At 43.4% G+C, this 71,413-nt stretch overlaps 4 protein-coding genes across 5 annotated transcripts; 2 read left to right on the top strand and 2 right to left on the bottom strand.

Moving 5' to 3' along the window:
• Positions 1–264: 264 nt before the first annotated feature.
• On the bottom strand, positions 265–3,809 carry LOC106574035 (uncharacterized). Its single transcript, XM_082956726.1, has 5 exons — positions 3,507–3,809; positions 1,609–1,708; positions 1,372–1,508; positions 891–1,166; positions 265–792 (listed from the first exon to the last, which is right to left on the bottom strand). The coding sequence occupies exons 2-5, from the start codon at positions 1,704–1,706 to the stop codon at positions 713–715; spliced, it is 591 nt and encodes a 196-aa protein (XP_082812852.1). The 5' UTR covers positions 1,707–1,708; positions 3,507–3,809; the 3' UTR covers positions 265–712.
• A 13,921-nt stretch (positions 3,810–17,730) lies between these two features.
• On the top strand, positions 17,731–19,635 carry LOC106613551 (cytochrome b-c1 complex subunit 6, mitochondrial). 2 transcript variants are annotated; one of them, XM_014215925.3, is made up of 4 exons: positions 17,731–18,029; positions 18,344–18,391; positions 18,647–18,808; positions 19,454–19,635. In XM_014215925.3, the coding sequence occupies exons 1-4, from the start codon at positions 17,985–17,987 to the stop codon at positions 19,484–19,486; spliced, it is 288 nt and encodes a 95-aa protein (XP_014071400.1). In that variant the 5' UTR covers positions 17,731–17,984; the 3' UTR covers positions 19,487–19,635. The 2 variants fall into 2 exon arrangements, with proteins under 2 accessions (XP_014071400.1, XP_014071402.1); XM_014215927.3 differs by having other exon boundaries at positions 17,733–18,029; positions 18,344–18,376.
• Positions 19,636–20,326: 691 nt separating this feature from the next.
• Positions 20,327–44,236, top strand: LOC100286622 (vitamin D3 hydroxylase-associated protein). Its single transcript, XM_045687354.2, has 15 exons — positions 20,327–20,765; positions 21,082–21,195; positions 26,228–26,368; positions 26,733–26,866; positions 27,220–27,426; positions 27,736–27,776; positions 28,050–28,174; positions 28,965–29,090; positions 32,049–32,146; positions 32,415–32,514; positions 32,654–32,697; positions 42,330–42,369; positions 42,674–42,782; positions 43,009–43,154; positions 43,580–44,236. The coding sequence occupies exons 1-15, from the start codon at positions 20,559–20,561 to the stop codon at positions 43,700–43,702; spliced, it is 1,755 nt and encodes a 584-aa protein (XP_045543310.1). The 5' UTR covers positions 20,327–20,558; the 3' UTR covers positions 43,703–44,236.
• An 11,175-nt stretch (positions 44,237–55,411) lies between these two features.
• On the bottom strand, positions 55,412–65,121 carry LOC106613550 (diencephalon/mesencephalon homeobox protein 1-A). The gene is made up of 5 exons (XM_014215922.3): positions 64,842–65,121; positions 61,882–62,047; positions 61,463–61,641; positions 57,547–57,979; positions 55,412–56,882 (listed from the first exon to the last, which is right to left on the bottom strand). The coding sequence occupies exons 2-5, from the start codon at positions 62,033–62,035 to the stop codon at positions 56,458–56,460; spliced, it is 1,191 nt and encodes a 396-aa protein (XP_014071397.3). The 5' UTR covers positions 62,036–62,047; positions 64,842–65,121; the 3' UTR covers positions 55,412–56,457.
• Positions 65,122–71,413: the final 6,292 nt, after the last annotated feature.

Raw genomic sequence — 71,413 nt, 5'->3', positions numbered from 1 at the left:
CTGTCTGCGGGAGAACACGAAGCACAAGTCAGTTCAGCCAAAATTAATACACCCAAATGAACTATAGTTTGTGCATTCTCTCTCTGTCCCTCTTACCAGGATGGTGTTCATCTTGGCTTCCAGAGCAGAATGAAATACCGATGCTCCATCCTGCAGAAGGAGTTGCAACAAACAAGCTTTTATCTGTACAATCCAGGAGTAGGTTACACATGCAGAGCGTCAATGCAGCATCCTTCCAAATCAAGAGAAAGATGATAGATGATTGGCGGGTATGTGGTCCTATCAGATCCTACCATAGCCTTGACAGGCGGAGTGAAGACAGGTGGCGTAGTGAAGTCAGGTGGCGGAGTCGGGGTGATGACTGGTCGGTGCAGGGTCATAGTGATAGCATTCAGGGCTGAAGTCAGGGTGGCCCATACCAAGGGGGCAAGGTGCCAGCAGCCTAGCAGAGAGGGGTAGAATAGACTTGAATACACTAAGGAGCACATTATCATACAGGACAGGCTACACAGAAAACATTTAGAACATTTTTGCTCGTCAACAATGGGTGTGTGTGTGTTGTACTTCTGTTATTTAAATTGTCAGTAAGTACTATGGTTAGGCATGTCATCTGTGGACAATGTACTGCTGGCACCAATAAAGTAACAGTGCTGTTGGTTCTTTTCATGGAAGTTCTATAGAACTATAGACTGTCTGATTCTGTGGCGTGATGTCACTCACCGAAGGTCAAGAGTATGAGGAGGATGGCAATTAGAATGGCCTTCCCCACATTGGCCGGGATAAACGGAGGGGCTACAGGAGGAGACAGAGATAAAGCTAATGCTAACAAACAAGCTACAAGCATAGAGACCAGCTAATGCTACGCTAGCACACACACACACAGTACTCACTCCAGCTGGCACTAGCACTTGTCCTGTTAGTGCCAGATCTCTGGCTGGCGCTAACCCTTTGTTCGCCTAAGGAGGAGTCTCCAGAGTATCCTCTGTAACGTCTTGCCTCTGAAGAGGAGTAACCAGAGCTGTCTATGGCGCTGCTATGGCTCTGGGCCTGGTTCAGTCCGGTCTGGCAGGACGAGAAGCCCCTGGGGCTGGGAGCCAGGTTCAGGCTGGGAGCTGGGGCCGGAGGTTCCTGGAAGGTCTTCCTCCTCTGAACCAAGCTTGAGACCCCTGAAGGACAGGGGGTGCGGGGACAAAGAGAGAGAGTCAGACGGTTAGTTTTGAATAGCCATAATAGCTAACTATAACCATAGACAAAGAGGCAGCTGCAATACAAAGCTATACTGTACAGAGTATACAGTATAGGCCTAGACAATGAAAGTAACTGAGTGAGTGTCAATAGGACTGCGGATGCAGGAAGTGGTGTGAACCGTACCAATGTAGTCCTCAGCATTGATGGGTGGCTCCACTGTACTACCCTTGCTGCTAGCGGTGCTAGCCACGCTGTTGGCCCGGCTGGAGGTACGAGAGGCCGCCACTTTACGACCACCTGTCTTCCTCTTAGTAAAAACCCTGAGAGAGAAAGAGAAAGCGAGAGAAAGGGCTTTGTTAAAGCAACTTTGTCAGGCCTACTGTATTAGGCTATACGGTAAAACATGAAACACAAACACACCTCACGGGGCTCTCCCTGTAGGAAACTGAGGACTCATCATCGTCTGATGACTGGTGGTAGTATCCCCCTAAAACCAGCCTCATACTGCGCCGCGACATGTCTGACAGAGAGAGAAACAGAGAAGTGCCAATGCCACATATAGGCTACTGTGTGACAAGCCGATTTAATTGGAGGAATCACTCACACACATTTCAATAATAGCACACTTTGTAACATTCACTTGGTTTATAGGTCTTCTCACTAGGACTTTATTTACAGTAACGGTCAAATAAAAGTTGTTAACACAGAGTTTAAAAAAAAAATTGCTCTCTGGCAGATGCTCTCCTGTATAATCTCTAATCCAGTTACTCCCTAGCACCTCACACTGCTGGTACAACGGGTGGGAGTGTGTGTTACAGTGTGGTACAGTGTGCAATAAAAAGGTTTCTCGGTAGATCTTGTGTAGGACGGAATACAACACAGGTAACATTGGTATAGTCACATGAAAAGGCTAGAGCTACCAAATCCATTTTACTCAGACAGCATACAAAGCCAGGCTGTGTGGGAATGAACTTCAACTTCCAAACAGGGCTAACACTGATTAGAATTAGCAGACAAGTACTGCGGAGAAGGTCAAATACAGGGAAAGGCACGTGCGGAGTGAGATGACGTGTGTTTGTATGTTCACAGAGACAGGAAGCCAGAGCGTGTATCTGTGTGAGTGATATGCACATTCAGAGGACAGAGTTGACAGCGAAAAGGAAGCTGACTCACACTATTCACCAGGTTTAACAACTACAGTAACAAGTTTAGGTTGCTTAGGTCGCTAGTAGGCCGGACAGTGTGTGTTAATTTCCATGGTTACTGACAGACCAAGTGGGATAGAGCCAGGGTGTGCATTCAGTTCATTAAAGTTCAAAACGTTTTACTAGCCTACATTGTGTGACAGTTTGTACTGAAGGACATGTTTCCCCAAAACAGTGTGCACCCTGTTCTTCAACAATCCTTGTGGTAGCCAGGTATGGCGTGATCAATATGGGTGACCATTTGAAATAGCAAAAAAAAACGTATTGTGAGGTCCCTTTGTAATTCCCAGCCCTATTACCTTCCTCTGGGTATGCAATAACCTTTATCTTCACTGAGAGTGGAACATATTGTACTGTAATGCTCTCAAATCTCCTCTATTCCACTGAAAAGGACACTGATACTAAAGACACGAACAAACACGTGAATGTGTTGCCATAACTTGAAGCTGATCCTAATAAGTACATTGAATGATGTTCCTCCTAGGTGACCTACAGCGGAGAGAGTGAGGGTTTGAAAGTGAGGGGCTCTGTGTTCAGGGTGGGGTAGAACGGGGAAGCCATTGATGGCATAGATAGGATGACTACTGGCATAAAGCCGGGTAAAAGAGACCACCACACGCATACAGACATATAACGACACGCATACTGAGAAACAACATCCATGAATGCATCGCTTGTACATATTTTGGCAAAGTTTTTAAATATTTGGTTCTGTGTACAAAATCTAATAAGATTTCATGGCTCAGTTTACAAAACAATGCTTATATCGGCTATAGCAGCTTGCGAGATGGTTATTACCGTCACAAGTCCTCTTGACAAGTGGAAATATTTAGTCTTTCCTAGCTTCGTTCCAACCAGCAACATAGCTAGCTAGATAACCAGCTACATTTTATCGACTAACTACTGCTGGACCTTATCAGACGCTGTCTATCCGGACATAAACAAACGCATCATCAACAAAAGAGGGGGGGGGGGGGGGGGGAGTCCTTAATCTGCTTGCTAACTAGTAAGCTTACAGCACATCATGAGTTCACAGCATAGCTAGTGTAGTACAAATTAAAAGTGCATAAACAAAGTTGGTGTAAACAAACGGAGATATTTGTCCTGACTTACCACGTTGTTGGGGCGCCTTCGTGGGCAAGGCATAGGCAGCGAGCTGTCAAACCACTTCCAATTTGAAAGATAACTTGGCCAGTTGCAACCGTGCAGCCCAATACATTTCCAACCACTAACCTATCGGCAGAACGGGGGGTAATAATGAGCCAACCACTTTGTTTTTTTCTCTTCGTAACACTTTTACAAACAAATACAATCCGATGCGGTATTTACTAGTACAAAGCAAACGGATCGTGACACATCAACAGTTACTACATGGACAGCTACATGAAGGTTGCTGTACTGACAGCTTGGAAGAGGAGGAGTCGGCGGGTCAGAAGTGGCAAAACACGCTTGCCTGTTGGCTTCTCACCGTTCCAACAGAAAACAGAACAATGTGCGCCACCCTGTGGTAATATCGTGTCAGCTACAGTTTTCCCGAATTTCTCTTGATCGATTAATCATCGTGGCAATTTTCCCATTGAATCTTGCAAGTTAAAATGAATTGATCAAAAGTGTGAGACATGCCCATGTAAAATCAGGGACATCACATTTAGAAAATATTACCGTAATCTTGTACAATCTCCTCAGTCAAGTAGATACCTGGCTTGGGTTGTTGCACCAACAATATCTATACTTCACTTGATATTGTGTTATGTTACATGTATGTTATGTTGTGTTTTTAATTTTATTCACGCAATTCAGTGTGACGCTTGAAGTCATAATCAGTTGATTATGACGTCAGGCGTTTGTCCACAGGTCTAGGCAGAAATACACACAATGAAGAGTTTGTGAATTTATTTCAAAATTATAATACCGTATACCACAAACTAGCAGCAGTGTCTGTGTATTAACATATTTAAGAGTTCAGTAGGCCTACCCTTTAGGAAAAACGAATACTTTTTGGGGGGGGAATAGGCCTTTTGGAGAAAATGAAAAACATGAGAGGACAGTCCTTTCTCCAAATGTGATTGTCAGACATAGCCTTGACTAGCTCATTTTCAAAATACCCAGTATTCCTACAGTATACCTATTGAGGATGTAACATGTGGAAGGGACTAGGCTACTTCGTTAGGATGTATGCAGTGTTCATGTGCTAGTCGGAACTACTCTGAAATGTAAACTCTGCTGTATGTGTGGGGCCGGATTAATGCAGGGGCTTACAGGGACTTAGGCAGCAAAACAAATATATGAAAATAAGATGTTATGTTAAAAATATACACACACATACATTATATATGCAGCATATATATATATATATATATATATATAATATATATATATATAAAAAATTGGAAAAAATTGAAGGGGTCTGAATACATTCCGAATGCACTGTGTGTGTATATACAGTATGTATATATATATATGTATATATATATTATTTTAAAATTGATCAAATTGTTTTTTTCCCCCCTCATCAATCTACACACAATACTCCATAATGACAAAGCAAATGTATTAAAAATAAACAACTGAAATATCACATTTACATAAGTATTCAGACCCTTTATTATACAAAGTATTCAGGCTACTTTGTTGAAGCACATTTGGCAGAGATTACAGCCTCGAGTCTTCTTGGACATGACGCTACAAGCTTGGCAAACCTGTATTTGGGGTGTTTCCCCCATTATTCCCTGCTGATCCTCTCAAGCTCTGTCATGTTGGATGGGGAGCGTCTCTGCAAAGCTATTTCCTGGTCCCTCCAGAGATGTTCAAGTCCGGGCTCTGGCTGGGCCACTCAAGGACATTCAGAGACTTGTTCCCGAAGCCACTCACGTCTTGTCTTGGCTGTGGGCTTAGGTTCATTGTCCTGTTGGAATGGGAACCTTGGCCCAAGTCTTGGAGCTGGTTTTCGTCAAGGACCTCTCCTACTTTGCTCCGGTCATCTTTCCCTCGATCCTGACTATTCACCCAGTCCCTGCAACTGAAAACATCCCCACAGCATGATGCTGCCACCACCATGCTTCACCGTAGGGATGGTGCCAGGTTTCCTCCAGAAGTGATGTTTGGCATTCAGGCCAATGAGTTCCATCTCCACAGAGGAACTCTAGAGCTCTGTCAGAGTGACCATCAGGTTCTTGGTCACCTCCCTGACCAAGGCCCTTCTCCCCCGATTGCTCAGCTTGGCTGTACGGCCAGCTCTAGAAAGAGTCTTGGTGGTTCCAAACTTCTTCCATTTAAGAATGATGGAGGCCATTGTGTTCTTCAATGGTACACACATTTTTTGGTACCCTTCCCCAGATCTGTGCGTCGATACAATCCTGTCTCGGAGCTCTACGGACAATTCCTTCGACCTCATGGCTTGGTTTTTGCTCTGACATGCACTGTCAACTGTGGGACCTTATATAGACAGGTGTGTGCCTTTCCAAATCATGTCCAATCAATTGAATTTACCACAGGTGGACTCCAATCAAGTAGAAACATCTCAAGGATGATCCATGGAAACAGGATGCACCTGAGCAAAATTTTGAGTCTCATAGCAAAGGGTCTGAATACTTATCTAAATAAGGTATTTCTGTTTTATTTTTTATATATTTTCCTTCTCACAGTTTTCACTTTGTCATTATAGGGTATTGTGTGTAGTTTGATGAGGATTTTATTTGTATTTTGTTTTACATTTAATCCATTTTCGAATATGCTGAAAAGTAACAAAATGTGGATAAAGGGAAGGGGTCTGAATACTTTCCGAAATGCACTGTGTGTATATATATATTTCTGCAACCGCCAACCACAGGAGGATTCAGGAGCCCGCTCTCAATGATTGTAGACAGCCTGCTGCCGCTCTGCTAATCGTCAGATGGGGAGGAGAGGAGGTAGGGGGCTCATATGGGTAACTGGGGGGCCCTTCCTTGATTGGGTAACTGATTAATATATATATATATATATATATATATATAAACTGCTCAAAAAAATAAAGGGAACACTTAAACAACACATCCTAGATCTGAATGAAAGAAATAATCTTCTTAAATACTATTTTCTTTACTTAGTTGAATGTGCTGACAACAAAATCACACAAAAATAATCAATGGAAATCCAATTTATCAACCCATGGAGGTCTGGATTTGGAGTCACACTCAAAATTAAAGTGGAAAACCACACTACAGGCTGATCCAACTATGATGTAATGTCCTTAAAACAAGTCAAAATGAGGCTCAGTAGTGTGTGTGGCCTCCACGTGCCTGTATGACCTCCCTACAACGCCTGGGCATGCTCCTGATGAGGTGGCGGATGGTCTCCTGAGGGATCTCCTCCCAGACCTGGACTAAAGCATTCGCCAACTCCTGAACAGTCTGTGGTGCAACGTGGCGTTGGTGGATGGAGCGAGACATGATGTCCCAGATGTGCTCAATTGGATTCAGGTCTGGGGAACGGGCGGGCCAGTCCATAGCATCAATGCCTTCCTCTTGCAGGAACTGCTGACACACTCCAGCCACATGAGGTCTAGCATTGTCTTGCATTAGGAGGAACCCAGGGCCAACCGCACCAGCATATGGTCTCACAAGGGGTCTGAGGATCTCATCTCGGTACCTAATGGCAGTCAGGCTACATCTGGCGAGCACATGGAGGGCTGTGCGGCCCCCCAAAGAAATGCCACCCCACACCATGACTGACCCACCGCCAAACCGGTCATGCGGGAGGATGTTGCAGGCAGCAGAACGTTCTCCACGGCGTCTCCAGACTCTGTCACGTCTGTCACGTGCTCAGTGTGAACCTGCTTTCATCTGTGAAGAGCACAGGGCGCCAGTGGCGAATTTGCCAATCTTGGTGTTCTCTGGCAAATGCCAAACGTCCTGCACGGTGTTGGGCTGTAACCACAACCCCCACCTGTGGACGTTGGGCCCTCATACCACCCTCATGGAGTCTGTTTCTGACCGTTTGAGCAGACACATGCACATTTGTGGCCTGCTGGAGGTCATTTTGCAGGGCTCTGGCAGTGCTCCTCCTGCTCCTCCTTGCACAAAGGCGGAGGTAGCGGTCCTGATGCTGGGTTGTTGCCCTCCTACGGCCTCCTCCACGTCTCCTGATGTACTGGCCTGTCTCCTGGTAGCGCCTCCATGCTCTGGACACTACGCTGACAGACACAGCAAACCTTCTTGCCACAGCTCGCATTGATGTGCCATCCTGGATGAGCTGCACTACCTGAGCCACGTGTGTGGGTTGTAGACTCCGTCTCATGCTACCACCAGAGTGAAAGCACCGCCAGCATTCAAAAGTGACCAAAACATCAGCCAGGAAGCATAGGAACTGAGAAGTGGTCTGTGGTCCCCACCTGCAGAACCACTCCTTTATTGGGGGTGTCTTGCTAATTGCCTATAATTTCCACCTGTTGTCTCTTCCATTTGCACAACAGCATGTGAAATTTATTGTCAATCAGTGTTGCTTCCTAAGTGGACAGTTTGATTTCTGTAACGATTGTCGTCGGGTGATGAGGAAGCGGACCAAAACGCAGCTGGGAGCGAACACATGTTTATTCTTTACACTGAAATAAACACGTACACAAAACCAAGAAAATGCCGATACGTTAACTGCTCAAAATCAAAGAGACAACACCCCACAAACAGCGTGGGGGAAAGAGGAACTTAAATGTGATCCCAATCAGAGACAACTAGCGACAGCTGTCTCTGATTGGGAATCGACAGAACCCAACATAGAAATAAACCCCATAGAGCTAACACAAGGCTATAACGCAAACCTAGAAAACAAACCCAGGAGAAATACCCAACATGACACACCCTGACCCAAAATACCCGAGTTCACCTGGTCAGGGCGTGACAGTACCCCCCCCCCCAACGGTGCGTACTCCCGGCGCACCAAACTTAAGTCTATTAGGGGGGGGGACCCGGGTGGGCGCCTCACCCTCGGTGGAGGCTCTGGCCCCGGGCGTGTTCTTTCCCCCGCCTCCACCTTAGCCCTACCCCTCTGGCCCGGACTGGACCACTGTGGAGCGGCATGCTCAGGCTCTGGAGCGGAGCCGTCGACCGGAACAGGATTAGGCACCGGTGGACCGGACACAAGCCGTGCCGGACTGGGAACACGCACCACTGGCTTGGTGCGGGCAGCAGGAACGGGCCGGGCCGGACTGGGAACACGCACCACTGGCTTGGTGCGGGGAGCAGGAACGGGCCGGGCCGGACTGGGGACACGCACCACTGGCTTGGTGCGGGGAGCAGGAACGGGCCGGGCCGGACTGGGGACACGCACCACTGACTTGGTGCGGGGAGCAGGAACGGGCCGGGCCGGACTGTGGACACGCACCGTGGGCTTGGTGCGGGGAACAGGAACGGGCCGGACAGGACTGTGGACACGCACCACTGACCTGGTGCGGGGAGCAGGGACGGGCCGGGCTGGGAACACGCACCACTGGCTTGGTGCGGGGAGCAAGAACGGGCCGGGCCGGACTGGGGACACGCACCACTGGCTTGGTGCGGGGAGCAGGAACGGGCCGGGCCGGACTGGGGACACGCACCACTGACTTGGTGCGGGGAGCAGGGACGGGCCGAGCCGGACGGGCCGGACAGGACTGTGGACACGCACCGTGGGCTTGGTGCGAGGAACAGGAACGGGCCAGACAGGACTGTGAACACGCACTGGTGAACTGAAGCGTGGAGCCGGTTTAGCCACTCGTCCTGGCTGGATGCCCATTATAGCACGGCATGTGCTGGGCATGTCCACCGGACGCACCGGGCTGTGCGGGCGCACTGGCGACACATCGCGCAACTCCGCATCCCATGGCTCCTCCTCCAGATCTTCCCTCAGCAGGTCCTCAATCAACCGCCTCATCTCCGTCTCCTCCTCCACCGTCATCCCCCACGAGAGCAGTGGTCTGGGCTCTTCCTCTGCCCTTCCGGACCACCCCATTAGCCCCCCCCAAAAAAAATTATTGGGGGTGTCTTCCGGGCCTCCTCGACCGCCGCCTGCGACTCCGTCCACCGGCTGGCATTACCTCCTCGACCTGGGAATCCTTTCGCCAGGGTCCTTTCCCCGACATGATCTCCTCCCAGGTCCAGAACTCCTTCCCCTCGCGAGCCCATCTCTCGCGCTCCTTTTCCTCCCGCTGCTTGGTCCTGGTTTGGTGGGGTGTTCTGTAACGATCGTCGTCGGGTGATGAGGAAGCGGACCAAAACGCAGCTGGGAGCGAACACATGTTTATTCTTTACACTGAAATAAACACGTACACAAAACCAAGAAAATGCCGATACGTTAACTGCTCAAAATCAAAGAGACAACACCCCACAAACAGCGTGGGGGAAAGAGGAACTTAAATGTGATCCCAATCAGAGACAACTAGCGACAGCTGTCTCTGATTGGGAATCGACAGAACCCAACATAGAAATAAACCCCATAGAGCTAACACAAGGCTATAACGCAAACCTAGAAAACAAACCCAGGAAAAATACCCAACATGACACACCCTGACCCAAAATACCCGAGTTCACCTGGTCAGGGCGTGACAGTACCCCCCCCCCCAACGGTGCGTACTCCCGGCGCACCAAACTTAAGTCTATTAGGGGGGGGGACCCGGGTGGGCGCCTCACCCTCGGTGGAGGCTCTGGCCCCGGGCGTGTTCTTTCCCCCGCCTCCACCTTAGCCCTACCCCTCTGGCCCGGACTGGACCACTGTGGAGCGGCATGCTCAGGCTCTGGAGCGGAGCCGTCGACCGGAACAGGATTAGGCACCGGTGGACCGGACACAAGCCGTGCCGGACTGGGGACACGCACCACTGGCTTGGTGCGGGGAGCAGGAACGGGCCGGGCCGGACTGGGGACACGCACCACTGACTTGGTGCGGGGAGCAGGAACGGGCCGGGCCGGACTGTGGACACGCACCGTGGGCTTGGTGCGGGGAACAGGAACGGGCCGGACAGGACTGTGGACACGCACCACTGACCTGGTGCGGGGAGCAGGGACGGGCCGGGCTGGGAACACGCACCACTGGCTTGGTGCGGGGAGCAAGAACGGGCCGGGCCGGACTGGGGACACGCACCACTGGCTTGGTGCAGGGAGCAGGAACGGGCCGGGCCGGACTGGGGACACGCACCACTGACTTGGTGCGGGGAGCAGGGACGGGCCGAGCCGGACGGGCCGGACAGGACTGTGGACACGCACCGTGGGCTTGGTGCGAGGAACAGGAACGGGCCAGACAGGACTGTGAACACGCACTGGTGAACTGAAGCGTGGAGCCGGTTTAGCCACTCGTCCTGGCTGGATGCCCATTATAGCACGGCATGTGCTGGGCATGTCCACCGGACGCACCGGGCTGTGCGGGCGCACTGGCGACACATCGCGCAACTCCGCATCCCATGGCTCCTCCTCCAGATCTTCCCTCAGCAGGTCCTCAATCAACCGCCTCATCTCCGTCTCCTCCTCCACCGTCATCCCCCACGAGAGCAGTGGTCTGGGCTCTTCCTCTGCCCTTCCGGACCACCCCATTAGCCCCCCCCCAAAAAAAATTATTGGGGGTGTCTTCCGGGCCTCCTCGACCGCCGCCTGCGACTCCGTCCACCGGCTGGCATTACCTCCTCGACCTGGGAATCCTTTCGCCAGGGTCCTTTCCCCGACATGATCTCCTCCCAGGTCCAGAACTCCTTCCCCTCGCGAGCCCATCTCTCGCGCTCCTTTTCCTCCCGCTGCTTGGTCCTGGTTTGGTGGGGTGTTCTGTAACGATCGTCGTCGGGTGATGAGGAAGCGGACCAAAACGCAGCTGGGAGCGAACACATGTTTATTCTTTACACTGAAATAAACACGTACACAAAACCAAGAAAATGCCGATACGTTAACTGCTCAAAATCAAAGAGACAACACCCCACAAACAGCGTGGGGGAAAGAGGAACTTAAATATGATCCCAATCAGAGACAACTAGCGACAGCTGTCTCTGATTGGGAATCGACAGGACCCAACATAGCTCTATGGGGTTTATTTCTAACACAAGGCTATAACGCAAACCTAGAAAACAAACCCAGGAAAAATACCCAACATGACACACCCTGACCCAAAATACCCGAGTTCACCTGGTCAGGGCGTGACAATTTCACAGAAGTGTGATTGACTTTGAGTTACATTGTGTTGTTTAAGTGTTCCCTTTATTTTTTTGAGCAGTATATATATATATATATATATTATATATATATATATATATATATATATATATATATATATATATACTACTGTTCAAAAGTTTGGGGTCACTTAGAACTTTCCTTGTTTTTGAAAGAAAAGCTATTTTTTTGTCCATTAAAATAACATCAAATTGATCAGAAATACTGTGTAGACGTTGTTAATGTTGTAAATGACTATTGTAGCTGGAAATGGCAGATTTTTTATGGAATATCTACATAGGCGTACAGAGGCCCATTATCAGCAACCATCACCAAGAAACGTCTTCTCACTGTCAACTGCGTTTATTTTCAGCAAACTTAACACGTTTTAATATTTCTATGAACTTAACAAGATTCAACAACTGAGACATAAACTGAACAAGTTCCACAGACGTGACTAACAGCAATGGAATAATGTGTCCCTGAACAAAGGAGAGGGGGGAGGGGGAGGGGGGGGGGGGTCAAAATACTCTTCCGTCTTTGACTCCCATGTCAGCACCCTGAAACAGACACCTCTCTCATCCTCTCACTGTCACTGGCTGAGCTGTCCAAACAACTGAAGGGCGGAACACTAACTCCAGAAGCTGTGTTCCACTCATACATGGAAAAGGTAATGCACAATTCAATCAACATCCCCAGCAATCACATATACTGTAGGTTACTCCAGCTTTTTGTAATGTGCATGTTGTGGAATTTTGTGCACTGCATTATTTCTATAGGTGGTGTGTTTTGTTTCCACTGCAAGCATTGGTGACATATTGTACTCCTGCAATGTTTTCTGCTAACCATTAACCACCTTTAACCTGTTTACGTATTTCAATCATAAGTCACAGCTAGGGTTGCAAAGGGTCTGAAACTTTCCGGTAAATTTCAGGAATTTTTCCGGAAATGTTCCACGGGAAGTTAAGCCCTGGAATTTGGGGATTTTGGCTTAAATTCATAAAAAAAGTTAGCTTATAACAGTGAACCTTTTTTGTGGGATACACATAAGGCAATTCTAGGACTTGTGGCATATTTTGGTTAAACTATCTATACTTCAATGGAATTGCAACCCTCTGCAGTGCATTCATCCATCACATGTGCAGTGCATTCATCCATCACATGTACAGCTGATTTTCAAGATCTTGCACACTAATGAGATGCTATTGAGCCCACACTACTACACTGTCTGAGCCAAGGACTACATGCTTTCTGGTAAGTTTTGATTACAATACTGGCTGGGGTGAATATATTTTATATGACATACATGATGTTTTTGTTAACTTGTAAATAGTAGCCTACAGCAAAGTGTGTTTTAAATCATTTATAACTTCTGCTAGTTAGTTTTTGCTACCATGTGGGGTTTTAGCTTGCTTGACCCTGTGAACATAGGAGTGTTAATTCAGATGTTTTCATACATGTTTCATTGTAAAACATTTATCTTACAAAGGAGTTGTTTAATCTAACTGCTTAACTAAACTCAGCAAAAAAAGAAACATCTTCTCACTGTCAACTGCATTTATTTTCAGCAAACTTAACATGTACTCAATGGGATTGAGATCCGGGCTCTTCGCTGGCCATGGCACTAACACTGACATTCCTGTCTTGCAGGAAATCACACACAGAATGAGCAGTATGGCCGGCGGCATTGTCATGCTGGAGGGTCATGTCAGGATGAGCCTGCAGGAAGGGTACCACATGAGGGAGGAGTATGTCTTCCCTGTAACGCACAGCGTTGAGATTGCCTGCAATGACAACAAGCTCAGTCCGATGATGCTTTGACACACCGCCCGAGACCATGACGGACCCTCCACCTCGATCCAGAGTACAGGCCTCAGTGTAACACTCATTCCTTCGACGATAAACGCAAATCCGACCATCACCCCTGGTGAGAGAAAACCGCGACTCGTCAGTGAAGAGCACTTTTTGCCAGTCCTGTCTGGTCCAACGACAGTGGGTTTGTGCCCATAGGCAATGTTGTTGCAGGTGATGTCTGGTGAGGACCTGCCTTACAACAGGCCTACAAATCCTCAGTCCAGCCTCTCTCAGCCTATTGTGGACAGTCTGAGCACTGATGGAGGGATTGTGTGTTCCTGGTGTAACTCGGGCAGTTGTTGTTGCCATCCTGTACCTGTCCCGCAGGTGTGATGTTCAGATGTACCGATCCTGTGCAGGTGTTGTTACATATGGTCTGCCACTGCGAGGATGAACAGCTGTCCGTCCTGTCTCCCTGAAGCGCTGTCTTAGGCGTCTCACAGTAAGGACATTTCAATTTATTGCCCTGGCCACATCTGCAGTCCTCATGCCTCCTTGCAGCATGCATAGCAGGCACATTCACGCATATGATCAGGGACCCTGGGCATCTTACTTTTGGTGTCGGTAGAAAGACCTCTTTAGTGTCCTAAGTTTTCATAACTGTGACCTTAATTGCCTACCGTCTGTAAGCTGTTTGTCTTAACGACCGTTCCACAGGTGCATGTTCATTAATTGTTTATGGTTCATTGAACAAGCATGGGAAACAGTGTTAAAACCCTTTTCAATGAAGATCTATGAAGTTATTTGGATTTTTACAAATTATATATGAAAGACAGGGTTCTGAAAAAGGGATGTTTCTTTTTTGTTGAGTATATATATATATATATATATATATATATATATATATATATATATATATATATATATATATATATATATATATATATATATATATATATATTATATCTATCTATCTACACACATATATATATACTTCCGACTTCAACTACACTGCTCCAAAAAATAAAGGGAACACTTAAACAACACAATGTAACTCCAAGTCAATCACACTTCTGTGAAATCAAACTGTCCACTTAGGAAGCAACACTGATTAACAATACATTTCACATGCTGTTGTGCAAATGGAATAGACAACAGGTGGAAATTATAGGCAATTAGCAAGACACCCCCAATAAAGGAGTGGTTCTGCAGGTGGGGACCACAGACCACTTCTCTGTTCCTATGCTTCCTGGCTGATGTTTTGGTCACTTTTGTATGCTGGCGGTGCTTTCACTCTAGTGGTAGCATGAGACGGAGTCTACAACCCACACAAGTGGCTCAGGTAGTGCAGCTCATCCAGGATGGCACATCAATGCGAGCTGTGGCAAGAAGGTTTGCTGTGTCTGTCAGCGTAGTGTCCAGAGCATGGAGGCGCTACCAGGAGACAGGCCAGTACATCAGGAGACGTGGAGGAGGCCGTAGGAGGGCAACAACCCAGCAGCAGGACCGTTACCTCTGCCTTTGTGCAAGCAGGAGCAGGGGAAGCACTGCCAGAGCCCTGCAAAATGACCTCCAGCAGGCCACAAATGTGCATGTGTCTGCTCAAACGGTCAGAAACAGACTCCATGAGGGTGGTATGAGGGCCCGACGTCCATAGGTGGGGGTTGTGCTTACAGCCCAACACCGTGCAGGACGTTTGGCATTTGCCAGAGAACACCAAGATGGGCAAATTCGCCACTGGCGCCCTGTGCTCTTCACAGATGAAAGCAGGTTCACACTGAGCACGTGACAGACGTGACAGAGTCTGGAGACGCTGTGGAGAACGTTCTGCTGCCTGCAACATCCTCCAGTATGACCGGTTTGGCGGTGGGTCAGTCATGGTGTGGGGTGGCATTTCTTTGGGGGGCCGCACAGCCCTCCATGTGCTCGCCAGATGTAGCCTGACTGCCATTAGGTACCGAGATGAGATCCTCAGACCCCTTGTGAGACCATATGCTGGTGCGGTTGGCCCTGGGTTCCTCCTAATGCAAGACAATGCTAGACCTCATGTGGCTGGAGTGTGTCAGCAGTTCCTGCAAGAGGAAGGCATTGATGCTATGGACTGGCCCGCCCGTTCCCCAGACCTGAATCCAATTGAGCACATCTGGGACATCATGTCTCGCTCCATCCACCAACGCCACGTTGCACCACAGACTGTCCAGGAGTTGGCGGATGCTTTAGTCCAGGTCTGGGAGGAGATCCCTCAGGAGACCATCTGCCACCTCATCAGGAGCATGCCCAGGCGTTGTAGGGAGGTCATACAGGCACGTGGAGGCCACACACACACTACTGAGCCTCATTTTGACTTGTTTTAAGGACATTACATCAATGTTGGATCAGCCTGTAGTGTGGTTTTCCACTTTAATTTTGAGTGTGACTCCAAATCCAGACCTCCATGGGTTGATAAATTGGATTTCCATTGATTATTTTTGTGTGATTTTGTTGTCAGCACATTCAACTATGTAAAGAAAAAAGTATTTAATAAGATTATTTCTTTCATTCAAATCTAGGATGTGTTGTTTAGGTGTTCCCTTTATTTTTTTGAGCAGTATATATATATATATATATATACACACTGTATATATATAGTTGAAGTCGGAAGTTTACATAAACCTTAGCCAAATACATTTAAACTCAGTTTTTCACAATTCCTGACATTTAATCCTAGTAAAAATTCCCTGTCTTAGGTCAGGTAGGATCACGCGTCTCCTTCCTGAGCGGTATGATGGCTGCGTGGTCCCATGGTGGTTATACTAGCATACTATTGTTTGTACAGATGAACGTAGTACCTTCAGGCGTTTGGAAATTGCTCCCAAGGATGAACCAGACTTGTGGACGTCTACAATTTTTTTCTGAGGTCTTGGCTGATTTCTTTTGATTTCCCCATGATGTCAAGCAAAGAAGCACTGAGTTTGAAGGTAGGCCTTGAAATACATCCACAGGTACACCTGCCATTGACTCAAATTATCACAATTACCATATCAGAAGCTTCTAAAGCCATGACATAATTTTCTGGAATTTTCCAAGCTGGTTAAATGCACAGTCAATTTAGTGTATGTAAACGTCTGACCCACTGGAATTGTTATACAGTGAATTATAAGTGAAATAATCTGTCTGTAAACAATTGTTGGAAAAATGACTTGTGTCATGCACAAAGTAGATGTCCTAACCAACTTGCCAAAACTATAGTTTGTTAACAAGAAATTTGTGGAGTGGTTGAAAAATGAGTTGTAATGACTCCAACCTAAGTGTATGTAAACTTCCGACTTCAACTGTATATATATATAGTATGTATATGTGTATAAATTAAACTGTATAATAAATAAATGTGACTGGTCAATATTTTGGATGAAATCAAATCAAATTGTATTTGTCACATGCTCCGAATACAACAGGTGCAGACCTGATCAACTCTATGCGAAGGAGATGTGTCACACTGCATTTGGCAAATAAATGGTGGTCACAACAGATACTGCCTGGTTTTCTGATCCACGCGCCTACCTTTTTTTTAAAGGTTTCTGTGACCAACAGATGCATATCTGTATTCCCAGTCATGTGAAATCCATAGATTAGGGACTAATGAATATATTTCAATTGACTGATTTCCTTATATGAACTGTAACTATAACATTTTGAAATTGTTGCATGATGCATTCATATTTTTGTTCAGTGTAAGTTTTTATTTTACCGTTATTTTACCGTTATTTTACCAGGTAAGTTGACCGAGAACACATTCTCATTTACAGCAATGACCTGGGGAATAGTTACAGGGGAGAGGAGGGGGGTGAATGAGCCAATTGTAAGCTGATGCCTATATGTGTAGCCTATATCACCCCCAGCCTGTGTGTGGGTGTAATGTTGTTGCTCTGATCCTACCTCATTTGAATATGGGCACTTGAAGGGCCAATCAAATTATGCCTTTTTCCTGGACTTTGATCTTTCAGTCAAACAATAAGTGCTTACTTTGGTAGATATGGGTATGATAAAAATGAATAGGTTTATGGTGACAGTGACACAGCAGATATTATAGACTGACATTGTAGACGCTACAAGCAACACTATATAAAATGTTTTTTAAACCCTAACACAATGTAGAGGATAACCTTTATCAGTGACTGGATAGTCTGTCCTCTCCGACCTAATTGTGTGTGTGTGTGTGTGTGTTTGTGTTTGTGTTGTGGTTGACAGAGCAGTGAATTAACAATTAGAGGCTGTGTGGCAATGATCAATGATGGCAGTGCTCAGCTCACCAGTTAATTTACAGGGCAAACATATATAACTGGAATAAATTATACAATCGTACTTTGGACCATTTGCTGGGTGTTGCATTTAGAAATGCTCTGGATTGGGTTTGGAATTTAGGAAATAGATAAGTCTACATGTGAATTGACAGTCTTGTGTGACTGAATCCCTTTTTTGACAGCGTGTAACTTCTCCGGTGCACACGGTGGCAGTAGCTTTGGTAGCGTACAGGGATTCAATTGGGTGCCATTTCCTTAACGTAGAATAAGTAACGTATCGACCCGATTACATCTGGTGAGTGACCTGGTCCGTCCTCCAACATAAAATCAAAGAAACTCTGTGATCTGACAGCGAGTCATATCAGGACAAGAGCAGTAACATCATGGTTTTCGAGGAGAAAATGATCCTGAACGGGGAACCCGAAGATGTAAGACATTAATGAACAATTTTCCATTCAATATGTGGTTAAATAATGAACGGAACCGTGGGTTTAAGGCCTAGGTTTGCTACTATAGCTAACAGGAGAGACACCGTGTCTAGCCAGCCGGTACGTCAGCTAGCTAGTCAGCTAACGTTAGCTAGCATAGTTAGCCAATAATCTGCTAGGTTTTCGAGCAACCAGTGGCAATAAATAGCATGCAAGTTAGCTAACTAGCATGGCTAACAACAGCCGTGGCAAGTAGTCCAGTGTGTTATATCGGTGTCATGTTTCGAGTGCTTTAAAATGTATTTTTCTTTCAGGAGGAGGAGGAAGAAGAGGAGGAAGATATGGTGGTATGTATTGATTTGGTATGCTGCAACGTAATCTGCCCACCTTGCATTGGTTCTAAAACTTAAAGAATATTTTGTCAACTAGCCAACTAGTTAGTTGTCATGCAACTGGGGTGAATAAATAGCCAGCCTCATATCGGTTTGTGCTATAGCCAAGTCCGATGTATGGTGGTTTATTATGCCAGACATGTTGGTTATAGCACAAACAGATCTGGGACCAGGTTAGGGAATAGATGACTTGTGTTCTCAGTAGCCCTGGTCCTTCTGTTCCAGGACCCCCTTGACACAGTGCGGGACAAGTGTGCACAGGCAGAGCACTGCATCCACACCCGGGCAAAACTGGAGGACTGCGAATCCAGGGTGGGCTCCAAGTCCGAGACCGCGGAGGACTGCACCGAAGAGCTTTTCGACTTTCTCCATGCCCGGGACCACTGTGTACGTGAGATCTACCCAGACACTGTCACCAGCCGTTAACCATGGGGTGCAAGGGAAAACATACAACCAGGCATGAGTGGATGTTAAAGCAACCAGCTGATAAAGCTAGCAGTTCTTGATAGAATGTTACAGCAGGTTGGATTTCGCTTAGTCTGCCAAGAAATAACCTGAGTCTGGTTGTCAGACTGCCAAGAGAGATGTCATTGGGTCCAACTCCTTGTCTCAGTCATCTGTGCAGTTCTCCCCCCACCGCTACGTACCACAACCGATACACAAATACATTTGTGTGACTCAACATTTAAACTTCGACAGCCAGATGATACCAATTTTCAGGAGTCTGTGATTTGTATGTACTCTATTGCATGCTTCTCCATTGTTAAGTTCTTCATAATTGGAGCGCTTAGAATTTCAGTACAACAGTTGGATGATGGCGCAGGACAGAAGGATGTGGAGAAATGGGTAGAGAAAAGCAGACCGACCCTCATATGGTTATACGGTTGTATGCGTTCAGTCACCAGACGAGGAATGAAGAGAAAATAATTTTGATGGTATAACTAGCTACTTTAGGAGACAAGTGTCACTCACTTTGCATCCATTTGTACTAGACAGTTTGCAATAACTTTACCTTTCATTTCTGTCCCCCAGGTGGCACACAAAGTCTTCCATTCTGTCAAATAAAGTCCATCCAGCTCCCTGCACTACTGGCAGAAATTCCCTGTCAGATACAGAAACAAGTACCTGGTTTTAAAGGAAACCTCTATGGATCTATGTTGTAACCTCAAATACACACTCTGTTCATGTGAATAAATTGTAAATTAAGTGTTGAATCAGTGTTTATTTTATTTTTTGTAACTGGTTGGATTAAGAAGTTATATACTTTTGTTAGTTGACATGCATCTAATCTCGTCTACCAGCTGGCGGTAGCTATTGAGACTGGGAACGAGGTGATGCTGTATCAATGTGGCAAGTGCAGCATAAATTAACTTGGTCATTGGTCTCACAACAACTGGACAATTGCAAAGAATTACAATTGCTTTATGTTCCGCTTAAATGCAATTTCACAATGGAAACCTTGTATAGCATGCCTCCATGCAATCAACAACCTCTGGTACGATCTTTTTGTAGTGTGCACTAAAAGCTGTCACGAGATCCCCACGAGGCAAATTGGAGCCTCACCTACTTGCTATTGTTTGGAAAAGATTATCTAGACTTTGCCTCTTCTTCCTCTGCTATTGTATAGCCTCCAACCCATCCCTGTGTTGTGATGAGATGACAGAATAATGCAGTTTCCCCACATATACAGCAGTATCATGTGTTTGGAATGTGCGTTGTCCTAGCCCGGATAGCTGTCGATTTGCAGTGGTCATAAACTACAGCGCAAGCGGAGAAGAGGTCTGAGAAAATTGTCATTGTGAATGCAGCTGAACGTTTGTTTGTGATTCCGAGGCCTTGCAAGAAATCCTGTTGGCGAATGTTCTGACCTCACAGGTCCCTTAGCCCGTGTAGGGATGTATTTTGGAATATACTGTGATTACAGCTAAACTGGTGGCTGTAATGCACTGTTAACTTTGGATGCCAACCACCCTTAAAACCCCGACGAATAAGGAGTAGGGAGAAGCCCCTGACTGCAGTTCGGGGCCGGCCTCACTCTGGGCGGAGTCAAACGCATTTAAGACGAACCCTTCGAGAAGTGCCTGACTGCATCAGGTGTACTTGGAAGTAGAAGGTGGAAGATAGCTGTCAGAGCGTTATGGACAACTTTAAACGAGTCATTTTTGGGGCAGAGCCGAATTGGACAGCGATTCTGACAGCCACCGCATGCGGTACAGGTGCCTTGATGCTTTTCCTGAGTTGGTTCGGACACAAACAGTCGTGGAAGAAAATTCAGAGGGCGAAAGCCGGAAGAGAAACGTCACTGCAACGAGCAGCGCTTGCTGTCCTTCAGTTCAACGAATCTGTAAGTTTGACTTTAGTTTAGCAAACGCTAGATAACAACCTCAACGAATGAACATTCAACCCTGCTGATAAGTCAGTCAGACACAGCTGTGACTCTAGCTTGCAGATAGTACTGGGGTGACTATCACATCTTCATGTTCAAACCAGTTGGCACTTAGTCATGCATGCATGTATTGAAAGGAGGAGAAAGTGTGTTCAGAGGACCCTACCTTACTGACTGATAGAGCATGACATTTGATTTTCAGAGAGGGTACCTAGATGGATATCTGGTGGTGTACCTAATGTTCATTCTCTTCCCTCTTTGACTCCCATGTCAGCACCCTGAAACAGACACCTCTCTCATCCTCTCACTGTCACTGGCTGAGCTGTCCAAACAACTGAAGGGCGGAACACTAACTCCAGAAGCTGTCTTCCACTCATACATGGAAAAGGTAATGCACAATTCAATCAACATCCCCAGCAATCACATATACTGTAGGTTACTCCAGCTTTTTGTAATGTGCATGTTGTGGAATTTTGTGCACTGCATTATTTCTATAGGTGGTGTGTTTTGTTTTCACTGCAAGCATTGGTGACATATTGTACTCCTGCAATGTTTTCTGCTAACCATTAACCACCTTTAACCTGTTTACGTATTTCAATCAGAAGTCACAGTTAGGGTTGCAAAGGGTCTGAAACTTTCCGGTAAATTTCAGGAATTTTTCCGGAAATGTTCCACGGGAAGTTAAGCCCTGGAATTTGGGGATTTTGGCTTAAATTCATAAAAAAAGTTAGCTTATAACAGTGAACCTTTTTTGTGCGATACACATAAGGCAATTCTAGGACTTGTGGCATATTTTGGTTAAACTATCCCCAATTCAATGGAATTGCAACCCTCTGCACTGCATTCATCCATCACATGTGCAGTGCATTCATCCATCACATGTGCAGTGCACTCTTCCATCACATGTACAGCTGATTTTTAAGATCTGGCACACTAATGAGATGCTATAGAGCCCACACTACTACACTGTCTGAGCCAAGGACTACATGCTTTCTGGTACGTTTTGATTACAATACTGGGTGGGGTGAATATATTTTATGATGTATGATTTTTTTTTTGTTAACTAGTAAATAGTAGCCTATAGAAAAGTGTGTTTAAATCATTCCTAACTTGTTAACAATTTCTGCTAGTTAGTTTCTGTTACCATGTGGGGTTTAGCTTGCGTGACCCTGCTAACATATGAGTGTTAATTTACCTGTTTCCTTACATGTTTCATTTTAAACCGTGTATCTTACAAAGGAGTTGTTTAATCTAACTGCTTAACTAAACTCAGCAAAAATAAACGTCCTCTCACTGTATTTTCAGCAAACTTAACATTTGTAAATATTTGTATGAACATAACAAGATTCAACAACTGAGACATAAACTGATCAAGTTTGTTGGTTCCTTTTTTCTGGGCTCCGTTATTTACTTAACAAATAAAGAACACTCACAATGTGTACTTACAGACTTAAGTTTTGTTTTGACTCAATGGAGGGACATAGTCAGAAAAATGCTGATGAATGTCTTGCTTAAGCTGTGTATGCAACTGGTTCACCTCTGATGCTCACAGGCAATGTGTATTGGAAGAGATTTCTGAATGTTCTTTGCCCAGTATGCACCCCTCCAACCAGACATGCTTTATCTACTCATTTGCTGGATACAGAGTTCAATTTTTTTTTTTAACCTTTTATTTAACTAGGCAACTCAGTTAAGAACAAATTCTTATTTTCAATGATGGCCTAGGAACAGTGTGTTAACTGCCTTGTTCAGGGGCAGAACGACAGAACGTCATGCAAATCATAGACTGCAATCATCTCTGAATGGTAGTTGAATGTTTGTGGGAAAGGAATAATTAACTACATCTCCACCCCTCAACCAGTATTCTACAAGAGCACAGACACAAAGGACAACAGACACACCGGTCTCTACATTGCAGATGAGCTGAAGGCAGTTATCAATGACCTTGGACCACAGAAGGTATTTGCACTGGTGACAGACAATGATGCGAACATGAAGGCTGCTTGGTCTAAAGTGGAGAAGTCCTGCCCTCACATCACACCCATTGGCGGTGCTGCTCATGCATTGAATCTGCTCCTCAAGGACATCATGGCACTGAAAACAATGGATACACTCTACAAGACAGCCAAGGAAATTGTAGGTATGTGAAGGGTCATCAAGTTATAGCAGCAATCTACCTCACCAAGCAAAGTGAGAAGAATAAGAGCACCACATTGAAGCTGCCCAGCAACACCCGTTGGGGTGGTGTTGTCATGTTTGACAGTCTCCTGGAGGGGAAGGAGTCTCCAAGAAATGACCATATCACAGTCTGCTGATATGGACAGCCACATCAAGAGGATCCTCCTGAATGATGTATTTTGGGAGAGAGTGGTAAGCAGCCTGAAACTCCTGAAACCTATAGCAGTAGCCATTGCACGGATTGAGGGAAACAATGCCATCCTGTCTGATGTTAAGACTGTCTGATGTGCCATCCTATCTGATGTAAGAGAATAAATCTATACTGCCCTGCCCACTTCACTGTTTCTCCAAGCAGAGGAAACTGCAGTTCTGAAATGCATCAAAAAGCGTGAAGACTTCTGCCTGAAGCCCATCCACGCCACAGCGTACATATTGGAGCCCAAATATGCTGGCAAGAGCATCCTGTCTGGTGCAGAGATCAACAAGGCCTATGGTGTCATCACTACCGTGTCTCACCACCTTGGCCTGGATGAGGGCAAGGTTCTTGGCAGTCTGGCGAAGTACACTTCCTAGCAAGTGGTTTGGGATGGAGACGCAATATGGCAGTCGTGTCAACATACAGTTGAAGTCAGAAGTTTACATAAACCTCAGCCAAATGCATTTAAACTCCGTTTTTCACAATTCCTGACATTTAAGCCTTGTAAAAATTCCATGTTTTAGGTCAGGTAGGAATCACCACTTTATTTTAAGAATGTGAAATGTCAGAATAATAGTAGAGAATTATTTATTTCAGCTTTTATTTCTTTAATCACATTCCCAGTGGGTCAGAAGTTTACATACACTCAATTAGTATTTGGTAGCATTGCCTTTTAAATTGTTTAACTTCAGTAAAATGTTTTGTGTAGCCTTCCACAAGCTTCCCACAATAAGTTGGGTGAATATTGGCCCATTCCTCCTGACAAAGCTGGTGTAACTGAGTCAGGTTTGTAGGCCTCCTTGCTCGCACACACTTTTTCAGTTCTGCCACCAAATTTTCTTTAGGATTGAGGTCAGGGCTTTGTGATGGCCACTCCAATGCCTTGACTTTGTTCTCCTTAAGCCATTTTGCCACAACTTTGGAAGTATGCTTGGGGTCATTGTCTATTTGGAAAACCCATTTGCAACCAAGCTTTAACTTCCTGACTGATGTCTTGAGATGTTGCTTCAATATATCCACATCATTTTCCTCCCTCATGATGCCATCTATTTTGTGAAGTGCACCAGCCCCTCCTGCAGCAAAGCACCCCCACAACATGATGCTGCCACCCCCGTGCTTCACGGTTGGGATGGTGTTCTTCGGCTTGCAAGCGTTCCCCTTTTCCTTCAAACATAACAATGGTCATTATGGCCAAACGGTTCTATTTTTCTTTCATCAGACCCGAGGACATTTCTCCAAAAAGTACGCTATTTGTTCCCATGTGCATTTGAAAACCGTAGTCTGGCTTTTTTATGGCGGTTTTGGAGCCGTGGCTTCTTCCTTGCTGAGCGGCCTTTCAGGTTATGTCGATTATAGGACTCGTTTTACTGTGGATATAGATACTTTTGTACCTGTTTCCTCCAGCATAAGGTCCTTTGCTGTTGTTCTGGGATTGATTTGCACTTTTTGCACAAAAGTACGTTCATCTCTAGGAGACCGACTGCGTCTCCTTCCTGAGCGGTATGATCGCTGCGTGGTCCCATGGTGTTTATACTTACGTACTATTGTTTGTACAGATGAACGTGGTACCTTCAGGCGTTTGGAAATTGCTCTCAAGGATGAACTTGTGGAGGTCTGCAATTTTTTTCTGAGGTCTTGGCTAATTTCTTTGGATTTTCCCATGATGTCAAGCAGAGGCACTGAGTTTGAAGGTAGGCCTTGAAATACATCCACAGGTACACCTCCAATTGACTCAAATGATGTCAATTAGCCTATCAGAAGCTTCTAAAGCCGTTACATAATTTTCTGGAATTTTCCAAGCTGTTTAAAGGCACAGTCAATTTAGTGTGTAAACTTCTGACCCACTGGAATTGTGATACAGTGAGTTATAAGTGAAATAATCTGTCTGTAAACAATTGTTGGAAAAATTACTTGTCATGCACAAAGTAGATGTCCTAACCGACTTGCCAAAACTATAGTTTGTTAACAAGAATTTTGTGGAGTGGTTGCAAAACGTGTTTTAATGACTCCAACCTAAGTCTGTGAACTTCCGACTTCAACTGTGTCTCATCAGCCACCCGGTGAAAGGGACTTCGTGGATCTGAGGCTCTTTCCCCCATCATCCTCCAAATCCCACCAACATCAGCCGCCTCAGAGTGCAACTGGTCCTAGTTTGGGAGCACACACACCAAAGCACACAACAGGCTGACCGATACAAGTGTTGAAAAATTTGTGGCCATCTGGGCATATTTGAGGCTTTTTGAGTCTGACAACGATCCATCCTCAACAAGGTTGGAAAGTGACAGTGAAGATGAGGCCTCAGTCTGATGTTCAAGAGGTGGACATTGAGGAGGTCCAGGGAGAAGACATGGAAGCCTGAGAGGAAGACAACCAAAGCTTTAGTTTCTAGACTATAATTTTACAGATGTATGTTGAAAACCTTTTTGGGAGATGCGATGGATCATTCAATATTTCCTTTCTTTTGTTTAGTGAAATCATCCCATGTGAAGAGTCAGTTTAACTCAGTTAAAGTTCAATTCGTAACTAAATAGTTTTTTTTATTTCTATTGGAATGATTTAATCATTTGCAATTGTCTAATTATGAGGTTTATGTTTCTGTCTCCATATGATATGATAAATATATCCAATGCAAAAAACATCTACATTTAAATGGTATTAATATTAATTTCTGTTAATTCCCCTATATTCCCACAAATAGTCCACCTCTGAATATTCCCCAAAATGTGCAACCCTAGTCACAGCCAACACAGCCCTGAAAAGGCCTATGCATTTATGATGACATGCCTGGATTATATTTGCACTGTTTACAAAACAATGCAGCATGATCAGTCATTGAATGGCTATCACATAATAGGCATCATGTATTTTGGGGCATGGTGATCAATCTGTCCTGGTCTCAGAACTATTTGGGATCTGTTTTGTGCTCTTGTTGTAGCAACGACCATAGGAGTTGGCAAGACAACACAAACTGATCTGGGACCAGGCTACTAGACCTTTCAATCTACAAGCGCTACCATTGATTTGTTCCCATGTTGTGTTCCCACAGACATTGGAGGTGAATAGGAGACTGAACTGTTGCACTGAGATCCTGCTGGAGAGTTGGGATCAGCTGGAGGATATTGGCTCTCACAAGGATGGTCTCCTTTATGGGGTCCCTGTCAGCATCAAGGAAAATATAGGATACAAGGTGTTGATTAGGTGTCACTTCAGTGTCTTTCATTAATAATTTCCCCCCCTGTAAAATATAGCAGGGGTTTCCCAGTCAAATTAAACATAGGCCTAGTCCTGGACCAAAGCACTTTCAATAGAGATTCTCCATTGAGCATGCTTGTTAGCCCAGGACATTGGCTTAATCTGTGTCCAGAAAACCACCCCATAGTAGGCCTGTGTCTTTGTCTGTGAACTTCAAGTTGAGTGTCTCGTGACACCGGCCCTACCAGTAACATGGTTCTGGGTTCAGAGATGTGCATGTCTACTGAAATAGTATTTTTTTTTTTTTTTACATGAATGATTTAAGAAAAAAAAGTGAATCTTCCTGTTTTTGTATTTAGGGTCATGACTCTACGTGTGGCGTGATCTGTAAGTTGGACCTTCCTGCTACAGGGGACAGTGTGCTGGTTGAAGTGCTGAAGAGACAAGGTGCCATTCCCTTTGTCAAGACCAACGTGCCCCAAAGCCTGCTAAGGTGAATAGTTGTTTTAGACTTGTGAATGCAACAAATGAGATTCAGAATATAATTTGTCTACCATATACAATGTCAACTGATGAATAAACATAATACACTAGCAATACATTGACATAGATGGGGTAACAATGGCTTTAATGTGCCACACGCCACATTAGGTGATGTAATTTAGTGCAAGAGCTATGACTTGAGCAATGTGATTGTCTTCACAAACTCCTCAGTCATCAAAGTCCAATGACCAGAGTAGTCTGCACCCAGAGTAAAGCTGATTGGTTCCCCCCCCCCCGCATGACTCATGTTGTTCTTAGCAATCAGTGTTTTCACCCACATCTCTGTCTTGTCCCCATGTCCAGCTACGACTGCAGCAATCCCATCTACGGTCTGACTCTGAATCCCCATAACCCACAAAAGACGCCCGGTGGTTCATCGGGCGGGGAGGGAGCGCTGATCGGAGGAGGGGGCTCGGTCCTGGGCATGGGCTCCGACATTGGGGGCAGCATACGCATCCCTTCATCCTTCTGTGGGATCTGTGGCTTTAAACCCACGGCCAACAGGCTGAGGTGGGTGGATGAGGTGGGGGGGTGCATGTGTGTGTACGTTAGTGGGTCTGTCAGTGTGTCTTGTTACTCTTAGGATTTGTCAGTGAATATGCGCGTCTCAAGGTGACAACCTGTGAGGCCTTGAGTAATCTTTTACCATGTTCCTAACCCTGAGCATAGTTCAAGAACAAGTGCATCACAAGACGTTTATTTCCCCCCTAAAAGCATAATTGTGTGTTTGAGTGAGTTATTGCGATAGTGAGTTATTGACCTGATTGGCTTGGTTTAGATATTGACTGACTATCTTTTTCTTTTTTCTTTTTTTTTCAGTTCGCGAGGTGCTTCCTCTTGTAGCCGGGGCCAAAAGTCAGGTAAGGCTCAAACGTTCAACTTTCCACCCTGCACATGTATAGCTAAATAAATTGATGAACGTTTTCTTGACCCCTCCGTCATAACGCCTACATACATAGAGAAAATAGGGAGCGGAGCTCTTCTGTGAAAAAAAAAATGTAGAAATGGTATCAAAACGATGCTCGTTGCGTTACATACAGTAAGTTTGGGATAGTAACAGATGTTATTGTTAACTTTTAACTGACTCTCCACTGTCAGGATGACACCAATTGTTTGTGTTGTTCTTGTTCCAGTGCTGTCGTCCTTTGGGCCCATGGCAAGGGACGTGGATAGCCTGGCTCTCTGTATGCAAGCTCTGCTTTGTGACCACATGTTCAGACTGGACCCTACTGTTCCCCCAATCCCATTTAACCAACAGGTGGGATCTCTCTCTGTCATAGGGAGTAGGGTGATGTTGCCCCTAGATGCTGATCTTGAGTCTTTATTTATTTATTTTTTAATTTTTTTTGGGGGGGGGGGGGGTTTGTGAAGCTGATCCTAGATCTGTACATAAAGGGCACTTCATCCTGGAGCCTTTCGTAGGATACATATCATTGTTCAATGTATATCCCTGAAGAAAACAAATGAAATCCTTAAATACATTCTTATTATTTAGTGATGGGCACCCTTTTGTAAAATCTATGTTATCAGTTGCAATTGTTTTATTATAACATATTGATTTTACACAAAACATTGCAAATGTCTGAATGTTCACTTTTGTTTACTTCCACGGATCTGTGAAGTGGAGACGGCTGCTTGTTGATATTCTGGCAATGTTCTGGTCTGAATGTTCTAAGGAGCTTAACCTACTCAACCAGTTTGAATACATTGAGAAGCCTGTGAACTGTTGATGGATCATCAGCAGGCAATTTAAGTATGTTTATGATAAGATGACAGCCTGTGAGGTCTGTTGAGAGGGTTTTGTGCATGCAGGAACAGTCTCGTATGCTTTTTACATAATAGTGTAGGTTTACAAGAATAAACCGATATTACAATATGCCTTGCTCTTATCGATATCAAACAATAGTGTCCATATCAAATTATCGATATTGGATGCCAATATCCATTATTGTAAGGTACATTATGCAGAAAGGACCTATACACATTCAAACCGCCAGCAATCTACATTCTCTTATGAATCAATACTGTGTTCTTCCTCTGTTCTCCAGGTATACCAGCGTTCCAAGCCCCTGAGGATCGGGTACTATGAGAATGACGGCTATGCCATGCCCTCTCCAAGCATGGGCCGAGCCCTGAGGGAGACCAAAGCGTTGTTGGAGAGAGCAGGGCACACGGTGAGTAACCCCCAGCTCCAGACTGATCTACTTTGCCTTCAAAAAGTTTTCACACCCCTTGACTTTTTCCACATTTTGTGATAGACTGAATTAAAAATGGATTAAAATAAGATTTTGTGTCACTGGCCTACACACAATACCCTATAATGTCAAAGTGGAATTAATGTTTTCAGAAATGTTAACAAATTGTATTCAAAATGAAAAGCTGAAATGTCTTGAGTCAGTAAGTATTCAACAACCCCTTTGTTATGGAAAGCCTAAGATTCAGGAGTAAAAATGTGCTTAACAAGTCACATAAGTTATCGACTCACTCGGTGTGCACTAAGTGTTTAACATTATTTTTTAATGTCATCTCTGTACCCCACATATACAATTATCCGTAAGGTCCCTCAATCAAGCAGTGAATTTCAAACAAAGATTCTATGGGATTATAATGACAGTTTGGAGTTTTAATTATTGTGGTCGCACATTGAGATTCGCCGTTGCAAGTACGATTTGCAAATGTGTAATTTATTTTGCATGTTTGTATAATGATGTGTGAAAGATTTAACAATGGTCGATAACTTATAACTTGACATTTGAACACATTCAATAAGATTTGCAAGCATAATTTATTTTCAGAATTATTACAAGTCCATTTCCAACTATGAATATACTGCTGTGAATCAAAAATACTCTTGCAGACGAGGAGAGGGCCTAGAACCGAGCCCTGGGGGGACACCAGTAGTGAGAGTATGTGGTGCAGACACAGATCCTCTCTACATCATCTGCTAGGAGTGGCCTGCCAGGTGGGATGCAATCCAAGAGTGTGCAGATCCTGAGACGCCCAGCCCTGAGAGGGTGGAGAGGAGGATCTTCTGGTTCACTGTGTTGAAGGCAGCGGATAGATCTAGAAGGATGAGAATAGAGGAGAGCGAGTCAGCTTTGGCAGTGCGGAGAGCCTCTGTGTCACAAAGAAGAGCAATTTCATTTGAGTAACCTGTCTTGAAGCTTGAGTGGTTAGGGTCAAGAAGATTGCTCTGAGGGAGATGAGAATGTTGATCAGAGACAGCACGCTCAAGTGTTTTGGAAAGAAAAGAAAGAAGGGATACAGGTCTATAGTTTTGGACGTCAGATGAGTCAAGTGTTGGTTTCTAAAGGAGGAGAGCAACTCAGGACATTTTGAAATCAGAGGGAATGTGATGACTTGATGAGGGAAGTGAGGAATGGGAGAAGGTCTCCAGAGATGGTCTGGAAGAGGGGATGGGGTCGAGCGGGCAGGTTTTCGGGCAGCCAGACCTCACTAGTCACAGAATTTAATCTGGGAAGAAAGAGGTCAAGGTGTCTGGTAGTTCTGTGTGAGTGAGACCAGTGGACTCAATAGGCTGAGTGAATGAGTAGCGGATGTTGTCAACCTTTTTTTCAAAGTGGTTGACAAAGTCGTCCGCAGAGAGGGAGGGGTGGAGAATTAAGGTGGGAGAAGGTAGAAAATAGTTTAAAGGATAGGGTTAGAGACAGAAGCTTGAAATTTAGTGGTAGAAAGTGGCTTTGGCAGCGGATACAGAGGAAGAGAAGGTAGAGAGGAGGGAGTGAAAGGATGATTGGTCCTCCGGAAGTTTAGTTTTCCTTTCCATTTTCTTTCAGCTGCCCACAGCCCTGTTCTGTAAGCTCGCAATGATTCACTCCGCCACGGAGCAGGAGAGGAGGGCAGGGCAGAGCCTGCTGGGAGGAAAGAGGACAGTGCTAGTCATAGGATGCGGAAAGGGAAAAGAGTGGTCGAAGAGGCAGAATCAGGAGGGAGAAGGATTTAGCAGAAGGGAGAGAGTGAGTGAAAATTGCGATGGCACATGACCATCTGGGTAGGGGCCTAGTGGTTAGGGTTGGAGGAAAGGGAGACATAAAAGGAAACAAATTAGTGATCAGATCTGTAATAATTCTTAACTGAAATGATGCTTGCAAGTCTTATTGAATGTATTCAAAATTAAAGATGCAACAAATCTTTCACTCATCGTGATAAGTTTGCGAAATTAAAATACATATTTGGGAATCCTACGTGCAACCACTAATCTCAATGTGCGACCACGAAACTCAAAATACAAACTCGTGTAGTTCTGTCATCTTTATAATCCCATAAAATTCAAAGACCAGGAAGCTTTTCCAATGCCTCACAAAGAAGGGCACCTATTGGTTAAAAAAAGCAGACATTGAATATCCCTTTTGAGCATGGTGAAGTTATTAATTACACTTTGGATGGTGTATCAATACACCCAGTCACTACAAAGGTACAGACTACCTTCCTAGCTCAGTTGCAGGAGAGTAAGGGAACCGCTCAGGGAGTTCACCATGAGGCCAATGGTGACTTTAAAACAGTTACGGAGTTTAATGGCTGTGATAGGAGAAAACTGAGGATCGATCAACAACATTGTAGTTACTCCACAATACATGTACTAACCTAAATGACAGAGTGAAAAGGAAGTCTGTACAGAATAAAAAATATTCCAAAACATGTATCCTGTTTGCAATAAGGCACTAAAGTAAAACTGCCCCCAAAAAATGTGGCAAAGAAATGAACTTTATGACCTGAATATAAGGCATTATGTTTGGGGGAAAATCTGACACATGATTCTGACATGTATTGACTCAGTGGCGTGAATACTTATGTACATTTGCCAACATTTCTAAGAACATGTTTTCACTTTGTCATTATGAGGCATTGTCTAGATGGGTGAGTTCAATACATTTTGAATTCAGGCTGTAACACAACATAATGTGGAATAAGTCAAGGGGTATAAATACTTTCTGAAGGCACTATATGACCAGAGCTTGGTTGAACACTTTTTTTATTTATCAGAGACAGATTTACTTGGACTGCCGAATAAAAGAAACAAAATAATGGGGATGTTAATTCCTTTACAGGTCGGTCCATGACTGTATTGATATTAAGTTGTATTTCTCTCTCTCTCATTTCACTCTCTGTAGTTGGTTCCCTTCAGTCTCCCCAGGCTGAGCTATGCCATACATGAGCTGGTTATCAGGGGAATCGCAGGCGATGGATGCGCTACCCTGCTCAGCAACCTGTGAGTCAGTCAAATCACCCTGGATTGTGTTCAGTTGGACACACCATAGAAAAACATTTTGAAATGCGAAGCGAAAATTAGTATTTCTTATTGGAGTCAATGTAGTCCCTCCCTGTTTCAGTCTGTTTTCATCCATTTAGTTCCTAATGAACACAACCCTGGTAATCCCATTGAGTTAAACCAGAACATCCCTGGGAGAGAAATGAACTATCCAGTATTCACACTAAAATTATTAAAAAAGTAACTTTGTTGTTTGGTGTTATTATAGGAAAGGAGGGCCTGTCGACCCGTCTCTGCGGGTTCAAATTATTCCGTACGGTCTACCTTACACTGTGAAGAAAATTCTCTCCATTCTGATCAAGCCCATAGTGAGTGCTCTCCAAGTCCGCAGCATACAGAGAGGGAGGTTCAAACTGTATCTGGGGAGCTTTGTGATGTATATCAGACTGCTAATGTTATATTTGGCTGATACTTCTGTTTGTCAATGGTCTTATTTTTTCCCTTCAGTTTCCTCGGTTTGGTGCCTCTATGGAAAGCCTGTGTGGAGCTAGGTGAGAAGAACCTATGTCTATTCTTCCTATTGGATTCATATAATCATCAATAATTATAATACCTAACATCTGATTTGGACCATAATTCTTAATAACAGCGAGTAAGACTTGACAAATCCCCCAAAATTGTCAAAAGCCACCCAGAGACCCCCCACACCCAATGCCAATCACACCCCAGGGAAACATTTACATAGGATGAAGACGCAATAGTCCAAGCCGCAGCTCCATACTACTTGTCAAACATAGATAACTGATTCTGTATATTGGTTGTTGGGGTGGTAGGCGTGAGGTTTGGGGGGCTTCCGTGGGTGGCTTTTGATCATTTGTGTCTCCTTTCAGGAAACTAGGCGTATGTCAAAGGTCACTACTTCACAGGAGTGGCATTTGAACGTAAACATTTTTTTTAATCAAAATTAGTTTTTGGGAGAAATGTCTTCTGGAACATGTGAACTTTCATGTGCCTTAATAACAAACGTGTATTCCATCTGTAAATATGAATAAAATTGTTAAATTACGAGCCTAGTAGGTTTAGTCACTGAAAAAGGCAGTAACCTTCCTTCTAGACATGATTGGCTGAGATAATGGATGGGCTGGACATGCCCGGAGATGAGTTTGAATTGGTCTGCTGTTGGTCAATTTCTTCAACAGATGATCTGGTCTATGTAATTATCAAACTTACATATATTGGTAGTAGAAAGGGGACACACTCTTTGTTTTAAGTATTAAAATTCTCCTTTAGTAATACAATTGTAGGCGGAAGTTGGTACAGAGTACAGTATATGATAGCTCTCCCCAGGTTCTGCGAGGTGTCTAAGACATCCTGCAGCTTATATAGGTATAGGTTCATAACAAGGTGACATTTCACAACAGATAAGTCTAAGCATCTTCTGCCAGGTGGCGGTTCCATCAGGCCTGCGGTGGCCTTGTGTTCTCAGAAAACCAGTCGTATTCTCAGAACCTCAGACGGTCACGGTGGGACCCAGACAGGAGGAGTATGAGCCTAGGCGGTTTCCACCTTCTGATAGTGTCTGCGGGGCATATCACTCAAAACAGGTGTTAACACACATACAGAGGTCTCCTGAGAGGAGACCTTAGTTTATCATCACATAAATGATTAACCCTTTACAAGGTATGAGGCCTTGGTTTAACCCCTTCACTGCCATGTAGAATGCTTTTGTCTATAACGTGAGCTGTTCAGTATGTGTTTGCAGTCCTTTCTACCACACCGTTTTAGAAAGATATAACGTTAGCCATCAAGAACTACAAAAGTTTTGTTACTTTTCTCAACATTGATGCCATGAATTTAGTAGGCTTTATCGAAGATCAGTTGGAAAAAGCTGCTTTCTGCACACGCCATGGTCAGTGTGAACGAGTGACTTGCCACAACGCTGGCCAAACACAATGTAGCTACAAATAAAACGTTAAATGGTTCCAGTCTGCCGTGAAGCGTTCATCCATGTATACGGGTAAGAGTCGAGCAACGTTTTTCAGATATGTTTCTAATTTTGTCAATCATTTTTTTATTGCAATGAATTAATTTATTTTTGGTGTCAAATCACCAATTGGCAACCCATCCCTGAAGGGATTAATTGACACATGCAAACATTACAATGATTCAGTGATAATTCTTCTTCCGGTGTTCTCTGCAGTGCGCTTTGCATAAAGGGTGAAAAAATTAAATGTAAAAATCAATACATAATAGTAAATACGGTTATCCAAACAATAATTATATCCTTAGAGCAAGTTAAAGCGTACTGTTAACTAGCAAACATTAGCTTCTGGCTCGCTAGCTAATGTTACGTGCATGATCTGTGTAGTAATATTATTCGAATCAGAAAACCATTTGCATTGCTAGTTATAGCCTAATGTTCGCTAGCTAACATTGAACCTAGCTTGTTAGCTTTAGCTACCTGCAGATTCATACTATAGCTATGACAAATCAAATTTTATTGGTCACATACACATGGTTAGCAGATGTTAATACGAGTTTAGTGAAATGCTTGTGCTTCTAGTTCCGACAATGCAGTAATATCTAACAAATTCACAACAACTACCTTATACACACAAATGTAAGTGATGAATATGTACATATAAATATATGGATGAGCGATGTCCGTGCGACATAGGCAAGATGCAGTACATGGTAAAGAGCAGTATATACAGTTGAAGTCAGAAGTTTACATACACTTAGGTTGGAGTCATTAAAACCCGTTTTTAAACCACTCCACAAATTTCTTGTTAACAAACTATAGTTTTGGCAAGTCTACTGTGTGCATGACACAAGTAATTTTTCCAACAAATGTTTACAGACAGATTATTTTGCAATTCCATTGGGTCAGAAGTTTACATTACACTAAGTTGACTGTGCCTTTAAACAGCTTGGAAAATTCAAGAAAATTATGTAATGGCTTTAAAAGCTTCTGATAGGCTAATTTGAGTCAATTGGAGGTGTACCTATGGATGTATTTCAAGGCCTACCTTAAAATTCAGTGCCTCTTTGCTTGACATCATGGGAAAATCAAAAGATCTCAGCCAAGACCTCAGAATTTTTTTTTTTTTAGACCTCCACAAGTCTGGTTCATCCTTGGGAGCAATTTCCAAACGCCTGAAGGTACCTCGTTAATCTGTACAAACAATTGTATGATTAATGAACATGCACCTGTGGAACGGTCGTTAAAACCTCTTGCATCTAGCGGAACGCCTCACCAATATCCAATGGTAGAGCGTGGCGCGAAATACATAAACCTTAAATGCTATAACTTCAATTTCTCAAACATATGACTATTTTACACCATTTGAAAGATAAGACTCTCGTTAATCCAACCACATTGTCCGATTTCAAAAAGGCTTTACAGCGAAAGCAAAACATTAGATTATGTCAGAGTACCCAGCCAAAAATAATCACACAGCCATTTTCAAAGCAAGCATATATGTCACAAAAACCCAAACCACAGCTAAATGCAGCACTAACCTTTCATCTTCATCAGATGACACTCCTAGGACATTATGTTATACAATACATGCATGTTTTGTTCAATCAAGTTCATATTTAAATCAAAAAACAGCTTTTTACATTAGCATGTGATGTTCAGAACTAGCATTCCCACCGAAAACTTCCGGTGAATTTACTAAATTACTCATTAATTTATGCATTTTGTCAACGTTTTTTTAAGAATTATAGATACAGAACTCCTTTATGCAATTGCTATGTCAGATTTTAAAATAGCTTTCCGGCGAAAGCACATTTTGCAATATTCTGAGTACATAGCTCAGCCATCACAGGCTAACTATTCAGACACCCGCCAACTTCAGGGCTCACTAAACTCAGAATTACTATTAGAAAAATTGGATTACCTTTGCTGTTCTTTGTCAGAATGCACTCCCAGGACTTCTTCTTCAACAACAAATGTTTTTGTTCCAAATAATCCATAGTTATATCCAAATACCTCTGTTTTGTTTGTGCGTTCAGGTCACTATCCAAAGGGTAACGCGCAAGCGCATTTCGTGACAAAAAAATTCAAAATGTTCCATTACCGTGCTTAGAAGCATGTCAAACGCTGTTTAAAATAATTTTTTATGCTATATTTCTCGTAAAATAGCGATAATATTCCAACCGGGCAATGTTGTATTCATTCAAAGAGGGAAAGGGAAAAAATGGCGGTCTCGTGACTGCATCTCCAGTGTCTCTGTCACCAGGCAGTCCACTGACAAACTGTGCTGCTGTTATCTGCCCAGAGACAGGAGACGAGTTAATCCAGTTTCTGAAGGCTTTAGAGAGCCAATGGAAGCTTTAGAAAGTGTCACGTAACAGCACAGATACTGTAATTTCGATAGAGATGCAACAGAAGGACTACAAATTGTCAGACAGGCCACTTCCTGCTTGGAATCTTCTCAGGTTTTTCCCTGCCATATGAGTTCTGTTATACTCACAGACACCATTCAAACCGTTTTAGAAACTTTAGAGTGTTTTCTATCCAAATCTACTAATAATATGCATATTCTCATTTCTGGTCAAGAGTAGTAACCAGTTTAGTAGTAACCAGTCGGGTATGTTTTTTTTTATCCGGCCGTGAAAATACTGCCCCCTATCCCAGACAGGTTAAGACACTAACAGCTTAGACTGTAGGCAATTAAGGTCACAGTTATGAAAACTTAAGACACTAAAGAGGTCTTTCTACTGACTATGAAAAACACCAAAGGAAAGATGCCCAGGGTCCCTGCTCATCTGCGTGAACGTGCCTTTGGCATGCTGCAAGGAGGCATGAGGACTGCAGATGTGGCCAGGGCAATAAATTACAATGTCCGTACTGTGAGACGGATAAGACGGCGCTACAGGGAGACAGAATGGACAGCTGATCATCCTCACAGTGACAGACCACGTGTAACACCTGCACAGGATCGGTACATCTGAACATCACACCTGCGGGACAGGTACAGGATGGCAACAACAACTGCCTGAGTTACACCAGGAACGCACCATCCCTCCATCAGTGCTCAGACTGTCCGCAATAGGCTGAGAGAGGCTGGACTGAGGACTTGTAGGCCTGTTGTAAGGCAGGTCCTCACCAGACATCACCGGCAACAACGTTTCCTATGGGCACAAATCCACCATTGCTGGATCAGACAGGACTGGCAAAAAGTGCTCTCCTCTGACGAGTCGCGGTTTTGTCTCACATTCACATTTACATTTTAGTTATTTAGCAGACGCTCTTATCCAGAGCAACTTACAGTAGTGAATACATACATTTCATTTCATGCCTTTTTTTTTTTTTTTTTTTTTTTGGTACTGGCCCCCTGTGGGAATCGAACCCACAACCCTGGCGTTGCAAACACCATGCTGGCGTTGCAAACACCATGCTCTACCAACTGAGCCACAGGGAGACATTCGTGGTCGGATTCGTGTTTATCGTCGAAGGAATGAGCGTTGCACCGAGGCCTGTACTCTGGAGCGGGATCGATGTGGAGGGTCCGTCATGGTCTGCGGCAGTGGGCCACAGCATCATCGGACTGAGCTTGTTGTTATTGCAGGCAATCTCAACGCTGTGCGTTACAGGGAAGACATCCTCCTCCCTCATGTGGTACCCTTCCTGCAGGCTTATCCTGACATGACCCTCCAGCATGACAATGCCACCACGCACAGAATGAGCAGTATGGCTTATTTCCTGCAAGACAGCCTGGATCTCAATCCCATTGAGCAAGACTGGGACCTGTTGGATTGGAGGGTGAGGGCTAGGGCCAATTCCCCCCCCCCCCCCCGAAATGTCCAGGAACCTGCAGGTGCCTTGGTGGAAGAGTGGGGTAACATCTCACAGCAAGAACTGGCAAATCTGGTGCAGTCTATAAGAAGGAGATTCACTGCAGTACTTAATGCAGCTGGATACTGACTGTTACTTTTGATTTTGATGCCCCCTTTGTTCACGGACACATTTTTCCATTTCTGTTAGTCACATGGCTGTGGAACTTGTTTAGTTTATGTCTCAGTTGTTGAATCTTATGTTCATACGAATATTTACAAATGTTAAGTTTGCTGAAAATAAACGCAGTTGACAGTGAGGACATTTCTTTTTTTGCTGAGTTTAGGATATGTAAACATTATTAAAGTGGTGTTATTTAAAGTGACTAATGATAGGCATAGGCAAGATGCAGTATATACCGTTCTATACCATCTACGTTTTGAGATGATTAATGTAGGATATGTAAACGTTATTTAAGGTGACTAGTGACTACCTTTTTATTAAGTCAATTTATTAAAGTGACCAGAGATTTGAGTGTATGTTGACATTAGCCTCTGTTAGTGATGGCTGTTTAACAGTCTGATGGCCTTGCGATAGAAGCTGTTTTTCAGTCTTTCCGTCCCAGCTTTGATGCACCTGTACAGACCTCGCCTTCTGGATGATAGCGGGGTAAACAGGCAGTGGCTCGGGTGCTTGTTGTCCTTTGATCTTCCTGTGACATTGGGTGCTGTAGGTGTCCTGGAGGGCAGGTAGTTTGCCCCCGGTGATGCGTTGTGCAGACCGCACTACCCTCTGGAGAGCCTTGCTGTTGAGGGCGGTGCAGTTGCCGTACCAGGCGGTGATACAGTCCGACAGGATGCCTTCGATTGTGCATCTGTAAAAGTTTGTGCTTTCGGTGACAAGTTAAATTTCTTCAGCCTCCTGAGGTTGAAGAGGCGCTGTTGCTCCCTTTGCTGTTTCCTGAAGTCTACGATCATCTCCTTTTGTTTTGTTGATGTTGAGTGAGAGGTTATTTTCCTGACACCACTCTCCGACGGCCCTCACCTCCTCCCTGTAGGCCTTCTCGTCATCGTTGGCAATCAAGCCTACCACTGTAGTGTCGTCTGCAAACCTGATGATTGAGTTGGAAGTGTGCATGGCCACGCAGTCATAGGTGAACAGGGAGTACAGGAGACGGCTGAAAACGCACCCTTGTGGGTGCCCCAGTGTTGAGGATCAGCGGGGTGGAGATGTTGTTTCCTACTTTCACCACCTGGGGACGGCCCGTCAAAGTCCAGGACCCAGTTGCGGTTCGAGACCCAGGGTATCGAGCTTAATGACGAGTTTGGAGGGTACTATGGTATTAAATGCTGAGCTGTAGTCAATGAACAGCATTCTTGCATAGGTATTCCTCTTGTCCAGATGGGATAGGGCAGTGTGCATTGTGATGGTGATTGCATTGTCAGTGGACCTATTGGGGCGGTAAGCAAATTGGAGTGGGTCTAGGGTATCTGGTAGGGTGGAGGTGATATGCTCCTTGACTAGTGTCTCTCAAAGCACGTCTTGATGACAGAAGTGAATGCAATGGGGTGATAGTCATTTAGTTCAGTTACCTTAGCTTTCTTGGAAACAGGAACAATGGTGGACATCTTGAAGCATGTGGGGACAACAGACTGGGATAGGGATTGATTGAATATGTCCATAAACACACCAGCGCGTGCTCTGAGGACGCGGTTAGGGTTGCCGTCTGTGCTGGCAGCCTTGCGAGGGTTAGCACGTTTAAATGTTTTACTCACGTTGGCCACAGAGCAGAGCCCACAGGCATTGGTACTGGGCCGTGTCAGTGGCACTGTATTGTCCTCAAAGCGAGCAATGAAGTTGTTTAATTTGTCTTGGAGCAAGACATCAATGTCTGCGACGGGTCTGGTTTTCTTTTTGTACTCCTTGATTGACTGTAGACCCTGCCACATACGTCTCGTGTTTGAGCAGTTGAATTGCGACACTACTTTGTCTCTTTACTGATGCTTTGCTTGTTTGATTGCCTTGCGGAGGGAATAGCTGCACTGTTTGTATTCTGTCATGTTTCCAGTTGCCTTGCCATGGTTAAAAGCGGTGGTTCGTGCTTTCAGTTTTGTGTCAATGCAGCCATCGATCCACGGTTTCTGGTTAGGAAATGTTTTAATTGTCACAGTGGGTACGACATCTCCGATGCACTTGCTAAAAAACTTGCTCACCGAGTCAGCGTATACATCAATGTTGTTGTCTGAGGCTATCTGGAACATATCCCAGTTCATGTGATTGAAGCAATCCTGAATCGTGGAATCCGATTGGTCAGACCAGCGTTGGACAGACCTGTGCACGGGCGTTTCCTGTTTTAGTTTCTGTCTATAGCCTGGGAGCAACAAAATGGAGTCATGGTCAGATTTGCGAGAGGCAGGCCGGTGGAGGGCTTTGTATGCATCGCGCAAGTTAGAGTAGCAATGATCCAAAAATGCTAGCAGCCTGTGTTGCGCATTTGATATGCTGATAGAATTTAGGAAGTCTCGTTCTCAGGTTAACTTTGTTAAAATACCCGGCTACAATAAATGCAGCCTCAGGATGTATGGTTTACATAGAGTCAAGTGAAGTTCTTTCAGGGCCAACGAGGTATCTGCTTGGGGTATATACACGGCTGTGACTATAATCAAAGCGAATTCTCTTGGAAGATAATGCGGTCAGCATTTGATTGTAAGGAATTCTATGTCAGGTGAACAAAAGGACTTAAGTTCCTGTATGTTGTTGTGATTACACCATGAGTCGTTAATCATAAGGCACACACCCCCGCCCTTCTTACTGGAGAGATGTCTGTTTCTGTCGGCGCGATGCATGAAGAAACCAGTTGGCTACTGTCTCTGACAACATATCCCGAGTGAGCCATGTTTCTGTGAAACAGAGAATGTTACACTCTCTGTCTCTCTGGAAGGCAACTCGTGCCCTAATTTCGTCCACCTTGTTGTCTAGAGATTGGACATTGGCGAGTAATATGCTCGGGAGCGGTGGATGGTGTGCTCGATTTCTGAGTCTGACCAGTAGGCCGCTCTGTCTGCCTCTCCTGTGGCGACCGTGTTGTTTTGTGTCGGCCTCTGGGATAAGATCCCATGTCCAGGGTGGAGGTCCAAACAAAGGATACGCTTCGGGAAAGTTGTATTCCTGGTCATAATGTTGGTAAGTTGTCGTCGCTTTTATATACAATAGTTCTTCCCGGCTGTATGTAATAACACTTGAGATTTCCTGGGCTAACAATGTAAGAAATAATGCATCAAAAAAACAAATAACTGCATAGTTTCCTAAGGACTTGAAGCGAGGCGGCCATCTTTGCATTGGTAGTAGTATGAGTTCGGGCTATCCCGGTACATTGTTTAGCTTGCTAGCTACATGTCTGAACAAAAGACTCTACTTCGGACAGATTATTACATGACCCATCAAATTAGCCAGGTGTGTCTGGGGGTGATTATGGCCATGTATAGTATTTCATGAACATGTGTACATGTCTGGACAATAGTGACCCATCCATTAACTAAATGTGGCTGGGGGGGGGGGGTGTTATAGCATTTCCTTCACATGACCCATCAATTTAGACAAGCGTGTCTGGTAAGCGTCATCAAATAATCAAATATTTATTGTTTCTGGACACTTCTGTTGATATTGCTACTATGCAAGTAACCACTTCACTGTATCGTTTACACCTTCTGTATCCTGTGCATGTGACAAATAAACTTAGATTTGATATAGCGTTTGTTTACCACATGGCCTCACGTGAATCCTTAAAGAGATGGGTGGGGCTAAGGCTTAAGAGGGTGTGAACGATGCTGAAGAGGTGTAGACAAAGAAGAGCTCTCTAGTAGGTGTACCAAAACATTAAATTGACATTATCTCAAAAGTGGGGTTACAAGTTTATCAACTTTCAAAGCAGAATTACTTTCCCATTGTTCCTCAACTGCAGTATATGATATATGATTTTCTAGCTCTGAGTCTCTACTTTTTTCCAATGTAAAAAAACACAATTTAAAATGTGGCTACATAAGACCGAATCGAGGCGGTCAGTCACATTTCATTGAATTCCCCATTTCTTAGTCAATGGTAGTTATATGTTTGGTTCCAATTGGATGTTGGGTACTATATTTATTGAATATTATGTGAATCCTAAAACTTAAACTGGCCAATTTTTGGGTGCAATCAAATAGCAACTAAATTTCAACAAAATTAAGTTGCAGGAATGCTAATCTTATCTGTTTTTAACTCCAGAAATGATTTCATAACTATCTGAGATGGTGGGTGTCATGGCTTGCTGAAATGACATGGAATGACTCTTTATTATATTTCGATGCCATGGTATGAAATGCAGAATCTTAATGACTCCATCACTTCCTTTTTCACCAGCTCTGTGCAAGACCTGTGGAGACAGCATGCGGATGTGGAGGTACTAGACATGTTGAAGTTGTGCCATCTCTAAGAGTTTCCTGATGGTCTGAGAGGAGGCACAAATCGTATCCTGTACATGTATTATTTAAATGTCTTCATTAATCTGGTCTCTTGTTGTAATACAGAAAAACAGAATGGCATGGATTATTGTTTGTCAGTCATTGGCAATGTTATATTGTTCAACTAGGCTGTTGGCCTAAGCTTGCAGCATGATAATCAATTTGACAAAAACCTCCGAGAGAATGTTGTGTGGAAATCAGTGCTCTGAAGAAAATATACAGTAGTTCTGTCTGTGTTCCAAGGACTACATGCATGAGGTGATGGCAGAGTGGAGAAGGTGTGAGCTGGACGTGCTGCTCTGTCCCATGATGGGTCCCGCCTACAACCATAACTACCCTGGAAAACTCACCAGTACCCATCTCCTCTCTCTGATCTCTTATCAAATGGAATATAGATTTAACTAGCTCTCTTATTATTATTTTTTACAAAGCTTGTTGTTTTTTTTGCAGTCATGACCATTTTTTTAAAAAATGTAGAATCACCAGTTGGAATTGTTATGAATTCACCTGCTTTATTGAACTATGGGTGGATGGATTATTGACTCAGACCCCCCGCCCCAACCCTTCTCTCTTTTCAGGTGCGCTGTCCTACACCATTATTTACAATCTCCTTAACTTCCCTGCTGGGGTGGTCCCTGTCTCCACGGTAACAGCAGAGGACGAGGAGGAACTCAGGCACTACAAGGGCAACTATGGGGACCTCTTGGACAAGCTCTACAGAAAGGTACAGTCAAAGTCACAAACACACTCTTCCTCTTAAAATATTTACAGGATATTTAGCTATTTCCAAACGCATTTCCTTCTTACCACCATCCTGACTGAGGTGGCCATTTTGTCCATGCCAGATGTCACAACCTGTAGCCTAACCGGTGAATCTTAGCCTGTAGTTCCATTGTAACCAGTAGATGGAAGCAGAGGCCTGTCCTGGTTACTGGGTTGGAGTTCAGGCCACTGGGCCTGTATTCAAAAAGCATCTCAGAGTAGTAGTGCTGATCTAGGATCAGCACCCCCCCATCCATATCATTGTGTATATATTATTTTCTAAAGAGGAAAACTGATCCTATACCAGCACTCCTATTGAGATTATTTCTGAATACGGTCCCTAGTCAACATGCGTTTGGTTGGGACTGACCGTTTGTGTGTTTACAGGCGGTGACTGGTGGAGAGGGGCTGCCGGTGGCTGTACAGTGTGTGGCCCTGCCCTGGCAGGACGAACTCTGTCTGCACTTCATGAGAGAGGTGGAGAGGCTGTTCAGAGAGAAGAAGAAATGAGAGAGAGAGATGGATGTACTAAGAGGTGGAGAGAGGGATAAGTTCAGTCTATGGACAGAAAGAATGGTAAAAAGGACCTGTTCAATCAAGCAGTTAAAATAATCAATATAAGGAAAAGTCACTGGGTTGCTGAAGTAGTAAAAGGAATATATAACATTATTCTTATGCTGTAAGGTAACTTGAATAGGGCCACCTGGCCCAAATAATCGTAAATGTCCTCAGAAAGCAGGTTGGAGGAAGGACTGATCCAAGTGCACAGAGAAACACGAATGGTTGTTCCTTGGCTGCTAACAGTTCACCTGACCTCAAATAGGGATACAAATACATACATATTTTCTTACACACTCAAGAAAATTGGAAAATTCTGTTTACATCAGTCGATTAAAAAAAAAAAAAAAAACGCACCAATGAAATGACTTGGTATTTTTTAAATTATAGTGAAATTATGCACTTATTATTATATAGGAAAATGTATCTAAATATACAGTATGTCTGTGATTTTCATGTCTCAAATTAAAAAACGTTGTTAATATATCCCTCTATGTAGTGCCGTTTGTGTCTGCATGGTTTAGGAATGAGAACATTCATCATGGATTTCTCCCCTTGAGGTCAAGTGTCTACCAAACGTGACATCTAAAAGCATTACATTGCAGTGCATATCTCAGATATAATATGGTCACTTATGTACTTCTCAATACATGCTGCAATTTTAATACAGAAGGAAAGTTTATGATCAAAGACGACACTTTAAAATTGCGTCAATCTGAATGATTGTTGTGTGCTGACCGTCATTTATTCATCCAATACCATCGATCGTGATCTTGTCCATTAGTGGCCTGTGCGAATTAACCCAGAACAATAGTAACAGCCTCTGCCACTCTCCTCCTCAGTCAATCACTAACATTCCGATTCCTTTAATATCTCAGCCAATGTACCATGAACAGGCACAACAACATTAAGGGGTAGAAGTTGTGTAGCTGGCGTATTGCTATCATCAGACGCTCTGGAAAATGACGACACCGTCTGTTTCGGTTACTCAGACAATCGTATTGGACATGTCTAATGAGGAAATGGCGTTTACTGTATATACAGGTAGCTGCCAAAATAAAGGAAATACTTGAGTAAATGAGCGATACAAAGTATATTGAAAGCCGGTGCTTCCAAACAGGTGTGGTTCCTGACTTAATTAAGCAATTAAAACAACCCATCAATGCTTAGAGTCATGTGTAAAAATGCCCATCTCAGTGACTCTGAAAGAGGGGTCTCAAAGGAGCATAGGGGGTATAAGTGTGTATGTGTCTGTCACCAGGTCCAATTGAACACTTATGGGAGATTCTGGAGGGGAGCCTGAGGATTTTCAACCACCATCAACAAAACACCAAATTATGTAATTTTTCATAGAAGAATGGTGTCGCATCCCTCCAGTAGAGTTGGACACTTGTAGAATCCATGCCGAGGCGCATTGAAGCTATTCTGGCGGCTCATGGTGGCCCAACGCCCTATTAAGACAGGTCCTGTTGGTGTTTCCTTTATTTATTTGTATTTTTTTTATATTTAAAAATGTATACCCCTTTTTTCTCCCCAATTTCGTTGTATCCATTTGGTAGTTACAGTCCTGTCCCATCGCTGCAACTCCCGTACAGACTCGAGAGTCCCCTAACCCGGACTACACTGGGCCAATTGTGCGCCGCCCCATGGGTCTCTCGGTCGCAGCCAGCCTGGATTTGAACCAGGATCTCTAGTGGCACAGCTAGCACTTAGATGCAGTGCCTTAGACCACTGTGCCGCTCGGGAGGCGTGTTTCCTTTATTTTGTCAGTTACCTGTACCTCTTCTTCCGATTTCTTGGCTTTTCCTCCATCTGTATTTCTGCTACCGCATCTCTGTTTGGCCCTTCTAGAGTTCTGCTGTCCTCTCTCTCTTACTGTGTTTTTGCTTCACCTCTACCTCTTTTTCTCTTGTCCCCTTCTGCCATAACTCTCCTACTTCTACCTCTCTCCCTTTCCACCTTGGCTTCCCCTCTCTTCTATATTCCCTTCTCTTGTTATTTCTCTCCCCTTTACCCCTTGCTCTTTCCCTCATAGTCCCTCCTCTCTCAATTTTTACCCTCTTCTCTCCATCTTGGTGCCACAGATGAGTAGCACAGATCATTTTCCCTGTGAGTGATTACTGCATCGCCTCAATAACAGGACATATCTTTAGCGCAGCAATAGATAAGGGGGACCTAATGACACATAGCGTTTCCATTGGCATGGCCAGCGCGCTGCGGCCGCCGCGTATTGTGATTACCCCCCCCCCCCAAGTATATTGTAAATATGTGTTTTCGTTTTTACATAAATTTACATTTTTTTAAACTCTCCTGGGATGGGAGGCCATTAGGGGACAATGCATTTTGTTTTTCCATCATCGTGGTGCATTCCTATTCTCTTTGCTATTCCATTATTGAATATGAAATCATATCTGTTAGACTGAGGTAGACACATTAGGCAGGCGAGGAGGAGAGTGTAGATTGAGAGGTAGGGTTATTAGTGTTATCTGTGTCAGAGAGAGATTCTGGCTGTTTCATTCAGTCAGGGAGCATTAAGCAGCAGTAGTAGGAGGAGGGGGGGGGGGGGAGGGTCTCGGGTCTCTTCAGAGGAACGCAAATCCCTACAGTAACAGTGTGACACACTCGTTCTTGCTCTCTCACTCTTTGTCGGTCTCTAACACAGCATTAAAAGTGTTCTCCTTATTTTATTTAACCTTTTATTTTAAGAGTCATGCTGAGACCAAGGCCTCTTTAACAAATGAGCCCTGTATACATATAAAATGCTTGATTTCAAACTAATCAGGATGATGTCATTGTTCAATAACGTTAGCTGACCGTAGTTCTGACTTGTGTTTTAGTAAGACTATATTAGGACCGCCTCAGTTTCAGCACAACTTTTTTTTTCAATCTCAGCAGGGCTAATCCTACATTTAGATGGTACAAGGAAGACGCAAACCGGATGTCATTGTTTTCAATGAGAGCGCAACGGTAAATGCCGTTGAGGCTGGCGGTGAATGCCGTCGGCCACCACAGTAGACGGGACTTGCCGCCAGAGTTCCAATATTTCAACTTTTGCCGTCTGCTGTGGTGTTTTCTACCAGATGTTTGATTTGCGCTGATTGTTTACTGAAATCACCGTAGCAACGCATACGGTCGTGCTGGCCCTCTTTCTTGCTTTCTTGTCCCGCTATGCCGACTGCTATGACAGTTTTTGCGTCCCTCGTCTAAACGCAGCATTAGATTGAAAGAGGTTGTGCTGAGACCGAGGCTTCACTAATATGGACACTGTACTCCTCAGGAGTTTTCAGAGTTCGAGCTCAACACTCGACTGCAGATTTACCTGGCTCCAGACCAAGAAAACAGAACTTAACAGGCCATCTAACAGGGAACCTCTACCAGTGCCTCTAGCAGGGACCTTTTATGTTCCAGCTCATTGGTAGGAAGTCCAAACACCTCATTTACAGAAATCTCAGGCTATGAGATCAGGTACTTTAAAAGCCATCCCAACCCATTCACACCCCGTTCGGGTGCAAACAAATAAAAATACGATATTGCCCCAACTAAACTAGGATGATTCTGTCTTAATGTGCCATTTCAGGGACCAAGGAGCCCCTTGGTCGTTATAGTGCCGTAGACTCTCAGGTAGTAATGTCTGTCGCAACACGACTCTTGCCTTCCAGATGATCAAAGTCACGAGTTCTGCCTCTGAGACCTGAAAGCCACTTCCAAAGGGATATTGGATGGAGTGAGATTGGCAGCTTTCAGGACTTTGGTCCATTTCATCCGCCATTACTCCCAAATAGGAAGAGCCAGCATGTGGAGAGATGGAGGGAGGAGAGGAATCGGAGATTACCAGACAGCTCATACAGGTGTACATGGAGTAGCTCAAGTAGCGTACAGGAGCCCTTTTCAATACACCAGCCCACGCACAGTGCTTCTTGCATGGAGGCTGGGATCTCTGAGGTATATGCTCACCAATTTCTCTATGACAGGATTAGCCAAGAGCTCTGAATGATTTCCTCCAATTCTGTGACTCAACAATTCCGTGATCCAGGTTCTAGCGGCTTTAAGAGCCGCTATCCCAACTTTGAAAAGCTTACCCTCTGGACAAGGGACACTCTGGGTATTTTTTATTTTTTTTCGAGATGGTTCCGCTTCCCTTTTTCTGCTGCTTTCAGGCGTTCATCAAACCCCCCCCCCCCCCTTTCCTCTCCCTCCTTTCCCTCTCTCCATCCCTCTCTTCTCACTACCTCACCATCTCTTTCCCCTCTTGTACATCTGCTGCGTTGAGTAATTTTTCTTCCTTTCTTTCCTCTGGTGGCTCGCTTGGCCCACGGCCCTTATAGCCAAATTGGTTTACATTGGGGAGATAAATGCACTGCAAATGCGCTTAAACACGTACAGTCAAAAATGCAGACAGTGCGTGTCAGGATTAGCACCGAAGTCAGGGGGAGAAAGGAGAGCGTCTCGGCTGCACAAAGCTGGGGAGCCGCTAGCGAAGCCTGCAGCTACAGGCCGTCTCATCCACTTTTCAGAAGAAAGAGAGAAGGATTTAGCATTTGCATGCAAGTCTGTAATTCCAGGAATTATAGGAACTTGTCGGCCAACAATCAAACTCCTTACGCTGTATTGTGAAAGTATTGTTTCACACGGGTGAGCAGACCTGGGAGTTACTATACGCCGCTGGTGGAAGGAGTCTTGGAGTTGGCCTAGTAGCTGGTCTAGGATCAGTTTCCCTGGTCTTGGTGATGCTCTATAGGGGAATTAGTAGCAGCCCATACCCTGACCTGGGGATAGTTTGGGATTTTGGCTTCCCCAAAGTCAGAAACTTGCGGATACCATTTTTATGTATCTGCCTGCAGTTTGAAGGAAGTTGCTAACTAGCGTTAGCATTTAGTTACTGTTGCTAACTATCATGCTAGCTGTTCCTGTAGACCAATCATTGCGCTAACACTAGTTAGCATTGGCTCGCGAAACTACCTCTAACTTCCTTCACACTGGACGCAGATACATAAAAATGGTACAATCCAAAAGTATCCCTTTAACCACAAAGTGGTTATTACCTAATCTTAATAGGAATGGGCATGTGTAATCGAGTGCTTGAGTACTCGAACGAATTTCAAAACCATCCATAACCAGAGATTCTTTTTATAATTTTTTATGCTGTAATACTATTTGTGATTTCTTTTTTTTTTTTTTTCATAACTCTTGTCAAAATAAAAAATGTGTTATATTGAGATGGAGTGGGTTAACGATCACAATACAACTTATTCAGTGATTCACTTTGCAGAAATCGCTCCGCCATTTCTTGGTTGCTAAATTTAGAATAGTTTGGCAAATCTTTGTTTATGTGACAAAACAAGCAAGTATAGCGTAGTAGAGAATCATTGTACCATCTACATCTCTTTGAAATATATTTTCCATACCCATAATATTGTATTTCAGCTGTTTTAGGTGTATAGCGGGAAGTTGGCACTATCAACATGGCGGCCAAAACGCAGCGAGGTTTGGAAGTGTTTTGATCAAACTGATGAAACCCATGTGTAATGCAAACTATGCAATATCAAGCTCTCCTTTTCACAGCACAACTAGCTTAATTAGGACGCATATGCTTGCCAAGCATAAAGAAACGTTCTTGGAGTGGGACAAGCGGCACCAATCTCTCGACATCTTTTGCCACTGCAAAGCACATTGACCGCGCCAGAGCCGAGCAGCTAACGGCTCATTGCAGTTTCAATGAATGATTCTCAAATGGCACTTGTTTTTATTGACTGAATATATGTGTGTGTGTGTGTGTGTGGAAATTTCAGTTCATGTTTAATTACTTAACCTACCTTTACATAGTCCTTTTGATTCCTATTATAAGGCTTCTACAAGCAGAGGTTGCTGCCTTTTTTTATGATTGTGTTCAATATAACCAATTGATATTAGTTTCAACATGAATTTTAAATGGATCTTTATTTTTTTATATTTGTTATTGAACTGAATATACAGTTGAAGTCGGAAGTTTACATACACCTTAGCCAACTTCATTTAAACACAGTTTTTCACAATTCCTGACACTTAATCCTAGTAAATATTCCCTGCCTTAGGTCAGTTAGGATCACCACTTTATTTGAAGAATGTGAAATGTCAGAATAATAGTAGAGAGAATGATTTATTTCATCTTTTATTTCTTTCATCACATTCCCAGTGGGTCAGAAGTTCACATACTCAATTAGTATTTGGTAGCATTGCCTTTAAATTGTTTAAATTGGGTCAAACATTTCGGGTAGCCTTCCACAAGCTTCACACAAGTTGGGTGAATTTTGGCCCATTCCTCCTGACAGAGCTGGTGTAACTGAGTCAGGTTTGTAGGCCTCCTTGCTCGCACACACTTTTTCAGTTCTGCCCACACATTTTATATAGGATTGAGGTCAGGGCTTTGTGATGGCCACTCCAATACCTTGACTTTGTTGTCCTTAAGCCATTTTGTCACAACTTTGGAAGTATGCTTGGGGTCATTGTCCATTTGGAAGACTCATTTGCGACCAAGCTTTAACTTCCTGACTGATGTCTTGAGATGTTGCTTCAATATATCCACGTAATTCCCCCCCCCCCCCCCCCTCATGATGCCATCTATTTTGTGAAGTGGACCAGTCCCTCCTACAGCAAAGCACCCTCACAACATGATGCTGCCACCCCTGTGCTTCACAGTTGGGATGGTGTTCTTCAGCTTGCAAGCTTCCCCCTTTTTCCTCCAAACATAACGATGGTCATTATGGCCAAACAGTTCTATTTTTGTTTCATCAGACCAGAGGGCATTTCTCCAAAAAGTACAATCTTTGTCCCCATGTGCAGTTGCAAACCATAGTCTTGCTTTTTTATGGTGGTTTTGGAGCAGTGGCTTCTTCATTGCTGAGCGGGCTTTCAGGCTATGTCGATATAGGACTCGTTTTACTGTGGATATAGATACTTTTGTACATGTTTCCTCCAGCATCTTCACAAGGTCCGGGATTGATTTGCACTTTTGGCACAAAAGTACGTTAATCTCTAGGAGACAGAACGCGTCTCCTTCCTGAGCGGTATGACTGCTGCGTGGTCCCGTGGTGTTTATACTTGCGTAGTATTGTTTGTACAGATGAACGTGGTACCTTCAGGCGTTTGGAAATTGCTCCCAAGGATGAACCAGACTTGTGGAGGTCTACAATTTTTTTTTTCTGAGGTTTTGGCTGATTTCTTTTTGATTTTTCCATGATATCAAGCAGAGGGGCACTGAGTTTGAGTAGATGTCGTAACTGACTTGCCAAAACTATAGTTTGTTAACAAGAAATTTGTGGAGTGGTTGAAAAACAAGTTTTAATGACTCCAACCTAAGTGCATGTAAACTTCCGACTTCAACTGTGTATGGGGCAATTAGGATCTCTAATGGTTATGATAATTTGGACATTGTTGTGCACTGTTGACATATAAATAAATGCGCTATTTTGTTTCCAGTGCGGGCCTTGTGTTCAAGTACTCTGAAAAAAATGTTGGTAGGCTACTGCAGGGGTTCCCAAACTTTTTCACTCAGGCCCCCCTTCCACACCCCTCTGTCCCACAGTTTGGGAACCACTGGGCTCCTGGAACTGTGAAATTATTTAAAATGGCCATCCCTAAACCTTAACCCTTCATAGTTCTTACATCCTTGAAGTCATGATGTTGACGAGAGAATGTTATCATTTTGACAAGGCGCATATCATATTTTGATGTTCCAAAATCCGTTGGATAAACGTTGACTATCAACCTGAGCTTGTTAGGAAGTCAGGATGCAAATCAATTAAGTTTGCGTTGTGAGATGTGCTGAGAGTCAGCATCAGATCCTAACCAAGCTAGCAAAGAACTTTCCCGTCGTGGTCCCTTAATGTTCTCCTTTGGTTATTTGAAATATAACTTTTCCACCCTCATTCTGGGAACCAAAATGTGTTAGCTGAGAAGTGACTAAGACGTAATGACCCAAGATGAATGCGTAAGTCATTTGTGGGATTGTGTCATAACAAAAGGGGTGTGGATTTGGATAGTTCTCCTTGTTTAACACTATATCACGTTGTAGAGAGAGGTTAATTGGCAAAGTGCTCAATGCAAATATAGACCCAGTCCTGGCGGAGGGAGAGTGGGTGGTGCTGAATGGAGCATCGCTGACCTTTGACCCGTGTCATGGTGGCGTTTTCTCAGATTCTCAGCGGTGAACAAGGATAAGTAAGTCAGTGAAGTAATCCTGTGGTCATGGCTGTGGGTCCATTCACCATGAATAATAAAGTCATATATGAACTATTCATGTCATTGTCTTCTATGTACTCTAGTCAGATGCAGTAGCACAACCCATCAAGTAAACCACGTCGTTGAGTAAATGAAACTCAAACCACCTACAGTCGATGAGTTATTAACTCAGCCCATGTAATCTATCGCTACTTTCCCGAGTCGGCCAAACATCAGGGATTTTACTGGAGAGATCACTGTAATATTCAGATCGCAATAGAGCTCAGACGGCTACATGTATGAAGCAATTCCTCGTTCAACACATTTTTTGTTTTTATATTACATGCCTGATTGACGTGAGATAATATTTGATGAATATACCGTTGTCCCACATCGTGTAATTTGAATAGTATATATAGTATATATTCGAGCAATACGGCTATACACCTGCAAAACCTACTGTTGGGCACTTGGACATCAAAGTGAATAAGGACAACTTTGCAACGTCAAATGCAGTCAGTCACAGAGTAAAAACAGCCTTGAAATGTAAAACGTACAGTTCTTTACAGCTCGACACAAGGGAATAATGTTCTACTGCAAGTCAAGGTTCTCAGGGCGCTGCTCCTCACCTGATGTTGTTCCTCATTGTGGGGACACCACCATGCCCGCCTCCTCCCTGTCCGGTAGCGTCAGTGTAACAACCCTCAGCATGCACAGCCAGTGGGGGGGTTGGTGTGCGCATGTGTAACTTCCCAAAGAGACCGTAGTCCTTTACCCAGCAGCCCTCCTCGTTCTCCTCGTTCCCCTCATCCCCTCTCTATCCCACCCCTCCCTCCGTATCCACGCCTCTAGACCTCCCAACACAATGCCCCAGCACAGCCTGAGCACACCCAATATCATAGTGCACCATTCATTCAATCATTGTTCCCTCCCCCCCCCCTCTTTCACCCCCTTCATGGGCCTACTAAAGGTTTTAGCTGGGCAGAGGAGGGCTGTCACCCAGGGAACCTTAGCCCATTGATGAAGTGACAGGCGCTGCCAGAATATGATCCTAATCCTGTTTCCAGCATTATCTTAGCCCGCTGGCATGGCAATTCCTCCACACATTCTCCGAGCTGTCAACGATGAAAATCCCTCTAATAGCGCATTGCCCAGATACACATCAAAGAGCTCCTGGAAACCTTCCTTCAGTGGCTTAGCAGCGCCGTAGACACACAAGCACACACATACATGATCTCACACACACGCAAAAGTGTACACGCACACAAACAAGTGTGTGTGTGTGTGTGTGTGTGTGTGTGTACACACGCACACAGCGTTCACATGAACCATTTCGTACACAACTCACAATATGCAAAGTTGTGTACACGCGCAAACCCCATTGGTTGACAACATAATCATACAGGCTTGAACATCTTTTAAACCCAATATTTCTATGCCAGGATCTTTTATATCAACAAATGATGTTTAATGACATAGCTAGGATGTTGTTTTTTTCCCTTCAAATAATTATTTTGTACACTAAGTTGATAGCCTTCAGTTAAAACTGGATAGAGAGATTTCTGATTTGTATGGGTTGTTGAGGGAGTGAGAGACAGAAAGGAAGAAAGAGGGAGAGAGGGACCGGAGAAAACAGGTGTCTGAACTTTGCTGACTCTAGGAACCTTTTCAGTTCTATTTCATCTTGTTCTATTCTTACTTAATCCATCGATATCCCAACCCAACTTAATCTTATTATGGCAAAGCATTCTGTTTCGGTGTAGCCGAACCTCGGATGACAGGGCCAAGAAGGGGAGTGGGGGATTGGGGACTCTTCAGAGCCTGACACTGTGCTTCAGTCATTTCATTTAGGATTAGTTACTCTGCATTCGGTGAACAAGTGGCAGGGGCTGTGTGTGTGTGTGTGGACGTGTTTAACTATACTTGTGGGTACCAGAAGTAAACAAACAAAAAAATATTAGACATTCTGTTAGTTCCCACAGGGTCAAATGCTATTTCTAGGGGGGTTAAGGTTAGATTTAGTCTTAGGGTTAGAATTGGGTTCATGGTTAGTAGCTAGGGTTAGGTTTTGTGGTTAATGGGTTAGGGTTAGGGAAAATTGGATTTTGAATGGGACTGAATTGTGTGTCCCCAAAAGGTTAGTTATATGAGACTTTGTGTGTACTGTTTGGCATGAATGTCCTTAAACAGGGAGGGACTTCAGTGCTCTGTACATAGGCGTTGGTTGATGGAAACAATTCCTACGTTTTAAAACTTTTAGAAATAATTTTTTGTAAGACTGTGTGTTCATATGTGTGTTTGTTTTCTGTAGGCCAGGTTCCCTGCTGTGATAGTGATTTCACACTGCAGGGTGGTGGGAGATGGGTGAAGCCTCCTGCTGTGTGATCCTCCATGGTTCAGGAGTTGTTCTGGTAGTCTGGTGAGCCACTCTGACTTAGCTGCTCCACCAGGTAGCCACCCATGATCCCAAAGCTCTGGTAGGTACGGTAGCCCTAAAGGGCAAACTACACAAAAATATAAATGCAACATGCATGTAATATAAACGCAACAAGTGTTGGTCCCATGTTTCATGAATTGAAATAAAAGATCCCAGAAATGTTCCATATGCACAAAAAGCTTATTTCTCTCAAATGTTGTCCACAAATTTGTTTACATCCCTGTTAATAAGCATTGTATCCTTTGTCAAGATAATCCCTTCACCTGACAGGTGTGGAATATCAAGAAGCTGATTAAACCACATGGTCATTACACAGGTGCACCTTGTGCCAGGGACACTAAAAGGCCACTCTAAAATGTGCAGTTTTGTCATGCAACACAATGCCACAGATGTCTCAAGTTTTGAGGGAGTGTGCAATTGGCATGCTGACTGCAGGAATGTCCACCAGAGCTGTTTCCAGATAATTTAATGTTCATTTCTGTACCATAAGCCGCCTCATCGTTTAAAAAAAAATGTGGCTGTATGTCCAACCGGCCTCACAACCGCAGACCACGACCGCAGCCTAGGACATCCACATGCGGATTTTTCAACTGCGAGATCGTCAGAGGGGGGAGGGCGGGGTGCTGAAGAGTATTTCTGTTTGTAATAAAGCCCTTTTGTGGGAAAGAACTCATTCTGATTGGCTGGGCCTGGCTCCCCAGTGGGTGGGCCTATGCCTTCCCCACCCATGGCTGCCCCCCTGCCCAGTCATGTGAAATCCATAGATTAGGGCCTAATGAAATTATTTTAATTGACTTATTTCCTTATACGAACTGTAACTCAGCAAAATGTTTGAAATTGTTCCATGTTGCGTTTATATTTTTGTTCAGTATAGTTCTCAAAACACGAGTAAAAAAAATAGAAGGCTTACACATGTAAATATGCAAATTGTCTCTGTTGCCTGTGATGTATTCACAACATAATTATTCATAAATTATATTGCATGATTTTAATTATCGTCTAAAATAATAATCTCATTCACCAATCGATCTTCATACATGTGGTTTATTCCCTTGCATTTTAACAGATAAATTACTCACATTTAAGTAAACAATTGAGAAATACATGTCTGGGATCTACAATGATAAAATACATACAGCATTGGCCTGGGTGCCAGTGTGTTTCTGCTTAAGTCAATAACACCATTTTTTTGTCACTGTCTTGACTCCGTAAAGATGTAGCGCTCTTAAACGCATGCAGAAACGACCTGGTACCCAGGCGAACATAACATAGCTAGATTAAACAGATTCATATTTGAACGTCGCTCTGTTCCCACCGTAGACTATAATCTTTACACCAGCAGGTATTGGCTCATTCTACTGTAGGTCCTTTGCATAAAGCCACAATGGAACAATTCAAAAATAGCTTGAATGTTTCCTGTTTAAGTCCTCGACACAAAAGGAGACACCGATTTATACTCCCTAACCAAGCAGATGGGATGGGAACAAACAAGGAGGAATATTTACAGTACAATGTGGAATAAATTCTTGCAGGTGGGATGTAGCTCTTTAACAGGAAGTACCATCCATCTGCCAGGTGCAGGGCATTGTGGGATTTGTAGGGCCAGTCTGTGCTGTTGTAAATCTTTGAATGGGTTTGATCTGAGGCTGGAATCTTGGTTCAATCTTTGTGCAGTTGTAATCCTTGTCTCAGGATGCATGCAAAGCTCATCTTTAATATTACTGTCACTCTCGCCAGCTCTAGTGTTGAGATCATCAGATACTGTAAACCGTCATGCATTTGCCCCAGTATGAGATGACGGCTTTGTGATATAGGAGTGTTGCTTTGAGTTCTCTGATCCACATGGTTTGGTAGGTAGCAGTAGTGAGATTGGACTGGGTCTATGCATCTAACCTGCGAGGGGTCAAATAAGCAGTGTCCAGTAGTGTATTGATCTAATGTCCAGTCCCAGTGTCCAAAACTGATGCAGTGTCTATAATGTCCAGTCAGTGAAGATGTCAGTAGAAGGAGTCGTAATGTCTGGCTGCGTCCTTGGTAGCTGCCCTGCACTGGGGGGGGGGGTCAGGGGGTCAGGTCAGTTGGGTAGTGTGTCCAGGCCCAGGGAGGCTGCGTGCTGCTTTGCCCTCAGACGCAGGTTCTCGATGCTGGTGGTCTTGCTGTTGAGGCTGGGCATGCTGCCCGGAGGAGCCTGGAGACCTGCCAGGGGGCTGTTCCACACCTGCTGGGCCTGGGACATGGACTGGTAGTAGGATTGGCAGGGCAGGGAGCTCAGGGGGGAGGGCATGTTGACGTTCATGCCTAGGTAGGGCAGGGAGGAGGGGGTACCCATGTCGAAGGAGGGGTAGTGGACCATGTTGTTGGTGGCGGCCATGTGCTGGCGGAACTGCTCCTGCAGGCGGAAGAGGCTGAGGGGGGACGAGGCGTAGGAGCCCTGGGACAGACCACTGCTGCCCATGCCACCACTGGAGGAAGGGAGGGAGGGAGAGCCCAGGGGAGAGTCTGATGATGAGAGAGGGAGAAGAAGATTTTGGTTTTAGTTAGGTCAAAAGATAATTGTAAACCGGGTAGTTTGGGTCCTGGTTGCTGATTTGGCTAAAACAGCATTTCAGCACCTAGGGGTTCGTGGTATATAGCCAATATACCATAGCTAAGGATTGTATCCAGGTACTCCGCTTTGTGTTGTGCATAAAGAACAGCCCTTAGCTGTGGTATATTTAAGCAATAAGGCCAGAGGGGCTGTGGTATATGGCCTATATACCACGGCTAAGGGCTGTTCTTACACGCAACGCAACGCGGAGTGCCTGGACACAGCCCTTAGCCGTGGTATATTGGACATATATCACAAATCCTAGAGGTGCCTTATTGCTATATAAACTGGTTACCAATGTAATTAGAGCAGTAAAAATAAATGCTTTGTCATACCTGTGGTATACGGTCTGATATACTACAGCTGTCAGCCAATCACCATTCAGGGCTCGAACCATCCAGTTTATAATGGCCAATTTTCCACACCCCTTTGGGCTTTCTTGCATAAATAACCACCACTGTTTATGTATTGTTTTGTGTTTGTTGCAAAGACTATTAAAAGACAATTCTGTTTTGTAAGCAGGCTCAGTCTCTATGTATGGCCCAATATCTGTGACTGTGATAGAGGAATTCACACCTGATGTGGGGCTGAGGCGTTTGCAGGACGGAGAGCCGCCTCCCGGCTGCAGCCCTGCATCCCCCTGCTGCATCTCCCCCTGAAGCTGCTGCTGCGTTTCCTCCTGCAGCCTCTCCCTCCTCAGCTCTTCCTCTCCCTCACCGTTGTCTTCGGCGGCCGACTCGCTGTCTGAGGGCTCCGGGGAGGTGACGTTCACCTCCACGTTCATCTCTGCAGGCTGGGGCTGCATCGACTCCAAGAGGGAGGAGGAAGTGGAGGAGGAGGGAGGTGGAGGGCTCTGGGTGGAGGGCACACTTGTGGTGGAGGTGTCCTTGGTCTTGACATCCTCCTTGTCAACCCCCTCTCCGTTGGCCTCCTTCTGTTTCTGGAGCTGCTCCTTCTGGAGGCTGCGCTGCTTCTTGCGGAACTTGGCGCGGCGGTTTTTGAACCACACCTGGTGAGAGGAAGGATTTCAGTTGTTTTACAGTACTATTTAATCTCAGATTATCTTTTGGCTGAAATGTATTGCTACAAAAACTGGAATTCTCTATAATAGCCAAGGCTTCTGATAATGTCAATATTGGTCATTTTGATTTTATATACAGTACCAGTCAAAAGTTTGGAGACACCTACCCATTCAAGGGTTTTTCTTTATTTTTACTATTTTCTACATTGTAGAATAATAGTGAAAACATCAAAACTATTAAATAACACACATGGAATCATGTAGTAACTAAAAAAGTGTTAAACAAATAAAAATATATTTATATTTGAGATTCTTCAAAGTAGCCACCCTTTGCCTTGATGATAGCTTTGCAAACTCTTGGCATTCTCTCAACCAGCTTCACCTGGAATGCTTTTCCAACAGTCTTCAAGGAGTTCCCACATATGCTGAGCACATGTTGGCTGCTTTTACTTTACTCTGCGGTCCAACTCATCCCAAACCATGTCAATTTGGTTGAGTTCGGATGATTGTGGAGGCCAGGTCATCTGATGCGGCACTACATCACTCTCCTTCTTGGTCAAATAGCCCTTACATAGCCTGGAGGTGTGTTGGGTCATTGTCCTGTTGAAAAACAAATGATAGTCCCACTAAGTGTAAACCAGATGTGATGGTGTATCGCTGCCATCACATGGTAGCCATGCTAGTTAAGTGCACCTTGAATTCTAAATAAATAACTGACAGTTTCACCAGCAAAGCACCATCACACCTCCTCCTCCATGCTTCACGCTGGGATCTACACATGCAGAGATCATCTGTTCACCTACTCTGTCTCACAAAGATACCGCAGTTGGAACCAAAAGTCTCAAATTTGGACTCATCAGACCAAAGGACAGATTTCCACCAGTCTAATGTCCATTGCTTGTGTTTATTGGCCCAAGCAAGTCTCTTCTTCTTATTGGTTTCCTTTAATAGGGGTTTCTTTGCAGCAATTGGACCATTAAGGCCTGATTCATGCAGTATCCTCTTAACAGTTGATGTTGAGATGTGTATGTTACTTGAACTCTGAAGCATTTATTTGGGCTGTAATTTCTTAGGTGCAGTTCACTCTAATGAACTTATCTTCTGCAGCAGAGGTAACTCTGGGTCTTCCTTTCCTGTGGCGGTCCTCATGAGAGCCAGTTTCATCATAGCGCTTGATGGTTTTTGCGACTACACTTGAATACATTTTTTAAGTTCTTGAAATGTTCCATATTGACTGACCTTCGTGTCTTAAAGTAATGATGGACTGTTGTTTCTCTTTGCTTATTTGAGCCGTTCTTGCCATAATATGGACTTGGTCTTTTACCAAATAGGGCTATCTTCTGTATACCACCCGTACCTTGTAACAACACAACTGATTGGCTCAAAACGCATTAAGGAAAGAAATTCCACAAATTAACTTTTAACAAGGCACACCTGTTAATTGAAATGCATTTCAGGTGACTACATGAAGCTGGTTGAGAGAATGCCAAGAGTGTGCAAAGCTGTCATCAAGGCAAAGGGTGGCTACTTTGAAGAATCTCAAATATAAAATATAAAACACTTTTTTGGCTACTACATGATTCCATGTGTGTTATTTCATAGTTAGAATATCTTGACTATTATTCTACAATGTAGAAAATAGTAAAATAAAGAAAAACCCTTGAATGAGTAGGTATGTCCAAACTTTTGACTGGTACTGTACATCTTTGATGCGTCCAATGTGTATATTGTTGATTCTTACAAATATAATTTGAACTAATAACACATTTACTTCTACACTGAACAAAAATATAAACACAACATGCAACAATTTCAAAGATTTTACTGACTTACAGTTCATATAAGGAAATCAGTCAATTTAAATAAATTCATTGGGCCTAATCTATGGATTTCACATGACTGGTAATACTGATATGCATCTGTTGGTCACAGATGCCTTAAAAGAAAGGTAGGGGCGTGGATCAGAAAACCAGTATCTGTTATGGCCACCATTTGCCTCATGTTGCGCGATACATCTCCTTCGCATAGAGTTGATCGGGCTGTTGATTGTGGCCTGTGGAATGTTCTCCCACTTCTCATCAATGGCTGTGCGAAGTTGCTGGATATTGGCGGGAACTGGAGCACGCTGTCATACACGGTGATCCAGAGCATCCCAAACATGCTCAATGGTTGACATGTCTGGTGAGTATGCAGGCCATGGAAAAACTGGGATATTTTCAGCTTCCAGGAATTGTGTACAGATCCTTGAGACATGAGCATTATCATGCTAAAACATGAGTTGATGGTAGTGGGTGAATGGCATGACAACGGGCCTCAGGATCTCGTCACGGTATCTCTGTGCATTCAAATTGCCATCGATAAAATGCAATTGAGTTCATTGTCCGTAGCTTATGCCTGCCCATACCTTAATCACACCGCCAGCATGGGTCACACTGTTCACAACGTTGACATCAACAAACTGCTTGCCCACATGACACCATACACGCTATCTGCCATCTGCCCGGTACAGTTGAAACCGGGATTCATCCGTGAAGAGCACACTTCTCCAGCATGCCAGTGGCCATCGAAGGTGTGCATTTGCCTACTGAAGTTGGTTACGACGCCAAACTGCAGTCAGGTCAAGACTCTGGTGAGGACAATGAGCTCACAGATGAGCTTCCCTGAGACGGTTTCTGACAGTTTGTGCAGAAATTCTTCGGTTGTGCAAACCCACAGTTTCATCAGCTGTCCTGGTGGCCTGAAGGTAAAGAAGCCGGATGTGGAGGTCCTGGGCTAGAGTGGTTAAACGTGGTCTGCGGTTGTGAGGCCGGTTGGACGTACTGCCAAATTCTCTAAAACGACTTTGGAGGCTGGCTTAGGGTAGAGAAATGAACATTAAATGATGTGGCAACATCTCTGGTGGACATTCCTGCAGTCAGCATGCCAATTGAACGCTCCCTCAAAACTGTGACAAAACTGCACATTTTAGAGTTGCCTTTTATTGTCCTCAACACAAGGTGCACCTGTGTAATGATCTTGCTGTTTAATCAGCTTCTTGATATGCCACACCTGTCAGGTGGACGGATTATCTTGGCAAAGGAGAAATGCTCACTAACAGGGATGTACACAAATTTGTGCACAATTTGAGAGAAATAAGCTTTTTGTGAGTATGGAACATTTCTGGGATCTTTTATTTCAGCTAATGAAACATGAGACCAACATTTCACATGTTGCATTTATATTTTTGTCCAGTATATATTGCTCTTCCTGTCTGCAGAATTCAAAATCATCCACTAGTCATGGCCAGAAAAAAATGTGTCTTCCCAAGACCGACATCATTGGAGATCTTTGGTATGTGCCTTGATATGTTTCTCCAGGAATGAAGAGGATTAAGTAAATATCGCTCTTTATCATCCTCGCGCCCACTCACTCCACCCCAGAAATATTTATAGTAGAAATATTTCCTTTCTTTTGACTCCGTAGTATCCTCACCTGTACACGGGCCTCTGGTAGGTTGGTGCACATGGCCAGGCGCTCACGCATCACCACGTCAGGGTAGTGGGTCTTCTGGAAGGTCTTTTCCAGGGCCTCCAGCTGCTGGGCAGTGAAGGCTGTGCGACTGCGCCGCTGCTTTCGGTGCTGGGAGCCATACCGGGCCTCGAGGATGATGTCTTGAAATGTGCAGCCGTTGAAGGAAAAGAGACAGGGCCAATTTAATTGAGAGTCTGGCTCTGAATATGGATTTAAGTAGATGCTTCAATTTATTGTGTAAGACACTAGTTCAAGAGCCCTTTAACACAAGGGCAACAGACTTGTCCGTCACATAGCATTAGCCTAATTGTATTGCAAATATTTCTGACTTATGGACAGATTTAAGCTATATATTCAGAAAATGTGCAACCAGTTCTTACCAGCCAGCCTCTCTGCCAGGGTGAGCGCGTGCACGGACGGCCGGTAGTCAGGGGCATGCTGGGCCTGCTGCGCCGCCTGCTGGTGGAGGTTGTACATGGCGCTTAGCGAGTTCATGGCGTGGAGAGAATATCCATTCACTCCGTAGTGTTGCATGGCTGCCGTCAACTTAAAAAAAGTGGGAAAAGTTGTTGTTTATGGGCATTTGTGAGTACACAAGTTTGAGGTTAAATGTAGCTACAAGTCAAACAATGTATTGTTATTGTTGAATTATAGCCTAAAACCAGTGTAATATTAGTGTGGATTGATAAAGGCTATAGTCTTGTTAATAGCCTGTAGATGTAGATTAATAGATAATTCAAAGATCAAGTAGGCTTAAGTTATTATCACCTATTTTTATTATATCTTCATTTTCTATTTCCATACATTTTATTACAACTATTTCGCCTATCAAAAGCTGACTTCTTATACCTTTAATTGGGCATCTGCATTTGGACACGATCCAATATTGCATCAGCTATTATATGGCTATAACTGTAAATATGTGTAGTTGTAAAGATTAAAGCTGAGAGTGAGACATTATAATGTAATGGCATTGAGAAGCCAAGCCAGCCTCCACTAACCCTAACCCTCTGTTCCCACGCAAAGCTCGCTATTTAACCAGCCTGTCCCAAGAGAGTTCCCCCTCCACTAAAGCCCCAGGGGCTGTATGAAATAATTAGCCTATTCTCCTGTGTTATCGCAACATTAATGCTGATATTGATATTCATTATTTGTATGTCGCACTTGACGTTGTGCCTGAAAGCAAAGCGACGTGGGCCTACTAAATAGGCAAAATATAGAGTCCCTACAGCACTAGCTGAAGTTAAAAACGTCAACTGAAAACTACACAATAATCAGAAATTAATCGGGGACTTTGCTCTGAAAAATCACACAAAAGCAAATAACTTGGCGTGACAAGCAGTTTAAATTATTAAATTCTATAACGTTTTCATTAAGAGTCCTATTAATTGCAGACTTATTGTCATATCCATGTGTAGCAAATTACCGCGTTTAATAGCCTAGCTAATTTGTATTTACACATACATTACGATCAAATTATCCAAGCCTACGACATAAATCTAAAATGTGTCAGTGCGTTGAGAATTTAATCGCAAACTGCTCATAAAACAAGTCACGACGAATCATGTTTATTTTTGCTATTATTTGTATTATTTATTTATTAAGACAAGTTGGCCTAGCTTCATGTGCGTGCATATTGCGTTCATAATGTGGAATACTGACTGCAATGTTGTTATTTTAAGAATAATAATTTTAAGTAGGCCTGCAATAATATTTGTCTGAATATAATTTCAACCCTTCAAATAGGTGGATTCGCCTGTTTTGGATCTATTTATTTGCTATATTTAGCAGTCTTGCACTATGTCCAAAAGATCATATAGCCTACGGTATTTTATTGTATATGCTCTTGGGAATGAAAGCCCTAAGGGTGACAGCGGGAATGTGGAGGCTAACACAACAATAATCTAAATACAGTAGCCTAAATGATAGTGTTAGATCCCAATCACGTTAACATTTCATCTTGTCTTTCATAAGGCAGAAATGTAGAATGTATGAAGTGAAATTATTAAAATTGGTAATTAAAGTTGAATATAATAATATTAATAATAACAATAATAATAATAATAATAATAGTAATTGAACGCTTATAACCTGATAGGCCTATTACGTTATTTTCACTTTCATATATTGTCACCAAATGCAGGAGCATTAACATTTATCAAGATCTAACAAAATCTGAATGTTTGAATGCTGCAAATCTTGATTTGTCAGTTATGATGGAAGCCTATAGGCTACCTATTATATATTGACAAATGTTTTGCCATGCCAATAATACAGTAGTGTAATGACAAGGTAATTTCAGACACATTTACATGGATTATCATAGGCCTAAAATACAGCCTATACTAGATAAGGCTTGCTTTTAACTGTAATGTATTTGATAAAACATGATTTAAAATTACAATAAAATGAGTTACAATAAACTGGAATATGCCATAGCCCACAGGTCAAGGAATCTGTTTTTTCTGTATTCGCTAGCGAGTCTTTGCCAGCCAGCCATGAGGGAACACTTTACATTGGCCTGGACGAGGAGAGAATGTGCATTGCTAAATATTTACTTATCTCCCTGAGTGTTTGAGTTAAATGGGAGCCGTTTCTCCCGATCTTTGGCTGCTCGCGTCCCACTGCCCGGAGGCTTGCTGTGGCGGGGAGATGTATGAGGGCTCTTCAGTGAAATATGGTGATCCCCAGTTGGCTACCCCGTCTAATGTAGGTGCAAATAGGTTTCAAATGCTAGGCTATTTCATTTGTCATCCGTTCTGACACGTGAAAGGTGTGTGTGTGTGATTAATAATGTCAATTTTTGAATATGACAGTTCATCTTCCTATAAGTGCCATTGCCTGTAGCCTACATATGGTTTACAATTGGTTTGAGAATGTTTAAATATTAATATCTCCATGTGGAGAGAGTCAGTTAGCCTTGGGTATCTGATTTAAGCCTCATTATGCTAATTGCCGTGGATGTATATGTTCTACCCCAGACACTGAAGAGGCTATATAGGCCTATCGCCCAGGGGCCGCCGATATGTCTGTACAAGCGACACACTCCTCTTTGTGCATGCACCCCTGATTCAAGTTATGCCCAAACCTACGCTAATATACATGGATAATTTAATAAACTATTCATGAGATTAACATTTCATAAAATAATGTTGACATTTATGCTAAGTTTAGGCGTTTCCACTTATAATAAATGCATTTTCATAAGACTACAACAATATTTTTCTCCAAGGTTTAAATTGTTCAGATATTTTGACAGGCACACTTAAGAATGGTACTTTTCTAGCATGGTCCATCCCTGATTTGTTTTACTGATGCATGCCCTTCAGAAAGTTCTTACCTCTTGCACACGCCGCTCCTGGGGGTCTTTAAGTGGTGTAGCCTATGTCCGGCTGTTTTCAAATGGAATATTAGCTTTCAAAGTATCACCTCGTGTGTTTACTTATCAATTCCGTGCTGTTTAGTCCTGCATACTCATTTTTGAACTAGTGTCCAAACTCCTCAAAGCGCTGTCTTCTTTCAGGAATACAGTAGTCCGTTTTCAGTGCGCGGTGCTCTCGCTCTCCTGTCGTTCTCCCGAGTGTGGAAGAATCCAGAGTACTGCCATATATCAGGCTCGCGCACGAGGTAAGGGCTTTAAAGAACTCGAGCGCCCGGTGAGGTCATGCAAGATTTCAAATGGTTCTTTGCTGTGCCAATCAAAAGAGGTTACTTCTACTCCTGTCTTTCTCATGACTGATTTAGATTTCATTTCTGAATCCATGTCTGGACATGAATGTTAGCGTAATATTATAAAGAAAAAAAATGTGTATGTGGATCTGTGATAATTAAAAGTCTTCATTTAGAATACTGACATTGGCAAGGTATTTTCATATTTACTCTATCAAATATCGAAACGATCAAATGGTGTTATGAGTATTTTCATCCTCTTAACTTGTAGGGCCATTGCTGTATGGGTCGTTCCACGAAATGCGTGCCCTTTGTGCCCCTTTTATTTTAAGTAGAAATTGTGCACCAATTTGGAATTTTCAACGTTTGTTATATTCAAGGAAGTGCCCTTTAATATAGACCACGTGGAGATTTCAATACATACATTTTTTTTCATATGTATAAAGACTAGCTAAAGTGTCAAAATTCTGCGTTTTGACATGTCACTTCATGCACCCTCTGTGACTTCCAGGAAGAGTTTAACCCACTTCACCCCAAAAGTTCTCACCATCATTGTAAAGCCTTAGTTATTTTGTTGCTTTGTCGTTATTTCTGAATATTATTTATTTAATGTGATTGGGTGATCTTTGGCAATTGTGATTCATTTTAAGGTAAAAAAAAAATATACAACTTTCCCTCATTTTAAGGTTGTTACCTGAACTGTACTGTCGTTTAAATATGATAACTATTCCTTTAAAAAATATATATAAATAAACATTGAACATGTAATAGTAAAATCATAATGCATAAGCAGGTGAGCTGGCTCTACTCTTTTTGGCAATTTTCTAGTGTTTTGTGGTGGAAAACTGAGTGGGTCGAGAACTAGCCAATCCTGTTACCCATAGACAGACAGGATAGAAATGTTTAAACAAGTGATCTTTTTGTGAAGCTTGCATTCAATTGCCCCTCCTTGCTGCACACAACAAGCTTCCATTCCCCCTGTCACAAGGGGATTCATGGCTGACTTAAGATAAAATCTTCAACCGTGTTATGTCAACCCTTTTATGGTCAACCCTGTTACTTTATTTGGCACATAAAGGCCCAATGCAGCCGTTTTCATATCAATATAAAATAATTTCTGGGTAACAATTCGAAATTACCTTAATAGATTTCCATTAAAATATTTTTTTACTAAAAACTTTCTCAAGCAAGTATTTTGCTTGGACTGTCTGGGAGTGGTCTGAGTGGAGATGGGGAAAACTGAAAACACGCTGTTATTGGCAGAGGGGTTTGGAACTCTCTCTGTTATTGGTCTGTTAAGATAATTTACCGCGTGGTGATGTCACTATGCAAAGACTAAACTCCCCCAATGCAAACCTGCTGATTAGAAGGTCCTGTGTATGTAGATTGTGTTTTCAACCAGCAACTATCAGGAAATTACACATTTTTTTTCTCTCACACTTTTACAGTGTTAGTTTCATCAGCTGTTGTACAATATGATATAACACGTATGAAAATATTGACTGTACTGGACCTTTAAAGGGCACTTACCATAGTTTAAAAAAAAAGTATTTAACCTCTTGAGATTGGAAAACGTGTTTTATTTTGAACATGTGCTCTTTATGACAGAATGTTAAAATGAGATGAAATCATGCAATAACGAATCTCAAATGTTGCTCAGTCTATAATTTCATATGCAGAAATTAAGGCTGTCAGAGTTCGTCTGTTAACTCGAGTGAATTTCTTGTAGTTTTAGTGCACTCTTTTTTTTTTTTCATCATGATTAATTGCGTTGTCTCAAAGCGTTCAAAATAATCAAAAATACGGCATCTATACAGCTAAAAAAAAACATTCCATGTTAAAACAAGTTGACATTGAGGTCAAAGAAAGTGTGCTTCATCAATTTACCTGATTCTGCTTACCATTAGTCTACTTTGGACAAAATCAAGACATCAATATTATTTTAATGCTTTCTGTATAAAACGTCTTAAATTACAGCTCATTTTGAGCGAATTCTGCATTTGTGATTAATTATGATTAATGAAATCAAATCCCGCGATTAACTCGATCACATTTTTAATCATTTGACAGCCTTAGCAGAAATATAGCCTAAGTGTTTCTTTCCTTCAGTCTCATTTTCTTAATTAAAATATAGCCTGCATTTGGCAATTGCTTTGCATTTCGGCTTAAGCACTTTGTAGCCTATATCTTTGATCAATGTGCAGTCTTTTTTCAAATGGAACTTGGAACATCGACTAAAATCCACTATCCCATTTTGCAAACCCATGCAGTATTATATTAGCCTATATGTAATAGCCTAAAAGTGTAGCTATAATAATTAATATATGTTTGTTTATTCAAGAAGTGCCAATGGCTTCAATAACGCTTTGATTACAATGGTTTGCATGCAGGTTTTGGGTTGTTTTAAAGGGTTGATTTACTCATGCAATAATTTTATTAGCTTTTTGACTTTGTCGAGCCATTTGCTGAGGAGACTGCGGTGGAGAGATGGGTAATAGATGCCAGGGTACTACTGCCTTTAGAAACTCTCCCGGCCTCAAGGGATTTAGGTTAGGATTGGGGAGACAAGACGCCATTTCAGCCTCTAAAAAAACTGTCTTAAAATGACTGCTGGTAAGAGGATTAAAACAATAATGCCCCCTCTCTTCTTCAAGGTTTTAAGAAAAGATTTCTTCTCCCGGAGAAAACCCGTTTAGGCTGGAATTAAGGGCAGCGAAATGTAGCCTTCTAATGTAGCCCAACGCTTGCATATTTTGTTGAATTTCTCCAAGAGAGGAGAGAAAGAGAAGGGAGGGTGTGAAATCTTAAACTCAATTTGATCTTTGACCATATTCATCCATAGAAGTTTAGACTTTAGATCAAACACTGCACGAAAAGCAAACGTATGCACTCTCACGACTTGAGTTTACAATCCAGTCTTGACGTGAAATGCCAATAACGACTTTTCCTGGGAAATCCAGTCAAACACGTGCGCAATACTCAATATGCTGTTGTATTTTCTTTTGTAGGTTGTGTCATTCTCACATCTTAATTGATTAAATGTATTTCATGTAATACATCAACATGTAATAACAGGGTATGGGAGACAATTTGGGAAACCTCTGACGCAAATAGGGAAAATTATAGGTCTATTAAATGGTTGTAGATAATGAATAAGCCGTGTTGGCGTAGCCTGGTGGATTGAGCAGGTTGGCAGGGCGCCATGTGACATCTTTACACAGTGAATTTTTTAGAAACAATTTACTGCTGTCATTTATGCGTCACCCATCGCGCCCCCAGGAGTGCATTACGCGCAACAGATAGCCTTGTTCAATATATCTTACCAATGTTCTTGTTTATTTGTAATCCTTCATTAGATTACGTAAAATAATGATCTATGGCAGCTCTAGTATTTTCAGTGATGGGTTTATGCAACATCCGAATTGTTTTTTGATGGAACTCAGGCCTTCTCTTGTTTAAAAATGTCGATTTAGTGACACAATTTGGCATTAAGACATAGTTCATTATTCGGGTCTTGCGACTCCAAAACTATGATGACGTGATAACTCAACAGTCATGAAATTCCATTTCATAATAATGACAATGATATAACCCTAATTGTAATTTTCAAAATTCAATGAATAAGCCTTTTAACTTGTAATTAATGATAGGGTTGATCATGAAAATAAGGACAAGACATTTAGCAATTAAATAATAAAACAGATTTGTGACTTAATTCGTATATATTCACATTTGTTTCCAATTGTTTGTTCTTATTTTGGGGGAAGTTTTTAATGCTTCAAGCCGACCCTCTGTTCCTCTCCGTCTTTTGTCAGCACAATATATCACTGAGTATTTGGGTCTGGGAGAGAAATCGGATTAACTTGTGAACCGATAGAAATAAGAACTTAAACGGGAGGTAAATCTGGGCAATGTCTCTTTGTGGAAACCGTTTCTAAAGCAATTAAAGCGAGAAGGCATTCCTCTCAGCTGCTCTTCCTCAAATCAGCTTTCCATATAACTTAATGCAGGCTAATGTCCAGCGCGTTTGAGGTGTTTAAAGCCAAGTGTAACGACGAAGACGTACTCCTATTAGAGCAATATTACTGCCCCCACTGGAATCGCTCTCCCTCTCCCTCTCTCCGTCCTCTCTATCCTCTCTCTCGCTCTCATCCTAACACCCTCTAACTTTTCTAGCCCTTATTTCGAAATTCATCTCAGATTTCCACGGATTTGGCACTAGCGCTCATTGTTCTCCGCATACCCGGCAACGGCTCCTTTCAGACTTTATCATGTATAAGCCTCGACTGACGTGAATTATCGTCTTTGCTCTCCATCATCTCTGAATGACGCATAGGCCTGCCTGCTTTCAGGATCTAAAACTTTATCCAGTCATATCAGGATTTTGGCAGTCGATGCCTTCATAAACCAACTCGAGCGGTAAAACACTATGCAAACACTGAACGATTTTCGGTTACAGTTTAATCATGTTTATCATGCACAAGCGTGTGTAATTTTTACACCTAAAAAATTAAGGACAGTTTCGACTGATATTTTGCATAAAATCGAGTGGAAAGTTGAGTCTCTCAAAGCAGTCATCGTTAGGTTTTCACAACTTAACGAATACATTATTCTTCCAATCCTCTAGCTTTTAGCCTCACCTGCTCTCAGTCAAGGGTATTCAGGCCTGTGCTCATTTAGGCGAGATTAATCATTTTGATGTATGGGGAAGAATTGAGTACTACCTGGGGACTTGTTTGACAAGAGTAACAAAGCAACTTGTCAGGAGTAATCTTTCAGACATGTTATTAGCAGGGCCTTCACCTTAAAGATTTCCCCCCATCCGTGAGATACCTGCTTTAAGGGGACAACTCCACTTTACTTTGTAGAAACCTCTGTTTTATTTTTGGACTACATGAAATGGAGTGGTGAGCAAGTCCCCATCCATATCGAAGGGGCTGTAGTGGAGTGGGTCAAGAGCTTCAAGTTCCTTGGTGTCCACATCCCTAAAGACTTAAGAGCCTGGTCCTCCCAGGGTTTCTCCATTGGTCCCGACTAATAGGGAGTTTTTGCTACTGGCCGCCGTATACCGTCTCAAACGTGGTTAGCTCCAAGGAGTACAGGCTGGGTCAAGGGAACCATTGAAGTACAACTGTACCCCGCCATCCATCCCAGATATGGAGCGTCATGGTCCTTTCACACCAGCACGGTCGTGAAGAACGCAAAACAGCGCCTCTTCTCCCTCTTGGAGGTTGAAAAGATTTGGCATGGCCTCTCAGATCCTCAAAAGTTCTATAGCTGCACATTGAGAGCATCTTGACTGGCTGCACCACCGCTTGGTATGGCAACTGCACCGCCTTCAATTGCAAGGCTGTACAGAGGGTGGTGCAGAATGCCCAGCACATCACTGGGGCCGAGCTCCCTGCCATCCAGGACCTCAATACCAGGCTGTGTCAGAGGAAGGGCCGAAAAATTGCGAAAGACCTCAGCCACCCAAGCCATAGTCTGTTCACTCTGCTACCACATGGCAAGCGGTACCGGAGCGCCAAGATTGGGACAAAAAAGCACCTGAACAGCTTTACCCCCAAGTAAAACACACACACACGAAACACACACATGCATATTGATGCCACACACACACACACACACACACACACATACACGTTCACACTCTCCACATACGCTGCTACTACTCTGTTTATTATCTATCCTGATTGCCTAGTCACTTTACCCCTACCTACATGTATAGTTGATGTCAGAAGTTTACATACACAGCCAAATACATTTAAACTCAGTTTTTCACAATTCCTGACACTTAATCCTAGTAAAAATTCCCTCTCTTAGGTCAGTTAGGAATCACCACTTTATCTTAAGAATGTGAAATGTCAGAACAATAGTAGAGCTTTTATTTCTTTCATCACATTCCCAGTGGGTCAGAAGTTTACATACACTCAATTAGTATTTGGTAGCATTGCCTTTAAATTGTTTTAACTTGGGTCAAACATTTCTGGTAGCCTTCCACAAGCTTCACACAATAAGTTGGGCAAATTTTGGCCCATTCCTCCTGACAGAGCTGGTGTAACTGAGTCAGGTTTGTAGGCCTCCTTGCTCGCACAAACTTTTTCAGTTCTGCCCACAAATGTTCTATAGGATTGAGGTCAGGGCTTTGTGATGGCCACTCCAATACCTTGACTTTGTTGTCCTTAAGCCATTTTGCCACAACTTTGGAAGTATGCTTGGGGTCATTGTCCATTTGGAAGACCG

The sequence above is a fragment of the Salmo salar genome, chromosome 10 (assembly GCF_965601325.2).
Source record: "Salmo salar chromosome 10, fSalSal1, whole genome shotgun sequence".
Taxonomy (NCBI): domain Eukaryota; kingdom Metazoa; phylum Chordata; class Actinopteri; order Salmoniformes; family Salmonidae; genus Salmo; species Salmo salar.
The sequence above is the reverse complement of the archived record's forward strand: the minus strand, read 5'-3'. Positions and strand labels throughout refer to the sequence as shown.

Bases quoted from the DNA above. Each gene is read 5' to 3' on its own strand.
- LOC106613550 (XM_014215922.3), bottom strand. From the start codon at position 62,035: ATGCAACACTACGGAGTGAATGGATATTCTCTCCACGCCATGAACTCG. The intron at 61,642-61,881 runs GTAAGAACTGGT...GCACATTTCAAG, and splicing joins CCTGGCAGAGAGGCTGGCTG to ACATCATCCTCGAGGCCCGG. The intron at 57,980-61,462 runs GTGAGGATACTA...TCCTCTCACCAG, and splicing joins TACCAGAGGCCCGTGTACAG to GTGTGGTTCAAAAACCGCCG.
- LOC100286622 (XM_045687354.2), top strand. From the start codon at position 20,559: ATGGACAACTTTAAACGAGTCATTTTTGGGGCAGAGCCGAATTGGACA. The intron at 26,369-26,732 runs GTGTTGATTAGG...TTTTGTATTTAG, and splicing joins AGGAAAATATAGGATACAAG to GGTCATGACTCTACGTGTGG. The intron at 26,867-27,219 runs GTGAATAGTTGT...CCCCATGTCCAG, and splicing joins GTGCCCCAAAGCCTGCTAAG to CTACGACTGCAGCAATCCCA.
- LOC106574035 (XM_082956726.1), bottom strand. From the start codon at position 1,706: ATGTCGCGGCGCAGTATGAGGCTGGTTTTAGGGGGATACTACCACCAG. The intron at 1,509-1,608 runs GTGTGTTTGTGT...TTTCTCTCTCAG, and splicing joins TACAGGGAGAGCCCCGTGAG to GGTTTTTACTAAGAGGAAGA. The intron at 1,167-1,371 runs GTACGGTTCACA...CCTGTCCTTCAG, and splicing joins CAATGCTGAGGACTACATTG to GGGTCTCAAGCTTGGTTCAG.
- LOC106613551 (XM_014215925.3), top strand. From the start codon at position 17,985: ATGGTTTTCGAGGAGAAAATGATCCTGAACGGGGAACCCGAAGAT. The intron at 18,030-18,343 runs GTAAGACATTAA...TTTTTCTTTCAG, and splicing joins TGAACGGGGAACCCGAAGAT to GAGGAGGAGGAAGAAGAGGA. The intron at 18,809-19,453 runs GTACGTGAGATC...TCTGTCCCCCAG, and splicing joins TCCATGCCCGGGACCACTGT to GTGGCACACAAAGTCTTCCA.